This window comes from Mustela nivalis (assembly GCF_964662115.1).
Source record: "Mustela nivalis genome assembly, chromosome: 3".
Taxonomy (NCBI): Eukaryota; Metazoa; Chordata; class Mammalia; order Carnivora; family Mustelidae; genus Mustela; species Mustela nivalis.
In genome coordinates, this window is record NC_139022.1 from 117,731,925 (window position 1) to 117,793,812 (window position 61,888).

General features: G+C 46.1%; 1 protein-coding gene and 1 long non-coding RNA gene across 8 annotated transcripts; one reads left to right on the forward strand and one right to left on the reverse strand.

Moving 5' to 3' along the window:
* Positions 1 to 18,335: 18,335 nt before the first annotated feature.
* On the reverse strand, positions 18,336 to 56,014 carry SFXN1 (sideroflexin 1). Of its 6 annotated transcripts, none has more exons than XM_082723209.1 (11): positions 55,816 to 56,014; positions 43,036 to 43,210; positions 37,314 to 37,484; positions 36,533 to 36,631; positions 34,882 to 34,957; positions 34,236 to 34,321; positions 33,008 to 33,135; positions 31,055 to 31,104; positions 24,512 to 24,561; positions 24,070 to 24,117; positions 18,336 to 20,507 (listed from the first exon to the last, which is right to left on the reverse strand). In XM_082723209.1, exons 2-11 carry the CDS (start codon positions 43,197 to 43,199, stop codon positions 20,411 to 20,413), a joined length of 969 nt encoding a protein of 322 aa, XP_082579335.1. In that variant the 5' UTR covers positions 43,200 to 43,210; positions 55,816 to 56,014; the 3' UTR covers positions 18,336 to 20,410. The 6 variants fall into 6 exon arrangements, with proteins under 6 accessions (XP_082579335.1, XP_082579339.1, XP_082579337.1 ...); XM_082723213.1 differs by lacking the exon at positions 55,816 to 56,014 and adding an exon at positions 55,229 to 55,813 and having other exon boundaries at positions 43,036 to 43,231; XM_082723208.1 differs by lacking the exons at positions 18,336 to 20,507; positions 24,070 to 24,117; positions 24,512 to 24,561 and adding exons at positions 27,811 to 28,080; positions 29,153 to 29,250; positions 30,369 to 30,473 and having other exon boundaries at positions 55,816 to 55,957.
* LOC309860766 lies at positions 47,891 to 55,230 on the forward strand. 2 transcript variants are annotated; one of them, XR_014309614.1, is made up of 4 exons: positions 47,891 to 51,409; positions 52,040 to 52,185; positions 52,648 to 52,759; positions 53,279 to 55,230. It is a non-coding gene; the product is annotated as an uncharacterized lncRNA (long non-coding RNA). The 2 variants fall into 2 exon arrangements; XR_014309615.1 differs by having other exon boundaries at positions 47,892 to 51,409; positions 52,614 to 52,759.
* Positions 56,015 to 61,888: the final 5,874 nt, after the last annotated feature.

Sequence of the window (61,888 nt, forward strand, 5' to 3'; positions counted from 1 at the left end):
TTTTTCTTTATAATATCGAAGGAGTCCTTCTTTTCTCTGTGCCTTTTTTTTTTCCCCTTTCTTTCATCTCTTTTTGTCTTTTTCAACACTATTTGCTTTGTATTAAAAAGGATGAGATTCAGTCTCTCTCTCAGGCCCTTTCCAGGCACTTTCTTGAACTCCCCAGAATCTGCTTCCTCATCTGTGAAATAGAAACAATATATGCACATCAGAGATCTCGAGGAGGGTAAGCCCATGTGTTAAGTGGGTCCTTGTCGGTCCGTGCTTGTCTGTGTCTCAGACAGGACAGAACGCAGCCAAGTGTCCTGCTTGCATGTATCAAATAGTTGTACAGTTTGTTTTGTTTTTAAAAACAGATGTGTATACAGAATGTTTTAAAATTTCTCTTTGAAGAAAGATCCCCGCTGGGAAGAAAAAAAAAAAAAAAGAAAAAGAAAAAGAAGGGAACCAGGAATTCAGATCTTTTTTCTTCTGCCCTGTCAGTCAGTCTCTGCTTCCCCCTCCGCCCGCCACCCGTCAGGGCTGCTCACAGGAAGAGAAAAAGAAAAAGGCTTTCTGCCCACAATTCAAATTAACCCTTCTTCTGACCATATTTTTTTTCCTTCTGAATTGATATCTCCCCATGCCACATTTTTTTAGCCTTTTAACAAACTGCCTGAAATGATTAGAAAGGAGAACAAAAGGACTGGGGACACTGAAAGGTAAAGACTCTGCATTTGAATTCAATCACCTCTTTTATGATGCAAATACGGCCCCCTTGGATTCTGCCTTCCGTGTGGGATTCAGTGGAGACTCTCAGGATAAATGGGGCCCAGATACAGAAATGAAGGTTCCCCATTTCTCAAGTCCCCTTTCAAGAAGGAGTCTCCTCCCACAGTCCCAGCCGGGGCCCCTGTTCCCGGTGGGGACATAAATGTTGAATTATTGTTCCTGGCTCAGAGCTAACCACAAGCCCCCAACCCCCATCCTCCCGTGGCCCAGAGCTGACTCTACCATCCAGGTGCAGATCTGGGTGGTGCTTCCTGCCTGTGACAGAGGACATCAGGTTTACATTTCCACCGAGTGCTTTCTGAGCGCTAGGCACGGCGCCAAGTACTTTCTCCAACCCCTGTCTCCGTTCACGCCCCACAGCTGTGTGAGGTGGGCACATCCCCTGATGAGCTCGTGGTGTGCACACACAGACGGCCCAAGACTTACTCAGGTGGAGTCACCCTGGGATTGAAGTTCAGAGACTTGGCATCGCTGCACAACAGGCACAGGGACGGGAGCCCCAGCTTGGGATTTGGTGTCATTCTGATGAGGGAGTAGGAGGTTGGCTGAGGACAAAGCAAAAGCTGGCGCCTTGCACCCCCTCTTCACCCACTCCCCTCCGTAATATGTGTAGCATTCCTCAGACACCCCTGACTGCCATAAAATGATAAATAGTTAACTTGCAGGGATCGCAATCCTGCAGAACAGGAATCTCCCTTGCTCTACAGATGTCCTAGAGATTTAAACAGGGAGGTTACCTTATCAATAGCACAAATTTCCAGAGGCAAATAACTCTCAGTTCCTGAAGCCCTAATGTCTCCCTCCCCACCATAAACTGGAGGAGGCTGAGGTAGAAGGGAATATAAAGGATAGCAGGATCATAATACCCCACCAAGAATCTCCCAACTTGCTTGATGTTAGTGCCTGACCTAAAGACGACATTGATCAAGCCATAAGGGCAAGGCCTCCCCCACCTTCCCGGACCTTGTAGGCCCTCCTTAACATGTGAGAACTCTGTTGAAACCTCCCATACCTTCTCACCTTCTCCCAACCGCAAGGTATATAACATGCCTACCCTCACAACCCGGGGCAGCAGCTCTTCCTGCCCACGGGTCCTGTCCCCGTGCTTTAATAAACCACCATTTTGCACCAAAGATGTCTCAAGAATTCTTTCTTGGTCATCGGCTCCAGACCTCAGCCCACCGAACCTCACCTAGGTTCTAGAACTTCATCATATGGCGCCCAAGTTCTGGACCCTGAGTTGGCAGAAACAGAACCAAACAGGAGGACTGGCATCATGTAGTCAAAAGGAAGGGGAAGAACGGAGGAGTGGATGAATGAGCGCATGAATGGGAACCCATCTGAGAACCACGCAGGCGCAGGGCAGGAGAGCGGAAAGAGCAGGGGCTTTGAAGCATCACCTCTACAGGTGCCACTCCCAGCCATGCCCTAGGCTTGCACTGGGATTTTGTACAGTTATCTAGTCTCCTTGGGTCTCAATCTGCTCACCCGTCAAATGGGGCCAGAAACAGTCCTATCTTGAGGTTGTGGGGAGGATCAAATTTAAGAATCCGCAGGGAAGCGCTGTGTTACTAGTAACAGTTTGTAGAGGGAGACGTACAATTTAATATTCAAACCAGGTTTTGTGTATTGGCTGGCTGTGATTTCAGATCTACTTGTTTATGGCTTCATTGGAGCTGTTTGGTTCTGAAGGTGGGACTTGTATGTTACACTGGGGAAGCTGTGGCAGGATGACATCACCACAATCATTGTCCTACTGAGTGCTTAACCATATGAAAGTATGGGGGAACTGATGAAGTCCCAGAACCTAAGTCAGGTTCGGTGGGGTGAGGAGGTTCGGAGCCGACGACTAAAGAAAAAATTCTTAAGACGTCATTGGTGCAAAATGGTGGTTTATTAAAGCACAGGGACAGGGCCCGTGGGCAGGCAGAGATGCAGCTGCCGCCCCGGGTTGTTAGGAGTGGTTGGTTATATACACAGGAGTTGGGTAGGTGAGGACAAAGGGGTGTTCAGAAGGGCTATTGGGGCAAAGAATACTATCAGGATATTGAAGGCTTAGTTGTTATCAAGTAAAGACAATTGGAAGTCTGGTGGAATGTTACATTCCTGCTATCAAGCATTCTTGTTAATGAGATTTAGGTTTAGAAGAAATTTGACTTTATTTACTTTTCCTTCTACCTCCGCCTCCTTCGGTTTTTATGGAGGGGAGGGTGACATTAGGCTTGAGGAACTGAGTTCTGTGTCTTTGGAAATTGGGCTATTGATAAGGTAACTTCTTTGTTGTAATCTCAAGGACATTTGCAAACCAAGGGAGACTCCTGTTTTGCAGGATTGTGATCTCAGCAAGTTAACTATTTATCATTTTATGGCAGTCAGGGGTGCCTGAGCAATGCTACACATATGGAGGGGAGCGGATGAAGGGGGGGGGTGCAAGGCGCCAGCTTTTGCTTTGTCCTCAGCCAGCCTCCTGCTTCCTCATCAGAACTACTAGGACATCACCGAGAATTCATGAGGACGTGCCGAGAGTGTTCAGTCTGCTGATCTACATAGATCTCTGAAGACCTTGGGAGGTTAGATGCCGCCACAGCAAAGATACTCTCCTGGCAGTGGTGAAGACCATTCAGTGGCCCCATGAAGTAGATCATCATGCCTGCCAACACCTGAGCCTGGGTTTCAGGAAAGCACAGTGCTCTAGCCACAAGGGGCTCCCAATTCGTGTTGGTATCTGGACATCAGCTCTTGGCTGGCTAAGCCTGCTCTTCCAAGAACTACCTCTTAGAAAGCTATACCTAGCTCAACTTGGACTTTATTTCTTTCATCTCCCCTTTGCCGGGAACAATGGTGTAATGAATCTACCGTGGCGGTGTATTATTTCCCCCTGGCTTATTAAGAGATGTTTTCCCACGTGCTACTGGTTGTGAAATGTTATAATGATAAGCTATAATTCCCACAATGAATCCGTGTTAAATAAAATATTGGCAAAGACAATCTCAGTCTCTGAGCACGTTTTGAACAAAACACCTGGGATTCTGGGAACCAGAGAGGGTGTTATGAAAAATGACATCTAGTCCATATGAATCCAGAGCCATTCTCCTTCTAAATGTGCAAATTGTGACTTGGGCTTCCCTAAGAAGAGTGATGTCTCTGGAGGAGATTTGGGAAGTGTTCGGTGAAGTCATTAACTTAGCCTTCTTGGCACCTGACTTTGAGTACCTAGCTCTGTCCTAGCCACTCACCAGGCTCAGGGCCACTTCACAGAATCGTGCTGTTTCAGGTTTTTAGTTTTTTTCTTTTTTTCTTTTTTTTAAAGCGGTTTCAATTTAATTCGGCAGAAGTCTAGATGATTGACGTTAGGTCTTATTTTGTGTATCAGAGCCCCATTTATGCCTCTTACAGGCTGTATGATCTTGGATAAGTTATAAAAATCTCTCTTTGCCTCAGTTTTGTTCCCTGCAAAATGGGGACATTAATCTCCAAGCTTTTGAGTCCTTCGAGGATTGGGTGTTGAGCTCAGTCCCTAGCACACAGAAGCCCTTAATAGCTGGAGTTTCCGTTCTTCCCTTTGAGTAAATCATAGGGCCAGTTTGAGTATTGAAATTTGAGCAGCGTAGATAACAGTGAAATTAGATTGCACAGTCCTGTGAAAACACAGAACCAGAGCAGACACGAGGCATGGTGCACTCTGCAGCCCTGTGGCCCTCTAGAGTCGGCCCTTGGGCTCACCTCTTCCTCAAGCACCTGAAATACCAACTGAGTATTACTCCCACCTTAAAAGACCACCAGAGACGTGAGTCAAAGCCAAGCAGCAAGGGTCGTTTATTGCAGGTTCGAACCTGGACCTCTGCGCCGCTCGTTGCCGATAACGCCGAGAGGTCTGGAGCTGGGTTGGTGCAGGATTTTTATAGACAGATACAAACAAGTTTCGGGTAGGGCTGAGTTGATTGGTTGACAGTTTGAACAGGTATACTTGGCGTCAGTGGATTGGATCAGGGGACCCGCACGCAAAAGCAGGGGTCCACGCGAAAGCAGACAAAGGGTCTGCGCGAAAGCAGACAAAGGGTCCGCACAAAAGCAGACAAAGTAATCTTACAGAAGCAGAACTGGCCGGTTAGCCCATGCACGCGAAAAAGCAAGGGTTGGTATAGAAGCGAAACTAGCTGGCTAACAGGATAAAAATGCACTTCTAGCAAGGGGGGGTCTTTTGGTCTTTCACACCCACCTCTCTCTTCTCTGCTGAGGATTCTCTCCTCGGGCAGATGTGCTCAGATGTACAGGGTGGCTGGTCACTGCCTCCCAGGGCAACCCATAGAGGGCCAGGGAGGAGAGTCTGGATAAAGGCCCAGCCTCCCAGCCTCTGGGGGAAAGACCCTGGTGTTTCTATAGTATTTCTCAGAGGGTCTCCTGAGGGCCTCATCTCCAGGTGCTTTCTCCCTTCATTCTCCCAGTTCTCCACTGTACTTCCTAGGGTCACTTATAAATAAACCAGGAACCCAAGTCTTATTCTTTGAAGAACCAAAAGTGAGAGGGTAACTGGTGACTGTTAGTCTGGGTGTTTGTGCGCCCTCCAGATTCATATGCTGAAACCCTAACTCCCAAGGTGAAGGTGGTAGGAGGGAGACCTTTGGGATGTAGATCCTGTTGATTGGGATAATCTCCGTTATAAAGGAGACTTCTGAAAGCCCCTGTGAGGATGGCCACCAGTGCTGAAGCACGCTGTCTCCAGAAACCAAAGCTACAGGTACCTTGATCCTAGCCTCCAAAGCTATAAAAAAATCAATTTCTGTTGTTTACAAGCTGCACAGTCTATAGTATCGTTAGAGCGGCCCCAACAGACTAAGTCAGTAACTGACATGTAAGTGCTGGCTGTGTGCCTGGTGCTGTGCCGAGCACTGTACAAGCACCACTTTGTGCAAAATAAATCCTCATCAAAATGTTAGGAGATGGGTATTATTATTATGCTCCTTCTACAGATGAGAAAACCGAGGCTCAAACAGGTAAGTGATTTCCCCAGGTTCACACAGTGGCTTAGGAATTTTCCAAGACACAGTACCTGGGTCAGAAGCCAAGTCAGCACTGGTTGATTTATAGGGGTGGAAAATTTTTCCCCTCTTCCCTTCTAGGTTCTTTGGTTGATCTAATAATTAAATTGACATAGACAGATTAACAGGAGAAAAACAAATTTAATTTGTACATACAGGAGCCCGCCTCATAGAAATAGGAGACCCAAAGGCAATCAGGCAACGGAGGCTTATAGGCCACTTTTTTTGTTGTTGGTTTTTATGTTTTGTTTTGTTTTGTAACCAGGCATGACCAATTTACTCACAGCAGAGGGAGGACAAGGAGGTCGATAGAAGTGGGAATAGTGGTACCAAGGGCAGAAGAGAGGGCATTCCTGCAGCTCAGGTGTCCCTGCCCACCTCGGGGTGTTTCTGCTGTGGGTGTTTGTCCTGGGCGGGCCACGGGCAGAAGGACAAACAGCAATGGGGCCCTTAGAAGCAGGCGCTGATGGGCTCCAACCATGCAGGCAGTGGTGGGGGTGGGGCTCGCTGCTCTGGGCACAGGTGTAGGAGCAGAGCTCCGCAGGTGTAAGGCTGCTGGCCCGTCATCTGGTCGCTGGCTGCTGGTGAAATGCTTTCCACAGAACTCACAGATGCCCCCAGGCCCACGGCTCTTGCCCACGGGCTCTCGCATCTTCTTGGTGGACATCTGGCTCTTTGCAGGTTCATTTCTCTGTTGCTGGAGCCCCACACTCTCTTCAGCAGCAGCTCCAGCACCTGCCCACGGCTGCACGGGAGGGAGGCTGCTGATGGGGCAGTGGCCCGGGCAGCTGGTTCCAGAGAGTCAGAGTTGGTAGCAGGGACTTTGCTGGCTTTGGCCCTGCGGGGGCTCCAAGGGTACATCTGCTGGTGATGTACCAGCATGATGGTACCTGTGGTCCTCCTTGCTGTTCCTGGTCTAGCTATAGGGACGCTGGTCGCTGGCAGAAGGCTGCCATCCTGGAAGCCAGCCCATGTGCACTTTGAGATTACTGAAGGAGCCAAGGATTTTCTATGGACTTGGCACAGGGTGCTCTGCTTCTGACCGATGGTCACCCAGGGGCCCTTGGCCTCAGTTTCCAGCCCCACCACTGCCAACACAGCGGCAGCCACCTCTGCCAGTGGGTCCACTGGGGCCTCAGGTTCTGTCTGGGAGATGGACAGTTCACGGTTCCACTGGGCATGGCACTTGGGTTTCCAGGCCCCTGCAGACTGTCCCCCACCAGGGAGGCAGCTCAAGGCCTTGGGGTTTTTGCATTCTGCACTCAGGCAGGAGCTGGGACTTCTGAAAAGCTGGCAGTCCAACCTCTGGTGGTCCAGGAAAGCAGTGGTGGCCTCCAATGGAAAGGCCAGCAGGCAGCAGCCGTGGGTCCACAGATCTAGGTATTTGTCTGTCCAGGGTGGGCAGTCGTGAGGGTCAAGAGTCAGTGGCATCCACAGCACAGCACATGGTTCTATGGGCAGAGGGCATGGAGGGGGGCCCCAACGTGCATGGGGCAGGGAGTAGCGGGGATCTCACTCCGACCGCCCCGGTGCAGGCACTTCCTTCCGGGAGAAGGGTCCTAGCTCTGGGTGGGGCCTTAGACTCTGCGTCTTTGGCTGGGGCTTCACTTCCACAGCAAAGTCTGGCATCTCAGCTCGATATCCATGTTGGCTGTGGGTGCGGGGTCTCATGGCGGGACATAGGTCGAGGGCTGGGTGGGCTGGCAAGCGGAGGTGGCGCAGGGTGGGGACACTCAGGTGACTTAGGGGACTGGGGCTTCAGAGCAGAGAAGAGCAATTCACGGGCAGATGAGAAGAGCGGGTGTGTGAGATCAGACGTTCGCCCTCCATGCAGAGAAGTCTTTCAGCTGAATGTTCCTCTGGCACCCGCTTTCTTTCCGGCATAGGACCCCTATCTACATTCTTGTAGGCATTTAAGGGAGAAGTGAAGGTTTCTCCGAGTCTGCTGGGTCTTGATTGCCTTCAGCTCAAAAGTCATCCACATGTCCAAGTGGCACCTTGGAGGGATGGCACAGTCTGCTCCCTTTTAATCCTGTTCTGATACGTCTATTTCATTCATTTGATGTGGGAAATCTCTGGGGGATTTTGAAGACTGACTCCTTGGGGGTGGTAGTGGGTTGGCGGCTATCTAGATCAGAGAGATGGATGGGAAAGGAGTTACAGAGGAAATTAGGGTTCTGTTGCATAGAAGAGTCTAGAGGGGCCTCAGGGGGAGGGGGCCAATGTGCTGTGATGTTATTCCTGGAGACATAAAGGCTCCGGTCTCTGACAGAGCCATTCTCATGGTAACAGGGGCCCTCCCCCAGGTGAGAGGGGCAGGTCACCCCGTGTCTCTGCAGTGAGGCAGGTACGATGCGAAGGAAATGGTCATTTGTGGGTCGGGGACTCATTTCTAGGGCGAGGGGTCCCAAGCGCTCCTCTTCCTCACTGCTATAGCATCCACCAAACTCAGGTCTTTGGCCTCTGAGGACCTGCTGAGCTTGGGGGAAGCGGAGCCCTGTGCTCCCTGTGCCCGGAGTGCTTACCTTCTGATCAGACCCAAGTCTCCGCCATGGCACTTCTGAGGCAAGGGGACTGGGGAGAAGCCTTTGATTTTAGCTCTTGCTAACAAATGTGTGACTAGACTACCAGGAAACTTCATTCCAAAATTAGACAAATTCCAAGAAGAAATGTGTAGGGGTTTTTCTGTTTGTTTGTTTGTTTGTTTGTTTGTTTGTTTTTAATATGGAAGGAATGAAAGTCTGGAAAACCCTCCCGGTGAGAGGCCATAGAAGGGAGAATGAAGATTCACTGCTTCATGAACCTGCCCTCCAGAGACCCAGACCCAAAGTCCGAGTCCCAGCTGGGCTCCGCCTCTTGCTGGCGGATAGCCTCCAGGCCAGCCATAGAAGCTCCCGGCTCCTGCCTCGTGAATGGCGACACACACAGATCACTTAGCACAGTGTCTGAGGCGTGGGAAATGCTCCAATAATTGTAGCAGAGCCAAGGGCCCCTGGGGGATAGCACCCATGAAAAATGGAGATGGGGAGGAGTCAGGAAAGCCTCAGCCACTGGCACGGGCCTGACGTGTGGCCAGAGCACTGGGGAGTTGTAGAGCCGAGATCATTTTTTAGAAGATTCACGCCGGACAGGCCCGAGGGCCCTGCCATGTGCCGTTCCTGGCAGGGACTTCCCAGGAAGAGCGCGGCCTCAGATAGAGCTGGGTCCCGAGAGCTGTCGCGGCAAGCCACCAGCAGCAGGATGCCCTCCTTGTGACTGAAAGGCAAGTTTTTGGAGGGAACGCTGGGAGCACGCATGTCTGTGGCTGCCACTGGCGATCTCCTCCCAAGCACACCCGGGCCCTCACGGCGCTCTGGTCTGCAGCTTCCCGAGGGAGGTGGTTGGTCTTTCTCCTGGTCTCTCTCCAGCTTCTGGAGCAGGCACGGGTACCATCCTCATCCGCACTGTCGGACATCCTCCGTCGAGAGACAGGTGCTAAGCCTTCTCGCAGCTGATGCTGGTCTTGGCCAGGTGACTTGCTTTGGCCGGTGGAACACCAAGCAGACGACGACGTGTAAACAAAGGCTTCATGAGTGCTTGTGCCTTGGGGCTTTTCTCTCTGGGAACACCATTCGGAGGCCGTGCAAGGAAGCCAGTCTAGCCTGCTGGAAGAGGAGAGGCCATAAGGTGTCCCAGTCAATGGCCAGCATGAACTACCAGGCAGCGACAGAGGGCATCTCAGACCTTCCGGCAACCAACGCGGCTACGGGAGTGAGGCCAGATGAACCCGCAGAAAATCACCTGCCAGGCCACAGAATCAGGCAAAGTCACAAATCCTCATTGTTTAAAGACACTGCTCAGAGTGGTTTACTATGCAACAATAAAGAGTTGATACCCACGGACCCGTACAAACACCTCCCAAGGAGAAAAGCGAATTCTCTGGAACCCTAACATTCCTCCCAAGGAGGACCAGATAGGGTTGAGCTGCTGCGTAGTTTGTAAGTCTGCCCCTCACACCAGTGGTTCCACCAGGAGTTCCACCAGGAGTCCCACCAGGGACCGGAGGGGTCAGAATTTCAGCCACAGTGCAGAATGGAGTTGATGCCTCTCTTCTGTCTCTTTGCTCTCGAACTGTGCCTCCCATACTTGGGAGCGGGACACCGGCCCATTGCTGAGCCACACGTGTGACATCTGCTTTCGCTGCCAGCCGAGCCTCTGAGGAGCCCTGAAAGGATCACATGTCAGGGCTGGTGCAGGTCAGGTGCACCCCTGCTCTCTGTGGAAGGGGAGATGAGGGAGGAGTTCTGGATGCCTGAGAAGCTGACACTTTAGAAGTCAGCCAAGGTGTATGTGCCTGACTTTGTTGCTTCATTAATGCATTGAGTAACCACTTCCTGGGGTTCAACTATATGATAGCTATGCTAGAAGTTTTCTCAGAGGAAAAGGACTGACTTTGACCCAAATATAACGGGAGTCAAGGTCAAAACTCCTCTCTTTATCTCAGGGAATAATTTAGAATGAATTGGATCTGGGCCCCCAAACACTATAAAACACAGACTAAAGACATTTCAACTGTGAAATATTCAAAAATTAAAATTGTTTTTCTAATTTTGAAAGTAGTAGTTACTCATTGCAAAGCATTTAGAAAACAGAGTAAAAGAGAAAGAAATATCATTTGCCATCTCCACTGTCATTATTAACTTTTTGGTATTCTTTTTCTTGGTTTCACCTGGTTTTAAGAGGGGGCCATTTTTTACTGGGCTTTGAAGGATGAGTAGGAGTTTTCCAGACATATCAAAGATGGAAAAAACCTTCCAGAAAGAGGGAATGGCTCATACACAGGCCCAGAGATGTGGCAGTACGTGGACATGGTTTGTGAAAGCTGATGGGATAGGAACAGGAGGGACAGAGAAGGAATATCGATGTGAACAGGCTGATGAGGTCTCAACTGTCAGATTGAGGACTCAGAACTTCATCAGGGGGCTCCAGGAGAAGGTATGCCTGTTCCAATAGTGTGAAGAATGAACTGGAAGGGGGAAGCTTGGCATCAGGAGCCAGTGAAGTGGAGGACACAATGGCCTGAAACAGGGTGGTACCAGTGAAGGCGCTAGAAGCAAGCCTGGAGAAGGAGCTCTCGATCGATCGATTGTTAGTTCTTATAAAGACCATTATATCCTCTGTTGGGGAAGAGTCAAGGAAATGGGCCCCGTTGCTAAAGTGGAAACTGGCACTCCCTTTTTGGAGGACAGTCTGATTACTAGCTGTATAACTTGGGGCAAGGGAGTCCATCTCTGTGGCTTGCAAAGTCATTGCATGAAAAATGAAGATAAGATAGAATTTATCTTATAGAATTGATGAAAGTCTTAAATGAAATAGTAAAATGCATTTATAATGCCTTAAAGTCATTGTTAAATATAGTCAGCTTTCATTGTCACCATCATCACCATTGTTATCAAACTTTGAAAAGGTCACATCTGATGATCTAGCTGATCTCACTTCTAGGAACTTCTTTTATTCCCAACAGCTTTTTTTTTTTTTTTTTTTTTTGGTAATAGCAAAACCGTGGAAATAATGGAAATGTCCACTGATAGGGGAATGATGAGAATTAATGTTTTGAAATTCTGTACAGCTCTCAACAACAATGAGGAAGATCTATGGTGCCTTGAAAAATATCCACAGTAGGGGTACCTGTCTGGCTCAGTCGGGAGAGCCTGTGACTCTTGATCTCGGGGTTGTGAGTTTGAAACCCACATTGGGTGTAGAGATTACTTAAATAAATACTAACTGAAACTAAAGGGAGATAAATATCCATAGTCGATTTTTTGAGGGGAAAGAATGAGGTTACAGACAAAGCCAAGCCATATCCATTTACAGGGGAACGTGGGTGTTCGCATAAACACTTAGAAGGTCTGGATAAATGCAGACCAAATTATTCCACAGTTGTCCCCGGGACGTGCTGGTGTTGGGGCTGGGATTAGGAAACAAGAAGAAGGGAGCTATCACTTTACTGGTTTCTCTGTTCTCTTGGTTTCTTCTTCTAAGCATGTAGAATTTTTTTAGTAGAAGTAAAGAGCTTGTTAAGCCAGAGACACTGAGGCTTGAAAGAAAGCAGGGTGAGGAGGGGAGAGCAAGTTGGAGGCAGGGCAGCTGCTGGGAGGTGAATGAATAGAGAAACAGGTCCCTGCCCAGAACTGGGAGGCGCCCAACAACTGTGGAATGATTTGGTCTGCGTTTATCCAGACCTTCTAAGAGTTTATGCGAATCCCCATGTTTCCCTGTAAATGGATATGGCTTGGCTTTGTCTGTAACCTCATTCTTTCCCCTCAAAAAAATCAACCATGGATATTTATCTCCCTTTAGTTTCAGTTAAGCTTCCATTTCTGCTGGAGTCTATGCAGAGTCTTGCTCTCTAGAACCGGTAAGCTGCGGTCTTGGGGCCATCTACTGTTGGCATTCAGGTTCAGCGCTGTCGAGATTCAGCGCTGTCCCAGGTTCCTGAGCCCAGGCCGCCCGCAGGGAGTCTTGGTCGTGGTGTTGGGAGTGGGGGTGGGGGGGGGGCAGAGGCTTAAGGGAGGGTGGGCCTGGGCAGGACGTGAGGGGCAGCTGGTGTACCAGCCAGGAGGGGCTAGAGCCAGATGCAGAACTCAGTCTGCCCCTGCCTTGCATCTTGGCCGGCTGCTCCTTCGGCCGGTGCCTGAAATGTCACAGTTTTATCCGGGAAGTGGTTACTTCACCTGCTGTTGTGAGATTGAAGTGAAAGGCAAAATACCTGCTCAATAAATGGTAGCCATCTCCGAAAATGGGAGCTGGCTTGCAGTTAATTGGATTCCGATGACTGCACATGTCCATAGTGTGAGCTCAGTGCGGGGCATTCATGCCCTGTAGTGCACTGAGAACCCCACCCAGCACCCCTAGAGTCACTGAGTTATATGAAAGTACTCATCGATCTTCAGAACAGTAGTTCTCAATCCTGGCTGCACCTCGCAATGACAGAGGGAGCTTAAAATGCCAGTCCCCAGGTCACCCCAAGATACTGATGTAATTGGTTTGGATGATTCCTGAATGATAGGAATTGGGAAATGCTCCTCAGCTGATTCTGGAGTGAAACCTAGCGTGAGAAACCCAGCTCAAGTGGGATGCCCTCTTAATACCCAGTGGACTTGTAAGGATGCATTTCCGCCTAGCGACCCCTCTCTGTGCCCTGTGCCCCAAACCTTCTCTCCCTGACTCTCCACTCTCGGACTTAGAGGGGCCATCCATATTTTTCTGTCCTCTGCCTCCTCTTCTTCCCACCACTTTTTATTGTCAGGCTTTACCTAGCAGCTTGTGACACCTTTGTTTTTTTTCCTCCACTGTCCAGATTTTGCCCTGGCAAAGCTGAAAATTCCCCAGTAGGGGGGGAGTGGGACCCGGTTCCAGTTTCTCTTTCTCCTTTTCGGGCGGTCATCACTGGACTTTCCGATGGGATTCATTCTTCTGGTGAAGAGCCCTGGCTAGAAGAAGACGTGGTCCGCGGGGCTCCTGTGTTTCCTGCACCTGTCCAAGCCCGCATCTGCCCTGGAAAGTTCACCTGGCAGCCTCTAGCTCTGCAGGGAGGGGGTGGGGGTGGGCACGCCCATCCTGCCCCGGCATTTTGAACCAGCATTATTATTCAGTCTGTGCCAGGAGGTGGCGGCCTTTAGCATTTCAATAGAGTGGATGGTTTTATCTCTATTTTTAGCTTTTTATTATGTTAAAAAAAAAAAAAAAAAACCTCTTCCCTGTGTTACCCTCTTTCCTGGAGATTGCAGATGATTAAAATACATTCTCATTATAAACGGGAATAAGAGGGCAGAACGGGTTCTTGATTGCAATCACACATGATGAAATGATTTCCTGCCCCTGGAAGCTAGCAGGGATGACTCCTCCGGACTACTAATGTTTGCAAAGCTGACACCGTGAGCAATCTAGAAATGGTCTGCTTGTCTGGCTTTTCCACTTGGACGCTACTGCAGAAATAGCAGTCAAATAAAAAGACAATGGAAGTAAAGTCGTGACTTAGGCTTCTCCGCTTACCCCTTTTAAGCTTCACAAGACCCCAAAGTGAGCATTACTGTCTCCATTTTACAGAGGAGAAAACTGAGGCTCAGAGAGGGGAAGTGGCTTTTCCCAGATCCTGAAAATAAGTGGCAGAGCTAGGGTTTGACTGCCCTTCCTCCTTGCACAAAACTCTTGCTTCTTCTCTGAGCACTGAAAGGCTCTCGCTACCTGCACCCCCCACCCCCTCTGGGCGCTGGCGACATCTTCCTGAAAGCTCCTTCCCTCGCACACTCAATACTTAGCCACACTTTCTCTGGTTTCCAGATCTTCCCATGGGCTGCTTTTCTAACCAGAAGCCCTGGCGATCTTCGGGCCCCCTCTCTGCTCCCTTTCAGTCATTCCTTCTCATCTTGCTGATATGCCACTCCCAAAGCCCTCCCTGATTCCCAGATCCCCTCTTCGAGCCGGGTTCGGGGTTCATCTCCCTGGTGTCACTGTCCTGGATCACAGCACTCAGGAGCCTGAGGATGCGGACTGCTTCGGCCTCCCCTTGTTCCGTGTCCCGCTCCACCCCCGCCCGCCCGGATCAGGGGGTTCCCTGCTAAATCCATTACTGCCTGTCGCATGCCAAACTCGGCCATCGCTTCGTCTTTCCCTAGCTTCCTCTACCCTCTACCTGAGGGTGGCCTCGGAAATTCAGAGATTCACTCCAGTTGTGGTCGGTTGCCTCGGGACCACCTGTGGTCAGCTGCCCCGGGGTGGGGTGTGTGTGCACACGGGGCTCAGCCGCACTACCTTGCGGGCAATGTTGCACCCTAGCGGCGTCTCTCTAGAGCTGCAGCTCCCTTCCCAATGCGAGCTGGGAAACCAGGGAGCACCTGCTTAGAGCTGGAGAGGATCCCAGGAGGCGTCAAGCCATGGCATTACTCTTCAGCCTGAACTTGACGTTTATCTGATGATAAAATGAATACAGATGTATTCCAGAAAATCTAAAGCACAAGAACCCGTAAAGAAAATACAGATTACCTGTAAACCCAGAGACAACGGTTAACCATTTTGGTCTATACCCTTCTTTTATACATATCCGTGCATTTATTAGACAATTGGGATTGTCATACACAGAAGCTTTAAAAATACTTTCATTATGTCCTGAGTTCTGAAGCAGAAGAAAGTCTGAAAAATCAGTAAAACCTAAAAGAATTAAAAAATCACTTATAATGCCACCACCCAGAAAATAGTAAGATAGTCTTTCTTCTCAACTTAGTTTGTTTCTCTTTGTGACAATCAGCTCTTACTAATCCATTTATCTATCCATCTTGGAAGAATCCAAATCAGAAACATTTTTAAAAGTTCCCAAGGGAAAATGTGTTCTTGTATTTTAGATTATCCCACAGTTGAGCATCCTTTTTTTTTTTTTTTTTTCTGCCTAGCAATTTCTCTGGAAACACCCTCCAACCTCCCCCTTCCTCCAACTTCTGCCTGACACATTGCATCCATATGGCTCCCATGCGAGTAGCCAGGCCTTCCATGAACCCGACTGTGTTTATCTGTGGGATTAATTCTTAGCAGTGGAATTGCTTAAAAGAGGGCATGTGCTTTTGTAAGTTTTGATAGATACTGCCAAACTGTCTTGCAGAGAAATCCTAGCAACTCACACACCCACCCCACAGCCATGAGTGCCTGTTTCCCAGCAAGATCACCCCCAGAGTGTTGCCAAACTTTCAGCCCCAGGGATCACACATTTGAATTTTAGTTACAATGTGCTGGGCGAGTGTGCACTGTGCCAGGCACCAGCCTGGCTGCTGCCTATTTATTAATACTCCCCGAATCCTCGCAAGTACCCAGTGAGGGAAGGAGGGTTATTTCCATTGTGCAGATGGGGAAGTTGAGATTGCTACCTCCCTGAGTGGAGCTGAGTGAAATTCAGCTGCAGCGAGCATCCAAGCATCCGCCTAGCGGCCTAACCTTGGATGGATCAGAATCACTCAGAGAGGGCTTGCTAAATGTTGGCCTGTCCCCTTCCCCCACCAACAACTTCAGAGCTTCGGATTCAGTACTTATGGGAAGGGCCTGAGAATATGCATTTCTAGTTTTCAATCTGCTGCTGGTCCAGGGACCATGTTTTGAGAACCACGGCTCCCCACTCTTACTTTAATTCGGGGCTCCACCCGGAAATGATCTTGCTGACCTATAGGTTCCACACACCTTGTGTATGAGTGGGTGTGAATGTGGGAATGTGAGTCGTCTCCCGTAGTCCTTTTGAATGAACCAAGTTAGGTTTGTGGCAAGTGATTCCACTTCTTCGAGTCTGTTTCCTGACTTTTGAATGGAGAGAAAACCCTTGGGGGAATTATAAGGAGTGACCTATGGAAGAAGAAGAAGGAGGAAGAAGGAGGAGGAAGGAAGGAGGAAGGAGAAGATAGGCCACTTTGGATCCATGAAACGCAGTGGGAAATAGTTTGAGTCTGATAGGCCAGGACTGAGATGGTGGTTGGGCTGCTGTGCAGCACGAGACAAGTTAGTGCACTTCCCTGAGCCTCAAATTCCTTCTCTCTTCAGAGATGGGGATACAACAGGTTTCTTGAGGATTAAACGTGTATCATCCCAAGTGCCCTGTCTGCTCCAGAGGCTTTAGGGGCAGGGGGGCCCCCAGGGATGGAGGGGCGCCCCCCGTAACGATGGTTGCAGCTTGCTTGCTGCCATTTCCCTGCTCACTTTCCAGGGACAGTGTTTGTTTCAGCCTCTGTTCCCAGAAAAGCTCACCTTCCCTGTTCTTTCCACATCCTGGTGATGACCTCCTCTTCGTGACACAAAATGGATTCTTTTCTGCAAGGAAACGAGAGGACGCTTTTTGAGACTCCTGGAAAGGGTCCAGTGTGAACCCCGTAACACGTGGACCCATGGCTGGCATCAACTGCTCTAGGTGCTGGAGATAGTTCAGTGGACAAAACAGACGTCCCTGCCCTAGTAAGCTTATTGATACTGTGTCCCTAAGTGTGTCAACATTGAGCCTTGATACTTCCTTAGAATCCTGTGAGGGGAAAAATATGCAAATTCCTAGAAAATTGTAAGTGGATCTTGAGATGAGCCCAATGACGCTCAGATCTCTGGGCACACCCGAGATGTGGCTACAGCCAGAACTTCTCACACTGTGACGGCAACAGGGCTCCTGGGGCTCCTGCGGGTTCTGGTTCAGTAGAGGTCTGGGAGTGAGGCCCCAGAACTTGCATTCTAACAGACTTGGCTGTTCCGGTCTATGGACCACACTTGGAGTATCTATGTTTGAAGGGATACCATATAGTTATCACTACCAAACATAAGCTTATTCTTCAGCTTTCCGTGAAATTCTGCATACATGAAGGAAAAATTAATTTTATTTGAGTATTCCAGTCACTTACATTTTTGGAGAGGGCCGAAGGTCTGGGGGTCAGATGTTGGCTCACACTGTAGTTTTCAAGCGGCCAGAAGTGGTCTTGAGCTTGCACTTCACCACTGGAAGCCCCGGTTTGCTCATCTGCGAGCAGAAACTTTCCCTACCTTTGTTGCATCTGGGCAAAACCTTAGTTGTTGGACCTTTTAACGGGATGGATTCAAGTGTCTCCATTTCACCATTTTAAACTGGTATATTTCTAGCGAAGTTCTGGGTTAACTCTGGGGAAGTTGCTGGGGTTCTGAAACCTTACTAAGAACACCAATAAGCTGGTATGCTGAATGGACAAGCAGTGTCTCTAGAACAAATAAATTCACGCCGGGCAAGCATTCGTTGAGTTCACCATGTGCCAGGCAACATGCTAACTGCCGCTGTACAGGGGCGCTCTTGTCCATTCACAACGACTCTCTCAGGTACATTCAGTGATTTTCTCCAAAACCAGAGCACACGAACAAAACTGAAGGTCACGGAGAATGTCAGTCGCCCAAACACATGTATTTTAAGAGTGGGTACAACCAAGATTACATCAGCTCTGACCTCCAGACCCAAGCTCTTGTCTATACTTAACTCACTGAAGCAATGAACAGTTACAATAGCAAAACAAATGCAGAGACTGGAACAAGGTTAAAACACTCAATCCTTTATTAGTCTGGTCATAAAGCACGCATTCCCCAGTTGAACTCATTTAGATTTTTCTTTGTGAACTATGTCCTAGGCTACTTCCACCTTAGAATCTGACAAACAACCCGAGAGCAAATTTACCTCCCCACTGGGTGCAGTGGTGTTTGTTATCTGGACCTACAGCAGAATCACACGTTCCCCCCCCCCCCCCCCCGTGCTCATAATAACAAATATTCCTGTAATTACACTGTTGGGGGCTGGGAGGGGGCGTGTGTTTGGCGCATACGGGATTCTGGAGTTCCTGAAGGTGGAAGGCTGGGAGCCAAAGACAGGAAAATATTTCCTGCTGAACACATAATACAAAATCTCATTCGTCGGGAGTTACTGTCGGTACCTAGATGTTAAGTCTGAACGAAAGGGACCATCAGCTGCACCATAAAACTGTATTACCCTTTACATACAAATAAAAGAGAGAATTTATTTTCATTCTGAGTTTATTTAACATTTCATCCAGTTGAACTGAAATAATACATTGATTCCAACACAGGCGAGACGCTGTGCTAATACTGAAATAAAAACTAGCGGTCAGTAAATATGCACGATTGTAATTCCTCAGGACGCTGATAGAAATACGGGTTTCCATTTACCTTTATAAGCTCATTGCACTTCATGTAGGATTTTTCTCCAGAAAAGGTATGTCTAAGAGATCAGCAAAATTGCCAATCTTGGTTCATTTGTTCCTTTTTATAAACCACGATTAAACAATACAGTTCATATTTCTATATAAAAGCATTAAGAGTTGGAAGCTTCGGTTAATAATGTTTAAAAAGACACGTCTCCGTGTTCATGATCCCTTCCTGGTGTGTATACAGTTTCAGTCAGTTCATCAACCTTCGAGCCAGCTGTTGATGAATTTCTCAGGGAAGGTTAAGATACTGAGATGGAGCCAACAGTTAAGGGGGTTGGGAAATAAGAATTCTGAGATTAACCAGGGCAGGTTGTTTGGGGGGGGGGCTTCGGGTTCTCCTTAAAAAGCACCCTTTCAGCACCTCATGGAGATCTGCCTTGAATTTCAGGCTCTTCCTCTTTTTTAAAGAGAAGCATCTACAGCAGCAAAACACATCCAAGGCCAGCATGGCATGGGGAAGCTAGTTTGCCTCAAATGGTTTCAGACAGAAAAACTAAATGAGAAAATTCTGGTGGCACAAAGGAAGGTTCAGAGTGGCCCCAAGCTTCAGATCCTTTAATCCTTTCAGAGAAAAGAGAAACACAGACACAAGGCACACCATTTTTTCTTTATGAGGAAATTCAGTCTGGTCACATTGTCTGGAAAAATCTGTCAAAACTAGTTTCTACATTTCCCCCACCCCACTTACAAGACTCTGAATTACAATCGAACTGAGTGGCCTCACTCCACACAGCCACCACCCAGCACAGGCCTTGAACATCTTCAGACTTGAAACATAATGTTACATTAAACATCTTCAGACTTGAAACATAATGTTGCATTAAACATATGTGAAGCTACTACAGATGATGTAAACAGTGGTCCATGGACTCCTTGCTGTCAAACAGGGTGGAATGTAACACACAATATCCAAGTACAATTCATTCATCACTGATTCACACACACATTATTTCCATATCTTTCTGAGAGCCAAAGGGGTCTATGAGAAGAAAAGATATGTAGCTAGCTGGACCTGTGCTCTCACTGCTAAAAAGATCAAATAAAGCAGATCCAACCCAGTCATACAGTATTGAACATACTTCCAAAATTAGACATTGGTACATTTCAGTTATTTGATTTGACGTAAATAATTGAATATAAAGTCAACAAGTGCAAAGTAAGATGAACTTCACAGGAATGTAAAACAGAATAAATTTCAGAGTCAACCGAAGAAATCTACCAGCGATAGGAACGCATGTAGCTGCTGACAGCTGGGATGGCTCATCACATTTGTCTGTTACTGTGACTTTTGGGAAGTAGATGGAAGAGCTTTTACCCTATAAATCCAAAAGGCTCCACATCTACTTTGGGTTATGCACTGCCCAAAGTGGAAGCAAACGTTCTTAATATTTACGAGTCACTTTTTGTAGCTTAGGCTCAGAGCTTTGTGTTTTCTACAATCACTGTGGAGTGATTTGAAACAAAAATGGGGTAAAAAAACTCACTATTTCAAACAGATTTCCTTTCCACTCACTGACAGTCAATACATATTTATTGAGCGTATGCTAAACATCTACTCTATGCCTAGCAGTGCTTTTTAAAACTCGGGGTGAGGGCTGGTATATCATCTTTGGAAAACAATTACTATAAAAGCTAGAGGAAGGGTATTTCTGTAAATTACATCGTGATTCAAATGTAAGGGAGCCAACAGGTTGTTGGGCGCCTGGCCCGTACCAGGTGCTGTGCTGAAAGTAGCAGCTTGACTCTAAAAGGCTAATGTGGGTCTTTAAAAGGTTTCTGTAACTGGGAGAACCCAGGTTGAACAGGCTTTTCCTCACCAGGTTTGCAGTGGGCGGTATAAGCTGTAGAGTTTCTTCCACTACTTTACAACCCCTTATTAAAGTATACACGTCGTAATTCAGGATAGGTCTCTTGGATCTTGGCTTGCAAATCAGGCTCCAAGCTTGTCACAGACATGGAACTGGGTAAGGGAGAAATGACAGGATTATTACAGGGGCAGAGCAGGGAATGAGTCTCTCGACACGGTGGAGAAGGGACCCCCCCCCATGCCGCTCCCCGAATCACGACTGGCATTGTAAGACAGTCCTGTTTTAAAAATGCTTCCTGTGCCTTAAACATGAATGCCCGGTTCCTTCTGGAAAATTAATTGTTGCTAATAATCAAAGAAATGCAGCTTAAGAGCCCAGCAATTATTAAAAGCTTAAAAACTGTTCATGGTTAGGAGGAAGGCAAGCACGGAAGGACACTCTCAGCCCCCGCTGGCACTGGGAAGCCATGTGTGGTGATGCTGCTTCTCCAAGGAAACAGAATAATGTTCACCATTAGTAGAAAAGTCAAAAGTACTTAGTGGAATTTTTAACACTAAAAATTCACTTGCACGAATATTCTTTTCTTCATTGTATAATAATACATGCTTATTGCAAACCTTTTAGAAAATACTAAGCTGTAAGAAAAAAACATCACTCATTGTCACACACCACTGAGCGATGACCTCTCTCAGTCTTTGCTTTACGCATTTAAAAGTACTGAATGCATTATATGTGTATATGTCTTAAAGCTTTTTTGGGGGTTATAAATGCATACTTATTATATAAAAGAATGAAGAAAAATTGTCCAGAGTGCTTATTACCAGAAAACCTGGTAATATTTTGGGGCGCCTGGGTGCCTCAGTGGGTTAAGCCGCTGCCTTCGGCTCGGGTCATGATCTCAGGGTCCTGGGATCGAGTCCCGCATCGGGCTCTCTGCTCAGCAGGGAACCTGCTTCCCTCTCTCTCTCTCTGCCTGCCTCTCCATCTACTTGTGATTTCTCTCTGTCAAATAAATAAATAAAATCTTAAAAAAAAAACCCTGGTAATATTTTGATAAATAATTAATCTTTTTTTGATACATAATTTGTCTTTTAAAAAGATTTGGTCTATAATATAGTTGAGATGTGGAAAAATATGAAGTTAAAAAAAGACAGAATATAGATATATAAACAAATGTAAAAAAATAAGAGAAATACTGTGAACATTGGAGGTAAAAGTACCATTATTGTTATGTTCTACACAGCGGACATGGGATAGTCTTACAATGACGCTGTTGATGATCTATTTGTTGGACCAGATATTATGCATTTTAATTCTTATAAAAACCCTGAAAGTCTGATATTATCCTAGTTTTACAGATAAGGAAACTGGAGTGACACCTGAGATTAAAAGTCAGGCCTTTCTTGAACCCAAAGCCGTGCTCCCAACCAGCACGCTATACGGCCTCTTGGTTCTGTTTTTCCATCGATCTAGAAGTACTCGTAATTACTATTACTATATTATAAAGGCAAACCCTGATTTTGGAATTAAAGTCATTCAAACCCTCCTGGGTGGTGGGGAGACCCCTGCTTTAATATCTGAGGTTTTCTTCATTCGTATCATCTGTTCCTTTTGTCATGATTGACATCACAAGATGATTTTACTACTATTTGTTACCATTTTATTACTATTTTCAGAAAACCAACTTTGGACGTCCTGGATCCTCCTATTTCTTATTTCCTTCCTTTTTCTTTTCCCGTGGTATATTCTTTCTGTTCCTTTTCGACCTTAAGTTGGACATTTAGTGCTGGATTTTCAGCCATTCTTCCTTTCTAATAAATACATTTGAAACTATGATTTCCTCTCAAAGCAACACTTTCTTGCTGCTTCCCACAAATGCTGGTAAGGATTATTTCTCACGTGTGCAGGAGAATGGAGGACTGCAGCATATTTAAAGATTTTATTTATTTATTTGACAGACAGAGATCACAAGTAGGCAGAGAGGCAGGCAGAGAGAGAGGGGGAAGCAGGCTCCTGGCTGAGCAGAGAGCCCGATGTGGGGCTTGATCCCAGGACCCTGAGATCATGACCCGAGCAGAAGGCAGAGGCTTTAATTCACTAAGCCACCCAGGTGCCCCTGTAGCATATTTATACAATTGACTATTTCACTGCTGTAAACCGTGAATGAACTTCGCTACATGCAGGAATGTGGATGGGAGGGAGGAGTATGGGCTGGAAAGAACCTACAAAAACACATAACTTCTTGGTCATATTTGTATTCACGAGTGGGCAGAGGGCTCATGGATATTCATGATATCATCAAACAAAATAGGGTCATGTTTGGACCAAGGAGGATAGTGCTAACAAACCAAGGAATATGAGTAATCCTGTGCTACCAACTGGGACGTAAGAAACAAAAAGAAAAAGAAACAAATGTATAAGCAAAAACCAGGAATAAACTTCATTTAAACCAAGGCCTATGTAGGAAACTCCTTAATGGCAGGCGAGAATTCTACCACTGAACCACCCATGCGCCGATTAGGAAACTCCTTAATGGATTTTCAAATCCTTCAATCTCTAAACTGTAACAGCTTTATATATTAAGGGCTGACCTTGTGTTGGGTGTTCTCAGCATTTCATATATACTATCTCTACATCACTGAGTACAAAGCCAACTGTCCAACGCTGGTATATATTAGAGACATAAACTTTTCTTATGTTAAGTCCTGAGCTTTTGGGGTTTGGAAAGTAAATAGGTGTTATTACCCCTCTTTGGATGTGAAGAAATGCATCTGTAATGGGCTCAGAGGATAAATTCTGAAGGTGTGGCCGCCTCCCACGGGGTATGGCTCTAGGCATCAAGGTGATTTCGAGGCTCCCTCTCCTTGACATTTAATGCCCTATTTAAGACCAGTAGGAGTTGAAGACAGAAGTGAGAGCAGATAAAAGGTGGAGTTCTTTATCAGGTGGAGCGGACCTGAGAAAGTTAGTTCCAGCACACCTTGTCGGCCTTGGAAAGCCTCGGGCATGAAAGGCTATACCAGGTCTGGGGCCCCGCTGGGGGTATTACCAAGGCAGGAGCCTGGTAACCCTCATACAAAAGCAAAACAACAAACTGCTGCTCTCTGTGCCTTCACGTCAGATCGGCAAGAGGCAGAAGACCTCGATGTATCCCATGCTGATTTAATGCCCATCCACCCAGTTCTCCCATCAAAAGCGGGATTTAAGGGTAGCTTGTGATCAAAGTACACAGTAAGGATTTTAAGGCAAGAAACTAAGCAGGAAGAAGGGCAGCAAATAAACCAACCACAGAGGCTACGTGCATATAACCGCTGTCCCTGGGGCGGTCTTTAAGTTTGAACACGCCTGTGTTGCGGCTGCCCTGGCCAATGGACTGGCTGACGAGAAGCCCTATTTAAAATTTTTTATAAACGCCAATTTGTACCAGAGTTCACCTGACTCTTATGAAAGAATAAAGCATTCCCAGATGTAATGGTGGAGCTGGATAAAGAGAGTTTGGAGATTCAACAGGTGTGTCTTGCACTTCTGCCTCTATCTCTTCCTCTTAGAGACCCGGCTTCATTCATCTTTTTGACTCTCAACTTCCCTTCAAGTGGAATAGGGTAACAGCACCCGCGTCTTCAACTGGTTTCCAGGATTAAAACTCATGATGGTTCCGAGGAATAGCAAACACATGCCTTTCCTTTTTTTTTTTTTTTTTTTTTTTTTACATACCTTTTCTGAGGAAACAGAGCACAGCACAGAGGTGTAGCAAATACCAAACTTAAAAAAGAAACAAGAAAAAGACAAATGAAAGCATTTTCAAGTGGATGACTTCCAGATTCTTCCTCTCTTTTACTTTTATAACAATCCCCTTTCTTCTGAGCACCATATTTCCTTACAAAAAATACGTCTTGTTTGTCTAATTTTATTACAAGGACTATCAAGATAATTTTAAAAAACATCAAGAGACCTAGCAGAAGTTTAAAAGAGAATCATGCAAATAGTCCCAAACATTGTAGGTTTCTCTCTACTTCCGTCTAATTTTTGGGACCGTAAGTTCCAGATGTTCTGGGATGGCCTCACTTTCAAAACTTTTATCCCACGTTATGAACCTGTTCCTTCACCTTTCACATGCTGTGCATCTACCTTTAAGAAAGAAATTAATTCCACTCACCAAAAGCCAACTAATCCAACTTGAATAGGTGCGCTCATCCACGGGAACCTCTGTATTGAGAGAGAAATTACTTTGGAGACTTTTCAGACAGAGACAATTTCTTCTGCTGATTAATAGGGAGGAAATGCTCCACGTTCCAAGGCCTGGGTTAGTGGAATCTGGGGGTGACACTGCAACAAGCATGTTAGTCCTGACTTCCTGCAGCCTCCTTGATCGACATGCGAAGATCAAGTGGCCTCTCAGTTTTTTCTCTTGCACGTGTCATCTGCGAGATGCTCGGCTCTGAACAGGTAGAGGAATCGTCACCTCCTACCGGAGAGGCGGTGCAGCCCGGTGTCCAGGCTGACAGACAGACAGACCTATATGCAACCGTCTGCCCTGCTGCCTGGTTCCCGACTGTGGGGACAGGGCAGCCAGAGCCTGCCCTCTCTAAGCTTTGGTTTCCTTATCGGCAGAATGAGAATGGCAACAGTTGCTTCCAAGTGCGTGGGAGCTGCGCCAGGTTGACATTTGACAAGTACCCAGGACAGAGCCTGGAGCATAGCAGGAATGCAGCAGACACTTTCCTCCTCCCCCACAGCTTCCCTGTCTTGCTTTTAGTTGCTGTCAATATGGTTAAAACTACTGCTGCCACAGAAAATTTTTGCCTGTAGCTTTTTTTTTTTTTTTAATGGAAATGAACGAATCGGTTGGTCTTTTGAAGAATAGGCACTGTTAGACTTTTAGTTTTCAAAAAAGGAGTGGTACCAAAACATGCAAGATAGAGAACAGTGGGATAGATGTTTCTAGAAACAAGGCCCCTGAAACAGCGGCAGCCGAGTCGTGCACTGGTTGTTATGAAATCAGCCAACTTAGCGCAGAGTCAACACAACTTGTTAAAAGATCATGATTCCCAAGAGGCTTGCATGAGAGGCATACCCTGGTCCCCGAGAAGACTCCTCTGGCACAAAAGTATGTCACGCAGGTTAACGTGAGGGGAGAGAGGCATGTACTAGAGAGGAAGGGAGAGACGTCATCAAGAGGGGACAGACCCACCCCACAAAGGACAGGAAGAAAAGGACATATTGTATCTTGGGTAACTAGCTCTGTGTGACAATGACGGATCTTCATAAGGAGACGTATGTCCTCGCCCAGGCACTTGCCAGACGTGACGTCCGTGCTGGGTGAGAGAAGGCAGACTAAGTGCTGAAGGAGATTGTGTGGAGGATGAACTTGAACCTGAGAATGGCCTTCCGATTTAAAGTGGGCTCCAGTCTGAAGCCAACGGGGCTAATGTGTTATCCCAGGGGCCAGCTGTAAGCAGTCTCAAAGAAGGTGTATATGAGCGGAAGGTGGACTGTGGCTTGTGCTGAAGGTTTCGATGGAAAGGCTCTGAGCAATGACAACAGTCCTGGACAATTCTGACTTAACCCAACCTGGATGTCATCCCTGAGTCTCCCAACTCCTCTCTAGCACCCTAACCATTTGACTCACCCCTACCTCTTAAACAGCACTTAGCCTGAGATTCCGTGAGTGAGCTGTGGAGGTCTGGTTTTCCCCTACATACTCACACACTTAGAATCATGCAAACAGAGGATACTGTAATTAAAGAGTAATCATAAATGTAAAAGACATAGATTCAATGAGGAAAAAGTTCAAAAAGTTAGTATGGCTCTAACAAAAAGTTACTACTAACTAACTACTAGATACTACTAACTAACTAAAAAGTTACTACTAACAAAAAGTTAGTATGCCTCTCTGCCAGCGTCTTTTTTCTCATAGCTTTGCTGACATACAGTAAACCACATGTATTTGCCGTGTACAACCCAAGTTTTTATACATGTACTCGAGTAGCTGTGAAGCCACCGCCATGATCAAGGTCGTGAATGTATCCGTCACCCCTAATGCTTTCCCTGTTTCTTGTGCCCTTGGCAGTTCCTTTCTCTTTCCTGAACCCTGCACCCCATTCCCTGGCAACCTCTGATCTCCTTTTTGCCACTACATATGTTTATATTCTCTAGCATTTTAAGTATATCTATTCTTTTAGGAAATCATTTTGGGATTCATTCGGGTGGCTGCACGGATCACTAGTTCATCACCCTTCCTTGCTGAGTGAGGAGTTCCATTATATGGAAAAGGCACAATCTGATCATCTATTCTCCTGCTGACGAACATCTGGGTTGTTGCTGGTTTGGGGGCTATTGCAAATAAAGCTGTTGTGTAGCATTCATCTTTTATGGACACAGGCTTTCATTTCTCCTAGGAAAACAGCTAGGGGTGAAATGGCTGAAGCATCTATTTTGCTTTTTAAGAAACTACCAAACTATTGTCCAAAGTGGCTGTATCATTCTTCATTCTCACCAGCAGGATATGGGAGTTCTAGTTCCTCCACATCCTCACCAACACATGCTGTGGTTGGTCCTTCTGATTTTAGCCATTCCTGTAGGTGTTTGGTCACAGCTCATGTAGTTCGAATGTAGATTTCCCCAGTAAATAAAGATACTGAGTGTCTTTCATGTGCTTATTTGATATAGTATATGTATTTGGTGAAACACCCATTCAAACCTGCTGCCCATTTTTAAAACTGGATTGTTTTCTTAAACGAGTACTGAGTGACTTATATCTTCTGGATAGAAATCCTTGACCAGATACAATCTTTGTATAGATTTTCTCCCAGTCTATTTCTCGTTTCATCTCTTACAGTTTTCAAACACCAGAATGTTACCCTTCTGATGAAGCCCAATTTATCACTTTTTCTCTTACGAACTGCCTTTGCTGTTTTGTCTAAGAAAACTTGGCCAAACTCTCGATCTCAAAGGTAGTCTATTATATTTTTTGCTAGGAGTTTTACAGTTGTTGATTTTTATGTTTGAAGTATATGAACCACGGGGAATTAATTTTTATATATTATTACTTTTTATATATGGTCCGGTCAACCCCCTATATAGGGCCCCAATGCCAGGCACCCCGGCATCCACAAGTCTCCCAAGAAGCCATGCTGTGTCCTCTTTGTGAGCTGCTGCAAAGCATGGAGCCTTGAGCCATCCTCTTCTAGTCTTTGCCACCACCTGTCATTGAGGGTGTCAACTCCTCTATTCCCTGTGCTGTAACCAGCAAGGATCAGAACCCCTGCCATGCATCTCTTTCTGTCCCTGAGCTGTACGGTCCCCACGAGCAAGACTCTAGCTCTGTTTCTATGACTCAGCTCCTCGCATGTTGTGTGGCATGTAACGGGCACTCAGCAAAGCGTAGCCGAGTAAATAAATGAGTGAGTAGGTAAATAAATGCTACATCCGCATTTAACTAACAGAAAGTCCTGATAATCTCCAGAGTAGACAGAGCAGCCACCTTTTATTAAAGAACATATGGAAGGAGTAGAACTTAAGGAATGAGGAACCACAATCTGACCCAAACCACGTAAACTGGACTTACTCCCAGTTAAAGTGCCTCAAGGTAAAGGGACCACAGGAGTTATTCTTCGAGAATGCGGTTCTTCGAAGGGCCGGGGTGTTGGCAGTGAGCTTTCTGGTTTATCACAAAGATGTCTGTGAGTCTCCTGTCCACTGCGGATGCTTTTTTCCAGCGTTCCACTGGGGAAAAGGTACAGTGCAGGGGGAGGGATGAGTCACACTGACTGCTCCCCAAGCTCACTGCTAAAAAACGCCAAGAATGTGCCATTTGTTTCAAGTTTGCAGGTAGGTTTGGCCACGGCTGAAGTAGAAGCCCAGTTAACCACCTCCCTGCAGAGGGGCACACGCAGCCACCGGGGCTCTGGGAACAGTCAGGGCACAAAGGGAGGCAGACACTACCCACGTGGACATAATAAGCCGTGGGACAAGTGGACTCTGCACCCTCTGTAGAAGGGGCACGGTGAAGCCGGCCCCTCCCGAGGCACGGGCAAGTGCTCTGGAGGTGGAAGAGTAGGGACAGTAAGACAAGCCACTCTGGCCTATGTTTTAGCAGGAGCTAGACTCTCAATTAAGTCCTCTGGGACTCTCTACGTGGGCAAAATGCAGTATTTCAAGCTACACTTGGGGAGTGGTATGTGTGGTATGTTCAACAACATTCCGCCATTCCCTTCCCAAAGCAACGTCCTCCTCAGAGGGCTGGGGCAGGACAGCCACAACCAGACACCCTGTAGCCAGTGGGATGCTGGGACTGAGTGTCGGCTACTCTGACCACCGCTCCAGACCTTGCCACAGTGGTTCTGAGGCTGGTGGCCTCTCTCAGCTCCCGGTGGGGTCCTTCAGCGCTGGAGAGTGGGACAGACAGAGGGCTGCTTTGTGAAGGATGGGCGAGGTGGCACATCTCCAAGTTATTACGGGTGAATACAGTATCAAGTAAAGCTAAAAGGTGCATACTGAGGAGAGGGAGGAAAACAAAGTATATACTCATTTATTAATGTGAGAAAGCCCATAGCACAGTGGCAATGGGGAGCTAACTTCTTGTGCATTTGCTGGCTCCTTCACACAGAAAATGCCATTAGGCCGTATCTGTAGCAATTTCCATCCATCAGAGCAAGATAATGATGTGAGATACCCAACTGGGTCTCTGTCCAGTGTTTGTCACTCAGAGATCAGAGACACTCTGGCAACTTTTCCAACAATGCTGAGACCCCAGGAGCACCAAAGCACACCTGCACTTGGAGAAGAATGTACCAACCTCGTTTCCTGTTTTCCCCAGTGCCTTCTCAGCATTGCTGGAGCTTCAGATGCAGACTTTATCCCAGCATTTCTGGAATCCCCAGCCACGATCCGGCGCTAACAACAACGTAAGTCTGAAAGGTTGCCTGGTTCGACACATGCCCTGGCTGAACCACTATAATCCTAATCCTAAGGCCTTCCCGGATCAAGAGCCAGGAGAGAAGAATGCAGGGCATCAAGTCGATGTCTGCAAAATTATGGGTGTCCTGGAGGGGCCACTCACTGCCAGTGTCCCCGAGGGATGCTGCAAACTCCACTTCAGTTAACTTGATAAGTTTCTTCTTTCAAAGCCCAGATCACTTCCCATAAGTAAAGCAGGGATGGATAGAGAAAGGAGCACTAATTTTTTTCAGATTATTTGAAAATCACAGAGATGTCAAAGCTGATGAATTCCAAATGTGCATGTAATTTGGTAATTTCAGGATATAGTTGCTGCTCTAGTACATAAACTAATCCATTAGCAGCTTTTAAGGGTTCATCCTTTTCTGGGCTTTGCACCAGAAAGAGATTTGGGCAAAACTTCATCATTAATTCTCAGAAGAAGAGCTCAGTGGCTACATCGGGTAGGTAAAATGCCAGATGAATCCACAAAGACATTTTGGTCCGTACCAACAGCTTTCTTGCTTCCATGTATGTAACTGTTTTGTTTTTTGGGACAGTCCCGTTGCTACAGAGCCACAACAACACACTGCACAATTCATACCGACGTGTAACATTGCTAGAGGAAGATACTCATGGAACAGAAACTTCTTCCATGTGCCCAAAGCACACAAACAAGAATAGGAGAAAAGGTGCCGGAGAGAGGGTCCCCTTTCCCTAACGTGGGGCTGGGGTACTGACAGGTGACAACCTGGCTACATAAGTCAAAGGAGGCACTCAACATTACTGTTTCCTCACAGCAGACTTTCTGGCTTACTTCTCTAAGAACACCCCTATACTAAAAGTGTTTATGAAATGCTCACTTAGTGTTGAACGTAGCTTTCCTTTTGGGGCGCATGGGAGGTATAAGGGTCAGTGAACATACTCCTAATCAATGACGTCATTCAGGAAGTCTTTAGCTTGTGAACTATGTCCTCGTTTAAAGCTTTATATATCATCCCCCCGATGTTACGGTTCTGTTTCCCAGAGCCAAAGCAATTCACCCCAGGAGAGCTGTGGTCTTTCCCACAACACACCTGCTCCTCCAGCGAGAAACCGGGCTCCTTTTTCTTGGCAGATCTACCAGGGCCACTTTCCAAACCGCATGAGCCAAGTGAGTCACCCTGTTCTACCGTATCCCGCTTGTGAAAGAAAGGGAAAATGAGGGTGAAGCACGAACACTACTGCTTTAAACCGGGAAGCTAGTAAAAGCAGCGGGGAACCATCGAGAGTCCTTGCTCACAGTATCATCTGTAATATTTTCAGACCCTGAAGGGAGGTGGCTGACAGATTAATGAATTGCTTACTAGATATGATCACCAAAGGAAAATACACTGGGCACTATATTCAGGGTCCTCTAAAACTACTACTCCAAACTCTTTTTTCATGTCTGGTAGTATGTGTAGTGACTTACACACACGTCATCCCAAATTCACAGTGTCTCTTCATGATCACCTGGCTGGCATCCGAGGGATGACCAAGATAAGCCGTAATTGAGTACAGCCTCTCAGGAGGAATGGGTAGCCACCTTCCGTTATGAAAGTTTTTTCAAAGATCTGAGATCAGAAGAGAAATGTTCCTGGAAACATCTTTTTATTTGCACAAGTGCCCAAGTGCCAGTGGCCTTCAAATTCTTTACGCACTGGGTAGGAAATATTCTGTATTGTTTGAAGTCTGGAAAGGAATTGAGAGGAATGAGACAGAGACTAGAACTGGGGCTTACCTTTAGGAAGGCTTTCTTCTCCAAAGTGTTCATGATAAATGGAGGGATGGCTGCAAGGAAAAGACAGATCCATTTCAATCTTTCTTTAATATTTATTTTCAGTTCACACTTTTTCAACTATTTCACAGAAGTGAAATATTCCACAAAAAAGGTGTATGGCACTGTTAGGCTATTTTCACACTGGCAGAGTGAAATTATTTGCAGTAATTCTTTAGAATGCTTTAGCATTTAAAAAAATTTAAAACAGTGTAATAATGCTCTTTACCAGCCAGAAAATTTTATAATCTTGAAGAGAACTTTACATTTACCTTGAAACAGTACAAACCTCAGGAATTTTCCCCTTCTGTGCTAATTAAACAAATGCAGCCTCCCCTAGGCATCCCTCCCACGTGGAATCCAGTAAAAAGATTCTGCCTTAAGAAAAAAATTCCTGCCTTGAGGAAGAAAAGTCACCTAACTTCTCTGGGCCTCAGTGTTCTGTTTTCCTCATCAATAACATGGAGAGAATTCTGTCGAACTGGCTGTGATCGTTAGAGACAATAATGCATGTAACACCTTGGGTAGTGGTAGTACATTATTACTTATTATTGACATTTATTATTATAAATTATAGTACAATTTCTACCAGACCGAACTGTCACATCAACCACTTCCACATGGCAATTACCTCTATAGCTTCCACTGGGACAGAAAGGTTGTGTTTCTTCTCTGGGGACTCATTAATGTTTAAAATAACCAAGCCACTAGAAATAGATCTGTTGGGCTGGCTGAGCTCCAAAGGGTTACCTCGTTTTTCAAAATGAGCAAGAACAAAACGCAACCCGACAGCAAATGCAGGACAGAGAGGTTGGAGTTGCAAGCCTGATGGCGGCAGACGTGGAAATCCGGATACTGCTGGCGTGCTGGAACAGGCGCCGCAGCCCCTCGCGGGTTGGTGACCGTGTGCTGGTCCCAGACTCTGGGGACCCTGGTCTGTTTCACGACTGTGGTTCCCACAGCACACCCACCCCCGCAGCAAGCACCACTGTCTCCTGAGGACGCCAAGGGATTCCTTCATTCAATCATTTAACAGTGGCTACATCGGATAACCTGAATGATCTGGGATTATAACTGAGGCCACTATAATGTTCTGCAAAATTTTCCTTCAGGTCCTTTTCTTCAACTTTGGTTACCTACTCCTACTCGTGGGCTGATGAGACTCACGATGACAAAAGGCACTTAAAGACAACAAAAGATACTAGCAGGACAAGGTGACAACAACTGATTAAGTGTGCTTCTTTTGACAGCTTGGTTAATAGCCAAGTGCTTTCTGCATTCAGCTGAGATGATGAAATTAATCCCACTAATTTCTTTCTTTCTTTCTTTTTTTTTTTTGTAAAGAGCACTAGACTTCCCAGGCCCTCTGTTTCCTGAGTGAGTCTGAGAATCTTCTTTCGGCCTTGGTCTCAGAGTGGCTCCAGGAAGTCCTAGGAGTGGGTGAAAGGGTCTCAGAGGAGCCATAAACGATGCAGATTTTGGCTGTGGGTCATGTCAACTCACAGCCCTATGGACAAAACTGGGCAGAAACTTGGCACACATCTTCATAGCTGCTCTAACTGACCCGACTTGGTTTGTATTCCAAGGGTTTCTCATCAATACAAGTAAATCTTTAGTAGAAATTATTCTGATTCAAGAACTTTTAGAAGTTTCAAGGTATACGAAAACCAAAATTTTTGCCTTCAAGTTATCATCACCCGTACTGTCCCCACCCGGGTCCAAACCAGCCCCATCACTGGCCTGCTGTAGCGGGCCAGCCTCCTCGCCAGGCTCTGGACCATTGCTGTTGGCCCTCTTCATGCTGCACACAGCGTGGATGTCACACCCCTAAAGCCTCAGGATCACACCACTCCCGTGCCCACACTGCTTCCCACCCCGCAGGCTACAGCCAGGGCCCGTGGACAAAGAGCTACTAACCCATGCCCGGGGCTGCCATTAGAATCCTGGAGATGACGACTTGCGTGATGGCTTGTTTTGCAGCGTTGGCTGACTCACCCAAGCGGTTCCCATTCTCATCTGTGACGGGAATGCCAACTTTGAGCTCCCTGCCGAGCAAAACGCAGGCAAAGAAGTTCACAGAGGCCCTTGTGAGATGGCTGGAAATGGCACTGTGCTCTGGAACGTCAAGTCCATACTGAACCCAAATGCCCACTCGAGTGTCATTTTTGGCACTAACAGGTCTATTTATTTTTTAAAGATTTTATTTCTTTGAGAGAAAGAGAGAATGAGCAGCGGGGAGGGGCAGAGGGAGCGAGAGAAGCAGACTCCCTGCTGAGCAGGGGGCTGAACACGGGACTGGAGCCCAGGACCCTCTCTCTCTGCCCCTCCCCCTGATCACTGTCATACTCTCTTTCTCAAATAAATAAATTAGCAAATAAAATCTTAAAAAAAGAAAAGTTAAAATAACACTAGTAAACTCCTTGGGGAAAAAGTGTTGTATTTTTAATAACAATGTAATTCAAAGGGTGAACATGTTAACTTAAAGGTAAGGCTAATTTCTATGCTCACATGCAAATCTCAGCAGCTTTAATTATAGAACACGGCATTAGTGAGTAAACTCACCACACTGACACGGGAATCACTAGTCTGTGGCACTGCTGGATAGTTAACTCTGGCCACTAGCACTAAAATTATAGCTCCTGTTTTACACTGTTCTTCATTATCCATTCCAAAATGCTTTTTCATGTTCTTTCTTCCCTTTTCATTTCTGCCAGTTCTATAAAATACTTCCAAAAATATAGATTAATATTATTTTAAACCCATTAAAACATTTCTGGGGTAGGGGGGCAGCCTATTTTAGAGAACAGACTTTCTGTGCATGGGCCTTCTTTGCCTAGCTCTAAACAACCAAATGTTAATTGGAAATAGGTGTTTTAAACTTTTTATTACACAGAAGTAGAGAGAGTATTCTAACTCCCCACATACTCATTAGCCTACTTCAATAATTAGCAACTCATGGCTAAGCTTGTTTCATGAACGGAGCTATCCTTGTGCCCACAACAGATTACTTGGAAACAAACCTGAGGTCCCATGTAATTCCATCCATAAATATTAAAATGAATTATTAAAAGTTTCAACAAAATGAATTACTACCAGACTGAACTGTCAAGCACCCGTCCTTTCTAAGACTGCATATGAAACTTACCTTTGTCTCATTAATGGGATATTAATGCAATTAGCAGCAGCCACGGCAGCAAAGGGAACAAAACGTCCTATGAGTGGTGAGACATGCTGCGGGAAGAAAAATCCCAAACGCATTATCTTAGTTTGCCCGTGTGACTGAATGCAAATACTTCTCCTTGAAAGCTTGCTAAAAACATAGTCTTATTGGTGTGGCAACTCAGGCCAGGGGTACTTTCAAAACTTGTTTCCTGGGGATGTTTGTGGATTTCCAGCACAGGTGCACTGGGACAAGGTGGGCTTCCAAGACATTGACCAGATTGGCCTGGCTGATGGACCGGGGTGGGCTTTGGTGTCACGGGGTCTTGAGTTCAGGAGCTGGCGTCTCCACCTTTCCAGAGGTGTGGGTGCGGGCACACTCCTCGGCACACAGCCTCTAGTGGGCAGTTAGGGTTGGGGAGCACTGGCCACGTAAGACGCGGTGCCAGGGACGGACTAGGGGCTTGGCAGGGTTGGCTGGTGACAGCACTTCTGAGACCCCACTGAGACAGGCAGGCAAAGATAATGATGGTAACAAGAAAGTCCTAGGAACTATTTTGAACTATTTTGAGAAATAATGGAGAGACCTGGGGGCAGTGGGGTAATAAAAATCCGCGTAAAAATCCGAGTACCTTGGTTAAGGCGTTAAGTCCTAGAGCTGTTGCCACGGCACCAGTTGTCGCGGAAACGTAAGCGGCTCCCAACTCACTGCAAAGAAAGGATAGAGCGTGAAAAACAAGTGCACATCAGGAAACTCGGGTCCGACACTTTCTGAGAAAATGAGGGGACACTGTGAAAGGGCGTGATTAAGAAGGAAGAGCCCACAAAACCAGCCTCATTATCACTCTACAAACGGGCCAACGCAGACTGGAAGCAAGCAGCCCCCGGAAGAGTGGCCTTTCGTGCGGACAAGCCGACCAGCACCTTCAGCAGCGGCCGTAGGGAGTAGGTCCTGGGGGGGGGGGGGCATGGAGGCGCTGCGAGTGTGTAGGGAACGGCATCTTGGCGGAAGTGCGGCAGCATATCTGCCTAAATTAAAAGTACTTCTCGGGACGCCTGGGTGGCTCAGTTGGTTAAGCAGCTGCCTTCGGCTCAGGTCATGATCCCAGGGTCCTGGGATCGAGTCCCACATCGGGCTCCTTGCTCGGCGGGGAGCCTGCTTCTCCCTCTGCCTCTGCCTGCCTCTTTGTCTGCCTGTGCTCGCTTGCTCTCTCTCCCTCTGTCTCTTACAAATAAATAAATAAAATCTTTAAAAAAAAAAAAAAAAAAAAAAAAAAAAAAAAGTACTTCTCAAAATATAAATACACATACTAGGATAAAACGTTCATGCTGCCGGTTCTTAAAACTAACTCGCTGTATCAAAATCCTGAAAGTCCCATCTGCAACAGGCAGTTAAGCACAGCTGTTTTCTCTTATTTTAAATACGATTTTAAGGGCGCCTGGGTGGCTCAGTCAGTTAAGCATCTGGCTCTGGGTTTCGTCTCAGGTCATGATCTCAGGGTGGTGAGATCGAGGCCCACATTGGGTTCTGTGCTGGGCATGGAGTCTGCTTAAGGTTCTGTATCCCTCTCCCTCTCTCCCCCGCCCCCACCCCCGGTGTGCTCTCTCTCAAAAGATAAATAAATAAAATAAGTGTTAATTCAAAGGGCTGGAAGAAATGAAGGTGTGCTAAACACTGTTGGTAACAGATTTCCACAGCCTTTGTTCCATATGGTGACAAGAGAAGGCTACGGACTGTCAGAAGCCATCTAAAGTGACAAAAAAGAAAACACTCTGAAGCGTTCTCCAAGTTGAGCTAAAAGTTTTGGTTCGCTAATCTCTTAAGCCTGCTTGAACGCTTTTTTTTTTTTTTTTTACAGGAGGCAATATTTTAAAACCTATTACCTTCTGTTTGGCTCTATAGATGGCTTATTTAAAGACAAATCCTAAGTAAAAGTCCCCTTGGTTTCTGCAGAGATTACACTCTGGACGCCGCTAATTTTGATGGGTTAACTGGCCATAGGCTCGGGGTAGACGGGGGCACAGCCTGTCATCTGCCACAGGCTGGCCCTCGACTGTCTGCCCTGTGTCCTGCCTGAGGGTGTGCCCACCAGCATCCCTAACAGCACGAATGACGTCTGAGAAGGCAGGCTGGACAAGACGGTCATCTTGATGGGAAGGCAGGAGGAGAAAGGCTACTGGAAAATATGCTCCATGATATTCTGAACAACACCAACAGTCTACACACCACTGACCCCAACGCACACTGGCAGTACGGAGAACGATTAAGTCTCAGGGTCTTACTTTACAGTGAGGGGAGCGTCTCCGCTTCTGTTGGTGTAATTGACCACGGCGTTGAAGGACTGGTTGATCCACTGCCAGAACAGCACCGCCGGTGTGGTCCTAAAACAGAGCATCCATCACACACCGGCCATCGCCTATGATCTAGCCTCTGGGCGGAACAGAAAACGTGAACACCAGTAACCACAGAGGAGATGGACTGCGGAAGGAGAACGCTAGGTCAGAGACCGTGCGTCCTGCATCGAAGGCTTGGGACCTGAGTGGTGGGACAGAAGGGCGCCCTCGGATTCTCAGCCTCCTTCTTTGGTTCTGGGTAACCCCAAGATCAAAGGGCTACAGTAAGGATCAAGTCATCCTCCTTAAACCTGATCTTAAATCTGCAGACAGCCTGGCACACAGCAGACACTCAATGCCCCTTCTCTTGGGGAGAAAAGCCAGCTGTTTGTAGGTGAAGGAGCCCTGCTCCCTCCTCACAGCACGTGAGAGCCTGAACCTCTGCGTCTAGTCTACGGCTGCATCTACGGCTGCGGCTATGGCTACGGCTATCCATTTCATTTTCTTTCGGGTGTTAAGAGGGAAAAATTCAGTCTCCTTTTGAATGATGGAGAGAATACTATTTATTTAGCACCAGGAAAAGTTAAGGCCACCCCCTCAAGCTATGACATTTACACAAAATGGAACTCAGCGTGGAATGACATTTATTTCAATAAAACTATTTACATACAAAAAGGTACTTTAAGCATCTGAGTATAAAGTGAAGAGTTGTTACATTTCCAGAACTTACCTATAAAATGTCATCATACAACCTGTGATGGTCATGTTCATTGGAACCTGAGCTGACATTCTTCCTATCAAAATCATCTTTTCACCCGTGTCAGGATGAAAAGCTGAATCATAGATGTACTTTGCTCTCCATAATTCATTTTCGGTAAGACCTGGAGGAATAATTCCTTGCCTAGGGAAACAAGTAACAAGGACAGAAAATAATAAGAAAAATTAAAAAACCTGTTCATTTCCAATAGCTCACCAGTGCTCTACAGACGTGTCGCTAGAAAGTTTTAAAGTTTACCCTTACCTAAAACAACTGTGCCTGTGGTAAAATTTTAGTAACCCAAAAGAAAGTAAACGCAATGAGCATTTCAAACCCATGTATCTCAAACCGTCTGAAATTTTGAAAAACAAAAACTTATTTTGTATCTTAAAGTATTCAACTCTGAAATACCCTTGTTTTAAATGACATATTTAAAAATGTATTTTGAACTTTGCAAATTCTATAATATATTCAACCAATTAGACAAAAGCTGTGGCAATCAAGAACATCAATTAATTTTTATATCTACAGTCTGAAACCCTAGATTAGAAGGACTCATTGTTTTATCCTGTTATCAAAGAAACACATGTTCACTGCTAAAAACTTAGAAAATACATTCATTAGTGCAATTAAACACTGAAGCCCTTGATTACTCCTGTCCACTGAGACTGTTTTGTGAAGACACAGCCACGGTCTTGCAGATCTGTCTATGCCCCCTCAGGATCTCTATGAACACCATACCTGTTGCTTTAGGACGACCTTTTAAAAATGAATATTATTTTGTAAATGCTTTTCTGTATCTTTAGAGCTTCTTCTCTATCACCTGTACTGGGTTGAATAGCATCCCCCCAAATTCATATCCACCCAGAACCTCAGAATGTGACCTTATTTGGAACCAGGGTCTTGGGGCGCCTGAGTGGCTCAGTGGGTTAAAGCCTCTGCCTTCGGCTCTGGTCATGATCCCAGGGTCTTGGGATCGAGCCCCAAGTCGGGCTCTCTGCTCCACAGGGAGCCTGCTTCCTCCCCTCTCTCTCTCTGCCTGCCTCTCTGCCTACTTGTGATTTCTCTCTCTCTGTCAAATAAATAAAATCTTTAAAAAAAAAAATGGAACCAGGGTCTTTGTGGATGTAATAGTTAAAATGAGGTCATGCTGATAAGGGAGGGCCGTAAATCCAATGACCAGTGACCTTGAATGCCAGCCATGTGCAGACAAAGAAGGTCCTGTGATTTCCGAGGCAGAGACTGGAATAATGTGGCTCCAAATCAAGGAACATCAAGGCACCCCTTGGGCCACCGGAAGCTGGAAGAGGAGAGGAAAGATTCTCCTGCAGAGCCTTCAGAGGGCAGTGACTCTCCCGACACCGTGGTTTCCGACTTTAGCTTCCAGAACTGCAACAGAACAAATTTCCGCTGTCTGAAGCCACTCCGTAGGTGGTAATTGGTTACAGCCGCCTTAGGAAACTAACACATCATCCTTTTAAATGCTTCAGTCTTCCACCTCAGGATTCTAATAGTGGATTATCCCAATCCCTACTGCGGGGCACTTTAATTACTTCTAATCTTTTCCATTTGTAAAGGATGAGGAAGTCAATCTCCTTAATAAATCTCTCTCCTGCATCTAAGATTAATCAGAAACAAATGCTGAGCCCAAAGTTATGTAAAATTTTGAGGTGGTGAATATGTTTTTTGTCATTCTTCTCTACTTGAGTATGTCTGTGGATCCTGGGGGCGGGGCAGCACCCTCACTGCCAAGCGGCTCTCGTGTAAACTTGACCCAACTTGACCTGCTGTAGGCCAATCTTGTTAGCTGTGTTATCTGCTCCCCTGAACATTTTTATCTTGATGTAGTCAGTTAGGAATAAACGCAGTCTTTGCCTAGAAAGGGCTGACTTGCTTCAGGGTTATACAGATATTCACCTCTACATCTTGCACTTTCGTAACAGGGTTATTTTTCGGTTTTTTGTTTGTTTGTTTGTTTTTAATTGTCACGGAGGTTTTTAATTTATTTGGAATTTATCTTAAGATAGGAAAATGTTGAACTTGCTTAACTTGACTTGACCATTGGCTGCTCTGCCACCCTAACACCCAGATTGAAATGTTAGAGTCATCATCAGTTGAGATCCTGTGAATGCTGGGTTTGGTTGGTGCTGGGGCTTTCTATAACGTTCCCACTACCTCTACCCTGTGGGGCCCAGGCCCACCCTCCCACTGACAATCTATTCTATGCCTGGTAGAACAGCAGTCTCTCCTCTTTCAAAAGTGCCTGAGTTATGTTCATTCTTGGGGCATGCGGGTGGCTCATTTGGTTAAGCAACTGCCTTTGGTGTCAGGTCCTGGGAAGGAGCCCTTGTCAGGCTCCTTACTCAGCAGGGAGCCTGCTTCTCCCTCTCCCTCTGCCTGCTAGTGCTTGGTCTCTCTCTGTCATAAAACAAAAACAAAAACAAAAACTAACCTAAGTTATGCTCATTCTTTTTTTTGGACAATGCTTAGAATTATTCTGTCAGTTTTATAGGTGAGCACAATTGTATTTGGACTGAAACTGTACTGATTTGGAGAGAATTGACACCTGTACTGTATTAAGACTTTTCATCCAGACTTACTGCATGTTTCTCCGGTTATCAAAAGCTTCTTTTAATGACCACCCCCAAGTGGGCCTGGAACTGCTTCACACTTCTGGGCAAATGTAATCCCAAATATTTTATATATAGCTATATGTATATTTTTGGCCTTATGGATGCTATTAAAATAATATTGTCTAATAAATTATTGCTGATGTATAAGAAACTGTTGACTTTTTGTGTAGCCTACTTGTTGTATTCTCTTATTTGTTCCATTGGGATTTTTTAGTTGATTGGTGAGAAAATCATCATTTGCAAAAAAAAAAAGACAAAAGAAATTATCTCATGTTTTTATGATTTGTACATCTTTCATCTGTCTTCGTTTTTAAAAAATTTATTTATTTAAGCAATGTCTACACTCAACATGCAGCTCAAATTCAGGATCCCATGGACCACTGATAAATCAGTCAGGCACCCCTTTTACTTCTTTTTTAGGTCTTTCGAATTGGTTAGAGCTCCAGAACAATGTTATACAAATAGTGAAGATAAAGGTATCCCTGACTTGCTCCTGACTTTAAAGAGAACGCCTCGTAGAGCAAGACTTTTAGGGGAGTGTTATAAGGTGTTACGGGAAAGAAAAAAGGCCCATGTTCAAGTTTGGGAAAACAGACTAATGGCTTTATTTATTCTAATATTTCTTGGAATTTTTTGCAGTCATTGGGGTGTGACATCCTTGAGAATGGGGTATAGGAGTGCCTGGCTGGTTCAGTCAGTGAGGCAAGCAACTCTTGATCTGTGTTTTAAGTTCAAGCCCCATGTTGGCTATGGAGATTACGTAAAAATAAAATCTTAAGAAAAAAAAAGAAAACGGGCTGTAAACTTTTCCAAATTTGACTACGGAAGCCACTTTCTCTCCTTTCTTCCCCCACCTCCTTCCTTTCTTCTTTCTCTGTCTTTCTTTCTCTCTCTCCCTCTCTGGTATTGGGGTGAAATATTCCACAGGATTGCTTTTCTGCTGAACTGTCTGGGACGTTCAGCTCTACTCTTTCATTATTTGGTGTGATGCTAGCTGCTAATGTGGGTGTGTATTCTTTACCATATTAAAGAAATACAGTATATTATTCCTAGCTGATCAATTATTTTCTGGGAAACACATGGATAATTTAACCTTCTTTCAGGCATCTATCAAGATGTGACTTTCTTGCTTCAATGTGAGAAATAACACTGATAGATGTCCTAAAATTAAACAACTTTTTATTCCTGGAATAAATCCTACTTGTTCACACTTTCATGAAAGGCTGGATTTGATATGCTTGTATTTTATTCTGGATTTTTACATTATTAATTTGCAAGATGGGCCACTGTACTCTTTCAGTGAACTTCTGTCATTTACAGTATCAGTGCGGCAAATTAATTGGGAAGCATCTCCTTTTTCAAAAAATTAAATCGGCTTTACCAAGGTATAATTTAATTGCAGTAAAAGTCACCCATTTTAAGTGGATGACTTGGTGAGTTCTGGAAAAGGTAGAGTGGTGCAGCCACCTCCAGAGTCATGGTATGGAATATTTTCATCTTCCCCAAAACAGGCTCCTCTGGAGGCTTTCCCCCCTTTCTTGGAAACCCCTAATCTGCTTCCACCTTCCCATCTGTTATCGGGAACTGACAAACTATATAGCCCATGGACTGTTTCTGAATGACTTGTGTGCTAAAAATGGTTTTTACAATTTTAGGGGGTTGTAAAAACAGCAAAAACAAGGATATGCACGAGAGAATGTACGGCCTGCAAAGCTGAGAACAGCGCCCCCTGGCCCTCTGCGGGGAAAGCATGCCAACCTCTGCTCTCCCCCGCTGGAGGAGTGTCTGGGGTTTACTCTCCACGTCTTTGTTGCTCCTTTTTCACCAAGCCAGCGCTGTAATTCATGCCTCCCACTGCCCCTGTTTTGCTCTCACAGTGTTAGCTCCTTTGCAATGCTTTTACGTCTTCTTTTCAACTCCTCTGTCTTTTCTTCTGCACCTCTCTGCTTTATGGCTTTTGTTCCAGATTCACAGAACACCTCCCTTCCCGAATTCCTGACGTGTGCTTCTGCTCTTCCTCTGTCTGTTCTTTGGTACTTTGGCATAAGGTTCCAAGATGTTCTGCTGCTCGGCTCTTTTCTCTTGATGCGCTGGTACGGGCTAAGATCTGGCCAGCCTTAGTGTCTGATAACGAAATCTGTAGACTGCCCTGCTTCCTTCCCTGACCACCCACGTGACCATCAAACACCTGCCTGTGGGTGCCGCTCATGGCATGTTTGGGTGGCGTAGCGCCCACTGCTCCAGATCTCAGCTTCTGGCTGACTCCCCCTAGAGCAGGAGTCTGTAAATTACTGTCTGTGGCCTGTCTGCCTCACCTGCTAAGAGTGGCTTTTAATTTTTTAAAAGATTGTATTTTTAAAAATATAAAATTAAAAAAAACACCCAAAACAAAAATAAAAAGCTGAGAAAACTATGCGGCAGAAACCCTCTGTGGCTCACAAAGCCTAACATATTTCTCATGTGGTCTTTTATGGAGACAGTTGTGACCACTGCCGGATTAGAGCACCGCTCTTCTCTGATGTCACAACTGGCTCTTTGAATCCATGAACCGCAGCCCAAACCTACAAACCTGCTACAGCATCTTTCCGTCCAAGTCCCTCCCGGCAAGGTTCGTTCACTGAGGCTTAATTTCAGAAGCAACCAACGTACTCTAATTCTAACCACCTGCTTTTTGCATGGTGCTCTCTCCATCTGGGGACAGAAAGATGCATGCAGAGGGGGTGGGCTATGAATACAGGGATGAACTAGAGAGTAGGAGGCAGAGTGCTGGGAAAGGGGACCTTATGGATTGGTACCTAGGAGCTGGAGGGATGGCTGTCTTATTTTCAGGTCACTGTGAACACTGGATATCTGCACTAAGGCTCAGCCTCTGGGGATTAAAACATGCCTTCCTATTTCCTCTTTTTTTGGAGGGGGGCGGGTAAAGACGATTCCATTGCAAAAAAAAAAAAAAAAAAAAAAAAGAAAAGTTGTAAAATCACTAAGTGAAGGTTTAAAAGAAAACAGGCTAACATGATGACCTATTACCGTATTAATCAAAAAAGCATAATCATGAAGGTTACCTGTAATCATGCACTATTTTTCTTGCATTCTCTAGTTGTTCGTTGGTTAACAGGATATTCCTGGGATCTGTCACAGTGAAAAAATGATTGGCTCGTCCAACAAAGGTGCTTTGATCCCATCGAGGTTCCTTGATGTTAATGTTCGGTGGAAGTTCTCCAGACATAGTCCTGGACTCTAGAGGGTCAAAAGACAAGTCTACTGAAGACTTAACAGTGTTGCTTCACATTTTAGAAACTCTATAGTCACATTTATTTCCAGATAAAGACTTATGTACATTCCTCTTTATAAAAATAACTTTGCTATAAGTGGCAGAAAGACCATCTAAATCCTAAACTTCCTTTGTCCATATATCCCAATGGATCGTAACCAAATTTCAATAATTTCTCATATACTTCTCCTGATAGATACATAGTATTTAATCATTCTTTAACTTTTGGGAGCCTAGAAATACTCCAGAAAAAGTAGAAATAGAAAAAGTTAAAAATAACATCAGTAGTAATAGGGTTTAAAGTTTGAAATCCCTTTTCTGGGCCTAACAACCAATGCCAAGCTACTACTACATTCTGGTCTACTAAATTTGTTACTTCTACTGATAGAAGTGACTAATTATGCAAAAAAGGGTTACATGCTAAAAATACTACAATTAGAAAAAGACTCAGATTCAGTCAGCCTGTTCAGTATATAAACCACCAATCAAAAACGCAAAAAGTTATGTCCCTCAATCTAACAGGGACAAGGTGGGAAAAACACACTCTGACAAGCCCATGAATACGAGTAACACTGTAGCCTAAAATCTCCCTCATATAATACCTATTTTACAGCTAAGAACCATCACTCTTTTCCTAAAAGTAACTAATTTATTTCTCTGAGTGATACACTTATTTTTAGAACTGCACTGTATTATTGTAATGCATGCTTATGGTAATGCTCTGAATAATATAAGTTTATTGTAGAAAATATAGAATAAAGAAACAGAATCTTTGATAAGTTAGCCACACTGAGATAACTGTCCTTTATGTTTTGGTGATTCCTTGCAGACATTTTCTATACATAGCATCTAAATAAAAAAATAAAGTTGATATCATACTTTGTATTTTAATTTCCTGATTTTTCTTTTTTTTTTTCCTTTGGCGCCTACTTCATGTTCTTTCCCATGGCACTAAATACTCATTTTAGGTATATAACAACACCTTTAATGTCTAAATTATTTTCAGTTTTTCACCATGATAAATAATGTATCCTTGTCTATGATCTTCTCCCTCAAAGCCGGTGATCTCCTTAGACCAGATCTCTCGGTGTGACATTAAGGAGACTGAAGGACCGAGTCCCTATGAAGGCTTCAAACCACTGCTTTTCTTTTGTTATTCCTGCTTCCCTTCCCTACGTTTCTAATATCAGTTCAAATAGCAGCTTTCTTTTCCAGGTCATTTTCCACTAAGTTATTTTTTAGTGCTTCTCAAGTTCTTAGGTACCTTACGATGCCAAGTGCAGATGCTAAGCACTTTGGTCATTTATACTTCATCAAAGTCTCAAACTAATATGTATCCTAGCCCACTGGGTCAAAATCGAGCATGTGAGGACAACGGGTGGGAGGAATCCAGTGCCCGTGAGACACCTGGTTAGTGAGATGGAGAAAGTAAAAATCGGCCCCGCTACTTGCAAAGCCAGCTGGAAAAATAAGCACAAAGTCAGGTGCAAGGTTAACAGGAAGCCGTACTTCTCCCAAGGTCACAGCGATGAAGTGTCCTAACACTGCCCTTCTTTGAATGACTAAGGCTTTCTGATCTCACTGAGACATTGTTTCTTCTATAATCCCACACTGTTAGGAACTTTGCTACTTGAAATGGAAACAGAAAGAATGAAACATCTCACTCTGGACAATGAAAAGGAGTCTGGATTTCCTGCGTAGGTATGGAGTCTCAGATGAGGGAGTTTCTGGACGCGGCATTCCACGTTTCTCTTAACTTTGTACTTTCCAAGGAAATGGGGAGGTGGGGCCACGTCAGTCTAGACCTTAACACCCAGCCCTGGTCGGAGCCAATCAGAATAGGACTTCACTAAGCTTCGCTGATCGTCCACCGCTCCCCAAGATGCTCCAAAAGCTCTAGCCCCTCCCTTGTTGGTGAGGCACACTCTGTTCCTCTGATATGTGGTCTCTCTCGAAGTAGGAAGCCAGTGAGCGTGACTCTGTCGGCCTACAGGTTTGTCCCCGCTGGGCTCTGGCTGACTGAGCTGTGGTGACAGAAACATCTAAATCTCAAATTAGGACACATCCCCATCATGGGCAGGAAGCCCAAGGTTGCAAGAAATATAATGGACCTCAGAGAGCTGTGCCATCGTATAAGAAATGTCTAAACTTTGTATTAGACTATATCACATGTGTTACTTATAAAACATGCAATAAAGCAAAAACAAAAACTCCAATTCACATCCAGGAGAGCAGCAGAAGTTTGTAGAGGTGTCAGCAGAGACCCAGCACCTTGCTGAGATGCCTCAGTGCCCCCCAGGCATGGAGGGGATTCAGCGGATGGGGTTACAGCAAAGGAGGCTGACGACGAGTGACCAGTGGGAGAAAAAGCAAGGAGAGCACGGTGTCCTGCAAGACACCAACTGGCCCAAAGGAAGAACACCTTGGTAGGTGGCGACACCCCCTGGTGGAATGGTGAGGAGAGGAGCATACAACCCTGAGGGGCCAGTCTACGGGAGGGGGACAAAGACGGTCGTCTTTGCAAGTTCTAAGAATTCTGAGCCATGAGTGCAGCAAGCAGGGAGAGACTGCACACACACATCAAACGTCCTCCCTGGGGAACTGTTCATCCCTGCAAAGACAATTACTATCTCCTGCCTTGAGATGCAGATTCCGCAGGCCCAGCATGACGCCGGCCGGCCGTGGGACAGTGCCGGCGCTCTGGTCCGGCCCTCCAGCAGTCTGGGCACCAGGCTGTGGCCACACATGCAGCTGGGGCGGCTTCCTTCCCGGTGTTTCTCTGTGCTGCCTATGCCGTCCCTCAGGCCCGAACCGCCGCTACGTTCCCTGGTAGATATCTGATACAGACGGCTCTCATAAAAGCGAGGGCTCAGTACTCTTTCTCTCCTGCAAGTACAACCCTCCGCATCACTATTTGTCCTTTATGCCTAACATACATCATCTAACAAACCATAACAGACCATCTCCAATTTCTGAAATAGAAAGCAACATTTAGGTCACATTGCCACAAACATGACCTGACGGAACTGGTTACTTTATAAAATCAAAACATCCTAATTGCACAAGAGCTGGATAGGATCTTTTAAAAAGACCCACGGCTTTTAATTGTACCATACAGAAGAGAAAACAGAGGCCCGGGAGGAGGGGTGCAGGGAGAGGGAGATAACCTGTCCAGGTTGCGCGAGTGGTGCCAGTGCCATTAGAAGAGCTGCAGGTCCAGAGTGGGGCTGCACTCCTGGGCACGGGTGTGCCAGCTCCCTCCTTCTCCTCTACCACTCTCTGTGAGCTATGTTCCCCTCCAAGTGTACCAATCAATACCTGAACAGAACTGGTCTCTTTGAGGCCCTCCTCATTCCTCTAAAGGCAAACGTTCCTACTGATGCTGTGCTGACGCTGTGAAGTTCTGCACGACTGGGAGCTTGGGGCGACTCGGGAGCACGTGAGCAAGAGGGCTGTGAAGGCCTCATGAAGTCTTTAACAGGCAAAGGAAAAAGGGAGAGGTGGGGAATGCTTGGAGTTTGTGTTACAGGCGAGGAACTGGGATAGATGCTTGTCTGAGAGTGCAAGCCTTTACTATGTGCCTGTGGCAGAACATTCCATCCCAGCTCTCAACAACAGTGGGCCCTCTGAACACTATCCACATTTCATGGCAGAGGTAGGTCAGAATCCGAGATTTTGCTCCCAAGGAACCCTTACCTACCCAGCAAGAAAGGAAGGAGGCTGAACTTTGGACTCCAGGCCACGCCCACCAAATCCCAACACTGAAAGCTTATGGCGATGGGCCTTGTATGCCCCTTCCCCAAGATGTGCGCATCCTAGCCCCACACACTGTGAATATGTTATCTTCTGTGGTAAAGGGACTTTGCTGGTGTGATTAAGTTACAGATCTTGAGACTGGGAAACTAGCCTGGCTTATTCAGGTGGGCCTGATGTGATCGCAAGAGCCCCTGCGATCGCAAGAGGAGGGCAGGAGAGGCAGAGTCGGAGGAACAGCAGTGAGATAAGCAGAGATTGGGGTGATATGGGGTGGTAAGGCAAGGAATGTGAGCAGACTCTCGAAGCTGGAAAAGGCAAAGAGCCTCCAGAAGGCACACAGGCTCATTTTCGACTTCCAGTCTCCAGAACTGTAAGATGATGTGTTATTTTACAACCACTAACTTTGTGGTTATTTGTTACAGCAGCAATAGGAAACTAATACCGCACTATTTTCCCTACTTAGAAAGGATTTCAAATAGCACTATATATTGGCATAAGAAGACTAGCTAGCCTTGATAACCTGTCTCTGCCCCTACATATTGCAAAAAAAAAATAAAAAAGCCTAATCAGGGGATTCCATATTAACATTCTTACAAGGACAGCTGATCTCAATCCAGGTAAAATTTTAATTATTAACTGCAACTCCCATGTTTCAGTTAGACAAACCTTTTCATGCATGAACCTTCAAGCACAATTCACTTTCTCAACTCTAAATAAATCAACCAGTTTCTATAATCAAGAGGCCTACTTTCATTTTTTTTTCGTTTTAAAAATCTATGTTCTATTCCACATTAAACTGTGGGGCCAGGAGTGGTCCCCCCATGGCCCTGCAGCAGTCATCTACCCCCTGGCCCCCCCCGCCCCAGGTTTGGGTGCTCTGAGGGCTAAGCAATAGCTCTTGGTGCATTGAGTCAGGGTGCTGGGGGAGGGGGCACTGAGGTGCTGCTGGGGACCCCTCTCATTAGCACCGCAGAAGTGCTGTATTTTGTACCTGGGCCTCTGATGCCGCAACCACCTCCAGGGGGAATGTGTCTGCATTGGGACTTTGCCACCACGTGGCAGGGGGTCCCGTGGACATGCCCCCTTTCCATCCGCTGGCTGGGCCAAGGGCGTCACTGCTTGGTCAAACCACCGTGTCCTGGGCACCCACTGGCTGGTGGGCAGCACTGGTCCCTGCATACTGGGAGCAGCTGTTTGAGTCAGAGGGTTGGGGATGCTAAAGCCACCTTGGGCACCTCTGTGGGGAGGAACCCAAGTCCCCAGGGGTGGGATAGAAAGGAACCAGTTTGGTTTCCTTGCAGTCTGGTTCAACCGGGCACCGCCCTCTGGAGGTTCATGGTTCCTGGGCTTTGTTCCTTCACCTTCCCCACCCAGGGTGGACCTGGTCAAAGATCAGATACCTTCCTGGGGAGTTGTTCTCAAACACAGCTGAGCACATGGTTCTGGCAGCTTTATAACAGGTACTCAGCAACTAGGAATTTCTGCAGAGAACACTGGATGAAGTCATTATGTTGTACAACTTTATGATGATATTGGGGACAGCAGGAATGAACAAGAACTAGTATGGCTCAAAAGAAGGTTTCAGAGAGGGGTGCCTGGGTGGCTCAGTCGGTTAATTTTGGCTTATGTCATGATCTCAGGGTGGTGAGATGAGCCCGTGTTGGGCTCCATGCTGGGTGTGGAGTCTGCTTAAGATTCTCTCTCTCCCACTCCCTCTGCCCCTCTTGTCGCTCATGGTCTCTTCCCCCCACCACCCCAAACAAACAAACAAAAAGTCTCAGAGAAGAACATATATCCCTTTGGATTGTAGCAGTAGCATGGGAAAGGGAAAATGCCATACCTCAAAGGGACAGACTGCACAGGACACCAAGGAATGTGCTCAAGAATGTGTGAGTTGAGTGGTTTTATCACACCAGAAGCAAGTGAAAGATGCCACATCGAGAATCAGAAGACACCAGTGGGGAGGCTTCTCCCTTTGTGTGTCTACCTGAGGCTTCGACGGTTGTGCGCAACTGCAGAATTCGGAGAGGCCACGAAGAGAGAGACAGGAGGGGCAGAACGTCACAGCCACGGTGGGGGGGGGGGCACTCAGTGAAGAACTTGCCCAGCAGGAACTTACGAGCCAGTTACCAGCGGGTTTGATAACTGCAGATGGTCAACAGCCAAATGTGATGGTTTACACCACATCATCTTGGCACATGTCTGACGTTCAACAGATTGAGCTTTCAAGACCTGAACAGGTGGAATAGGGGAGCTGAGGGAGACAGAGGCTGTTAAGAGTCCAGAACAGAGACCTGACAGGGAGATGGCTGCTGAAGAGGACCTCCTTGTATACTTACATAGCTGTAAGAAGTCTCCTGAAGTTTCACCAGTTGAGCTGTTAATCCAGACTTAAGAATCTTTTCCATGAGTAATTTTAAAGAAAAAATTGTATTTTAAAGGTATTAAAATATTCTTTGTAGGAGAAAAAAAAAACAGTGAGCTTTTAAAAAGTTTTCTGTGGTTGGCTGACATCACTTCGCTATCAGAAGGTAGTCAAGGCTTTATCACTTAAAGACAAAATCACTTACAATGAACTCAGGACGTGGTTATCTGGGACCATTAACCATTAGAGGATTAGACTGCATTTAAATGAGTCACTTCTAAAGAGATTATTTTATATATTATATATGTTGATTCACTAATTGACCCCAGAAAGGGGACAGAAATAATCTCTTCGGAGGAAAATAGCTTCAAATTCAATATCCTGGCTAAGGTTTTAAGAAATATAGTCTCAGAGAGCCTCATCAAAATAAATTTCTCCAGGTCTTTATGTTCATTCATTCATTCACAAAGTTATTTTATGCATTCAGTATTCACTGAGGGCCTCTCTTGCACCCAGCACTAACTTGATCCTGGGTTTGGAAAGACCCCACATACAGTAAACCGTAAATTGAAAAAAAAAAAAAAAAACCAAAACATTTTAATGAATGCAACCTAAATTTCCCCAGAAAAACTTGTAGACATGCTTCACACATAGAGCTTACTGGGTATGGCCATCACTTAGCTCTGCTGATAAAGGCTTCAACTGAGTTACCAGATCACTGATCTTGTTGAATGACTCCTGTATCCAAATCTATACACTTTTCTTTTTTTTTTAAAGATTTTATTTGTTTATTTGACAGAGAGAGACAGAGAAGTCACAAGTAGGCAGAGAGGCAGGCAGAGAGAGAGGGAGAAGCAGGCTCCCCGCCAAGGAGAGAGCCCAATGTGGGGCTCGATCCCAGGACCCTGGGATCATGACCTGGGCTGAAGGCAGAGGCTTAACCCACTGAGCCACCCAGGCGCCCCTAAATCTATACACTTTTCAAAATAACCATTATTTCAATGGAGTAAGCCTGCTCTGAAATCTGTTAATAGCCAAGTTGCGGAGTTTATAAGCTTTTTTTTTTTTTTTTTTTTTAAGGTTTTATTTTTAGGGGCACTTGGATGGCTCAGTTGGTTGAGCAACTGCTCTCCACTCTGGTCATGATCCTGAGGTCCTGGGATTGAGCCCCGTGTCAGGCTCCCTGCTGAGCAGACTCTCCCTTTCCCGCTGCTGCCCCCTGCGTGTTTGCTCGCTCTCTCTTTCAGATAAATAAATAAAATCTTTTTTAAAAAAAGATTTATTTTTAGAGAGAGAGACATAGCAGGCAACGGAGAGACATAGCAGGCAATGGGGCAAAGGGAGAGATACTCCCAAGCAAGTCCACGCTGAGTGCAGAGCTGAACTTGGGGCTCAGTCTCATGAGCCAGAGATCATGACCTGAGTTGAAACCACAGTTGGCCTCTCAACCAACTGCACCACCATGTACTCCAAGTTTAAAAACTTTTTTTTTTAAAGGAAAAATCCTTTATTTATTTGACAGACAGATCACAAGCAGTCAGAGAGGCAGGCAGAGAGAGAGGAGGAAGCAGGCTCCCCACTGAGCAGAGAGCCTGATGCGGGGCTCAATCCCAGGACCCTGAGACCGTAATCTGAGCTGAAGGCAGAGGCTTAACCCACTGAGCCACCCAGGTGCCCCAAGTTAATAAACTTTTTTTTTTTTCTGTTCCAAGTTAATAAACTTTTAAAGCCCAAATGAGTGCCATGACAAATACCTTCCACTTATGAGGCATGACCTATTACAGGCCGGCTGGCAATGTTAATGAACTCCATCTTTCCCCAGGGCATTATTTAAACTACATCACCATCTTCTTGAACATCTCTGGGAGGGCATTTCTGCCTCCCTGGTCGGTTAGACGTCACACCGTCAGCACACAGCACACAGCTCTGCAAGGGTGAGGAACACCCGCTCACTCCCAGGCCCAGGCCCCCCTCCACCGCACATAAGCCTCATGACTGGTGAAGTCTGCACCAGCAAGGCAATGGTGATCAGTTTCATTTCCAGGTAAGTTCACTGAACAAGCTTGTGAGCTGAGCTTGCGTTCCTGAATCCAAGCTGGACTGTAACTGGGGATCCCTGGGCAGAGAGAAGGCGGGAAGCGGTGTGTACTGGTCAGGTGACTGTGTCTGTGGAGACAGCAGGCCTGAGCTCACATCCCAGCTCCAGCGATGATGCCGTGGTCTCGCACACCTGAGCCCAGGGCTCCAAGTTCCTGGATCTTTACCAATAAAATCAGGATACTGCTTCATAATAACCACTAATTTAATAACAATACGAGAGCTTTCCTTGTATTATCATCTCATCCAACCCTTACAACAGTTCAGTTTCCAGGGGTGGGTAGCGAACTTGCTCGAGTGAGGAAGGGTGCCACTGTGTGAAGGGAAGTATTTCCCTGGAGAGTCTGATTCAGCAGAGCTGTGGTGAGGCTTAGGAGTTAGATTTTTAAGAAGTACACCGGCGGTATCCTCTGATTAGGTAAATTTGGGAAAATTATGCTGGAAAGAACATAAAAATAATACACAAAAGATGACCCAATGCCTGACCGGTTGAGGGAAGACTCTGAGCCTCTTGCAGGACTAGCGAGGACATTTAAATGACTTCTGGGCTGGTGGCTTGGCCTGTTCTTTCTGGCAGGTTCCTGCTGAAGCTAGCTCCCTGCCCTGTGGCCTGGCCCTCTGAGCACCTTACCCGGACAACCTTTGGAATCAGAACTGGACTGGACCAAGCGCAGTGTGGACTGGAGTCCTGATCTGTCACTTCCTTTCGAGCCATGTCACCGAGTGAGTCACTTCCCATCTCTGAGCCTCAGTATTTTTATCTACAAGCTGGAGGAAAGAGTCGGCTCACAGAGTTGGTAGGATTAGTAAGCTGAGGTGTACCAGATGGCTTTTAAACCTTTATTAACTGTCAAATGCTAAACAAAGGCAGGGCACACGTCTAATAAGCCAGTCTCCCAAGAATGGGAGCTCTGTCCTCACTGGCTGAAGTCCTGCCCATAAATGCAGTTGCTGCTGGTGTGTGTGTGGGGGGGGTGGGGGGTGATGGGGTTGTGGGAGCAAAGGACTGGAGCTTGGGTGCCTGAAGAAGATGATCAGAAATGTCCAACAAAAATCAGTTTTCTCCAAGATAAACTTTGTTTTCCAACCTTCAGCTACATGCCAAGAAAATACTTAAATTGGCAAAAAAATTTTCTTTCAAAATTCTGCAGGTAACAAGTTAACAGAGAATGTGTTTTTCATCAGGGACTTACTAACAAAGACCTTTAAACCTGGCTAAAAATTAACAATGGAAATTACATTATTAAACTGGAAACTTGCTGGTGACTAACACAACTCTAAAAGAGGCTTGAACGAGGTAAGAAAGCCGGGTGGTCCTGGTCTGCTTACTTGGGGCTGGGCAGGTGCAAAACAGCCTGCCAAAGTCACTATCTGGGGGACAGGACTGAGCACCCATTATGTGCCAGACACTAGGCTTTTAAGGCATTATGAGATGCGAAATCCTTATTTCAGTCCTCCAAGAAAATGCCGCTTATTTGTAGAGCTGCTCAGAAAAATCAAGCATCACCCCCAAGATAGCAGAGCCCAGAAGTGCTGCTTGTCTGTCTTTCTGTCACGCTTCTGACCCGTGGGAGCCCAGGGGTGATGCGGCTGCCAAGGGTAATCACCCTAACCAGAGGAGCCTAAAAAGCCCATTTACTAATTTGTTTGGCTTTGGGCTGGTTGTCCACACACCCCATTCCTTTCTCATGGGTGTGGCCACACAGGAGATCAAATTATAGACCAGAAGGCTGAATCCTGGGTAAAGAACAAGACTACTTCAAAATGAATTTCCACTCATCAGTGGCTTTCTGTTGCACACTCTCCTCTATTCCAGGGGGCTTTTCTAGAATCAAGAAAGCATGGAGAATTACTGCCTTCTACCTGTCTCCCTGCCAGCTTCCTCCTCACCCTGTCTCCCACCCCACAATGCAGATCCACTCTTGGATTAACTTGAGAACATCCCAGGGACAGTGCAATCATCAGCCATACTCCGGGCCTTAAATCAACTTTGGGTGTGGGTTTCTTAATCACTTACTTAGAATGGGTAAAGTTCTCAACCATTTAAAAAAAAATTCTATTGGTTTTTTACTTGAGATGGTGGCATCAGCCTCTAAAAATGTTAAAATACTACCAAACTGTAATATTTTGGATGCATTCAGTTGAGTATTTATTTTACTACCCACTTGAAAGAGTCAAATCAGGTTACATATAATGTCTCTGAAAACATGGGACAAAGTAATAGCTAACTAAAACTTGGTAACTTTGAACTTTGTATATTTATGCATAGGTCTGATACTTATTCTAACTTAACAACTTTTCACATGGTAGCTAAGTCAGCCTTTTTATGACTTATTGATACTGATTTCTTACCTTTAACCTCATATAAAAGGTGGGTTCCACCCATGACTATACTTCAATTAAATACATCTGACCATTGTTTGCACAGTAGGACGGGTATAGATGCCATATTTTATTCTAAGGTACTGGACAGCAAAAAGTTTGGATGATGGACAGGCTCTTAGGGTCACTGCTGCTCTGGATAGCCTCTAAGCTTTCTCCCCAGGAAGTAAAGAAGGGGGGGGGGGATGGATGCTTCCTCCTAGGTGGCACTGCTCTCGACCCATCCACATGAGATTTCATAAAACTTCTACAGAGTATTAAAAGCATTCTACATCTGACTGACCCTGAAGTTCAACCAGCCTTTGCTATACGGGTTCCTCTCTGACAACTACAACCACAGATATTCTTGTCCTGAAGGCCCATGGGCTTAAAACACCTTGAACGCATACCTGGAGCGATGATACATAGGCCTAGGCTAGAGAGGAACAGATAGATCTTTCCTTCCAAATTGTTGTTTTGCAAGCTAGATACCTGCAATCCTAAAGGGAGAAAGGACCTACTTAGGTCCCAGAACTTCTTGGTCGAGCCTCCACTCATCCTCCCCTGCTCTTCTTACACATCTTGTATGTCAAGTCTGGGTCCAGCACCATAAGAGCCACAAAGCCTCCTTATTTACTTACATACCCGGTTCCCACCTATTACAACGCCTGGAAACTGGGGATAGGCAATGGAAGAGAACATCAAGAGGCGCCCAAGTCAAACTCTAGAAGGCAAGGCAGAAGAAGGGATTATGAGTTTGAGAAAAGTACGAACAGAATGCAGTGGGTGTTCAGAAGGCAGTTGTCCATGAAGTGGTTAAGCGCCTGAGCTCTGAAGTCACTCAGAAGTAGGCATTTTCATTCAGATACTCAACAAATATTCATTGAGGGTCTACCAGGTACAAGCAATTGCTGGATGCAGGGAGGGATAGGTGAGCAAGACAAAAATAGGCCCTGGTCAGGAGATGAGAAAAAAAAAACCAGCAAGGAAACATAGTTAATTTCAACTGATGACAGATGCTATTTAAGAAAAGAACACAGGGGTAGCCTAACAAAAAACGCCTGCCTGAGGTCTCAGTTTTAGACAACACAGTCAAGGAAAAGCATCTTTGAGCAAGTAACATTTAAGCTGAGACTTGGCCTTGCCTTACAGGCAGCCGACTGTGTGACCTTGTGCAAGTTACTCAACCTCTCTGAGTACCACCAGCTTTTGTATTGAGATCATAAAAGCAAAATCCACAATCTCACAGGATTGGAAGAATGTAAAAGTCAATGGACCTAAGTCACCTACATACACTTAGTGGATGCCATGGTTGTCATTCTGGGAAGGTTAGAGATCTGTGACACGTGGGAAAGATCAAGAGAGCATGGAGAGATGCAAGGCGGGTCCAGGACCACTCTCTCACCTCTTTCCTGAAAGATTGAGGGTTCCAGGGCAGAGGCCAGGTGGTCTCCTCTCCGACCCCGGAGCCCAGCTGTGCACCAGGAGAAGCCAAGGGCTAGGGATGTGGGGACACGGGGGTCGGTAACACCCGGTCACCAGGCAACCCCTCGAGCCCGTAGCGCTGTGGCCTGTCCCCGCGGCAGCCATTTTGGGTGGCCTCACCGCGGGGAGTTTCGTCACGCGGCAGTCGGGCACAGAGTGGCAGGGCGCGTGCCGGCGTGGATGGGTAGAGCCCCTTCCCGTCCGGGGCGAGACGCACTCCATCACGTCGCTCAGGGGGACCTCAGGGGTAGGTCAGGCTGCTGCAGGCGGGGAAGGTACCAGGCAGCGGGAGGGCAGGGGTCCCTAAGGTGCAGGGACCACCCCCAGCCCCTCGGCCCCGGAATCGCCGGCACAGCCAGGGGCTCCCGACCTCCCGCCCGGGGAAGTACGGGGGCTCTCCGCGCTGCAGGCCAGCGATCGCGCGCCCCCTCCCCGGCCCACGCCCCTCCGCGGGGCTCCCTGCGCACTCGCCACCCAGCCCTGCCCGAGCCGCCGCCAGCCACTCACCGCTCCCCGCCGCGCGCGCTGCTTGTAGCACCCGAAAAGCGCCGCCTGCCCCGGCACCGGAAGCGCTTCTCCAGCCAGAGCGGCCCTGCGCGCCGCCGCCGCCTGGTGCGCGCCCTCGGAGCGCGTCCCCGTGCACAGGGAGCGCGGCCGCGTGGAGCCCCGCGCTCTCCCCCGTGCCCGCGCTTTCGCTGCTGGCTCCTCCCCGCTCTCGGTCTCCGGGGTCAGCTCCCAACTTCATCCTCGCTGCCTTGTGAGGCCCTCTCTGCTCAGGCCAGCGCCATTGTTTTCCGTTTGGGTTTCCCCGAGGGCACTGCGCCCTACTCGATCATTTCTTTATTACCAGGATCTTGCAGAAAGTCCGCAGCCACCCATTCACTCACTCATTTGCCGTGTTTCCCAAATTGTGGAGTGTGGCACCACTGGTGCCACAAGGAAATTTTAGGCGCTAAAGGGCCACTAACTGACTTAGGTCTTTGAAAGAATGGCTCTAGGCGTCTCCTTCAGCTCTGGTCCTGATCGCGGGATTCTGGCTCTGGGATCAAGCCCCGCATTGGGCTCCCTGTTTAGTGGGAACTCCCCCTGCTTGTGTTCCTTCTCTCACTGTCTCTCTCTCTGTCAAATAAATAAAATCACAAAATAAATAAGAAAGGAAGAAAGAGAGGAAGGGAGAAAGAAAGAAAGAAAAAAGGAAAGGAAAGGAAAGAATGGCTCTGGGTACAGTATGGAAAGGTCATGAGACAGAAAGAGGCCAGGAGGGAGGCTACCCGGTTGGCTTGGACCCGGCTGATACAGCTGAGTTGGTGAGAATTATTGGGTTCTTGGGTATATCTTGGGGGCAGATGAAATCTAATATATGGTGAATCACATCATGTTCATGGAGAAGATTCTATTTTTAAAGTCATAAATTCTTCCTCAAATAACCTAGAAATACAATGCAATTCCAAACAAAATTCTGACAAATCCAGTGTGTAAGAGTGTGTCCCTACAACTTGATAACTATAAAGCATATATGGAAAAATAGTGAGAAATAACCAAAACAATTCTGAAGAAAAAGTAAGGTGGAGGGGTGCCTGGGTGGCTCAGTGAATTAAGCCTTCTGCCCAGGTCATGGTCTCAGGGTCCTGGAATGGAGCCCTGCCTTGGGCTCTCTGCTCAGCAGGGAGCCTGCTCCCCTCCCACACCCCTGCCTGCCTCTCTGCCTACCTGTGATCTCTCTCTCACTCTCTGTCAAATAAATAAATAAAAATCTTAAAAAAAAAAAAAAAAAGGTAAGGTAGAGTGACTCATCCTAAAAATACGGGGAGGTAGTGTGTTTGTGAGGGATCAACAAATAGCTTGGGACAGCCAGAGAGAGGTACCTGACACAGACCCTGCTCGTGCAGAAATGTGCTCTGAGCTGGCATCCCAAGTGAGGGGGCAAGGATAAATACTCAATGATACTGGGGCAATTGAATCTCTACCTTATACCATACATGAAACTCAGCTCCAGATGCATTAAAGACTAGAGTATGAGAAACAAAACTCCCAAGTTTTTAGCAGACAATATAGGATGGTATGTTTATGACCCTGGGATAAGGAGACATTCTTTTTTTTTTTTTTTAAGACTTTATTTATTTGACAGACAAGATCACAAGTAGGCAGAGAGTCAGGCAGAGAGAGAGAGAGAGGGAAGCAGACTCTCTGCTGAGCAGAGAGCCTGATGCTGGGCTCAATCCCAGAACACTGGGATCATGACCTGAGCCGAAGGCAGAGGCTTTAACCCACTGAGCCACCGAGGTGCCCCAAGGAGACATTCTTAAATAAGCACAAAAAGCACAAAATATAAAGGAAGGTTTGAAAAGTTAAACCTCAGGAAATCTCAGAAAATAGCTCACCAATGAAAGCACAAGAGAAGTGAAAAGTTCATGGACCAGGAGGAAATATTTTTAATGTGCGGATATGGTAAAGAATACCTACCCAGAACATATTACCAAAAATCGTTTGCAAACTAGCAAGAAGAAATAACCCAATGGAAAGACAAAATCATGAATTTACAGTTTACAGAGAAGGAAAAACAAATGGCCCCCACACATAAGTAAAGATACTCCAGCAGGCTAGTGATCTGGGCACTTAGCAGAGGTTTCACAAATAGTTTTTTGGTGGCATTCCTTATCCTCAGAATTCCTATGAATGTTGAACCAGTTTCTGTTCTTTACCATAACGTGTGCCAAATGTTTGGTTCAAAAAGATTAAAAAAAAAAAAAAAGTCCTTCCTTCACAGAGTTTGTTGGCAAAGAGATAGACGCGGAAACAAATAATTACAAGAGATGATTATAATTCAGGATAAAAAATTGCAACAGTATAATGTGGGCTGTTTGACTAAGGGCTGTGAGGGCTGGGAAGGGGGACTGCCTAACCCGCCTGCAAAATGCTGTGCCAGAGACAGAGAACAGAGACAGTGTATCAGTTATCTGTTGCTACAGTAATGTTATAGCAGAACCACAAAACCACAGGAGTATACACAACAAGGAACATTTATTTTTGTTTCTGGGGCTATGTTGACTGGCAGTTGTATTGATGGGAGCTGGGCTCAGCAAGGCTTACTCATGTGTCTGGTCAGCTGTGGACTGTCGGTGGCTTTGTGGGTCTTAGCAGGGCTCTCTCGTATCTGGACCCTCAGCTGGGACAAGTGGACCGACAACAACAGTACAGAGGAGGGGGAGAGGGAGGGAGAGAGAGATAGAGGAAGGAAACTCAAGCCTTTTTAGGGCCAAGCCTTGGGACTGAAACACCTTCACTTTCACTTCATCCCACACTGGTCAAACCAAATTACAAGCCCAGCCCAGATTCAGGGGAAAATAGGTTTTGGTCTCTGGATTGGAGGAGCTGTAAAGTGACATCACAAATATGTGTAGATATACAGGCAGGGGGAGAATTGGGGATATCCTGTAATGCAAATTCTGTCATCATGTACGTTTCTTTGCCTTCCCAGTACCCCCACTTATTTTGGTGGAGCTCCCTCATCTCACTTCATTTGATCCTGGTCAGATTGTCAATCATTTATCTTCTCATGCCCACCATGGTCCTGGGTACAAGACCCAAGCTGGACTAAACAGAACGCTGTCCTGAATTTATAGGTGGTCTCGTGCCCCTCCCCTGCCCCTATGGGGGTTACTGAGCTGGGAGAATGTAGATCAAGGCCTGTCTGCTGGGGCAGAACTTCTGCTACTCTGCAGAAGAGAAACTAAGTTGAAAGACGAAAGAGGCAAAGTTCAGATGACATCATTTCAGGCCCTGGCTCAGCCAACCTGGGCTCCTGGGCCTCCAGTTATGGGAGCCAACAAAGCCACCCACGTACACTTTTTTTTTTTTTTTAAATCACAAAGCTCTTTCCAGTTAGATTTCTATTCCTGATTGACTTGGGGTGGGGTTCATAGAATGGGTGACATCTGAGCCGTGTGCCACTAAATTTGAAAAAGTTGGAAAAGGAGACAGAGGGAAGAAGTGGAAAAGAACTGAGGATGTGAGAATGAAAAGTAAGTGTCCACATGTGTTCCTACCATTGTTTCAAATAACAGCCTTTTGGAAACTCAGATAGTATGGAAGCTAAGATGGTGTCCAGCTTTGTTGATGAGGGGACAGAGTGCTGGGGAATTCATGCTAGGCTTGCAACTGGCAAAGGTTGCAAAACGCTTGTGTTTTAATATGGACTTTGAACCGTTTGGGGCATGGTGAAAAGAAAACAGTGCTTAAGTCAGCAAAGAAGGGGATGCATTTCTGAGCATACTAAAAGTTCAGTGAGCTGAAGAAAGATCTTGCTGAGTATATCACCAGATGAATTTTTCCTCACAATAGAACGGGGAACTTAGCGAGATCATTTTTTTTTTTTTAAATATTAGGCTTCTAGTGAAAACTTTTAAGTTCCAGATTATGTTAGGCATTTATGATGATAGCATAAATACACAGTCACATGAATTTTAAAAGGTTGGAAAAGTTCATACACACTCCATGCTCTATTTTTAAGCTAAGTTTTCTTCTAGCATTTTCTTTTCTTTTCTGACCCATCAAACTTCTGTTCATTCTGTGCTTGAGTTCCCACTTCCCATCCATATGATGGAAGCACGTGGCCCAGGGCTAAGAACACAGGATCTGGAAGCAGACCAGCTTGGCTTCGGAGTCCATCTCTGCCCTGATTGACTTTGAGACCCTAAACTGATGAGCTCCTTAACACCTCTGTGCCTTAGCTTCTCTGTCTCTGAAGTTTCTATGGTGCTGTTGTGAAGATTACCAGAGAAGACATATATGCAGACCTTATCAGGGTGCCTGGCCACAGAAGCTCAATGTTAGAGGCTCAATGTTTGAGAACTGTTGTCGCCAGAGTCCCAGCTTCATGGCCCCATGAGCACTTCATAAATTTTGTGTGGGCACTTACCTCACACTCTTCCACTATGGTGTTAGAGACCTGTCTTCTCTCTAGACCAAAAACCCCTTTAAAATTTAAACAAAACAAAAAACAGCAACAACCCATGATCTCACTCAAGTTCCATCTGTGTTTAGCACAGTCCAGGGCACGTGGTGGATTTAGTACGTGTTGGTTGAACATGTGGTTAGATCGTGATGTGCTTATTTTATGATCTACGGTCTTCATTTAAAATCAGAGTTCAGGGCAATCCAGTCCTCCCCCACTTTGGGAGCTTTGTACCATTGGCTCCATAAACTTTGCTTTACTATCATTCAATAAAAAATAAAATAAAATAAAGTTAGATTTCATAAATATTTTTCTCAGATTGCATTATAATCTTTGTTGTTCGTTCATTCCTGCTTTTATTCAATCGATGCTTATTGAACACCAATTATTTATTAGTAATTGTTCCAAGGGCTCAGGAGTCTACATTGAAAAGAATAAATTTAACCCCCTGCCCTCAGGCCATTGGCATTCTAGAAGGAGGAGACAGACAATAAACACAGTGAATGGGTACCAGAATAGAGTGGTAGAATGTGCTAAGGCTACATTTAGCAGGGAGAGGTGGCCGGGAGTGTCCTCAAGACAGACCTCTGAGGAAAGGGTCCTTAGTTGTTGGAATGACCGTGGAACAGAGTAGATGTGTATCATCATCCACTCTAGCCAGTGAGGGGTCTCTCTTATACACTATCCACTCAGGTGCATTTGCTTTATGTGGGGTTTTGGCAGTAACAGCATTTGTGTGCCCACTTTGAGTGGAGTGCAGGGAAGTCCTTTTCACAATCCTCTTCTCTGGTCGGCACCGGAACCCTGAGGGGTGAACTGCCTGTATCAATCAGTTCCTGAGAGAATTAGAACCAATAGGGTATATCTCTAGTTCTTTGTATCCATTTATGGAGGATTTTTTTTTTTTTTTTAAGATTTTATTTATTTGACAGAGGTACAGCGAGAGAGGGAACACCAGCAGGGGCAGAGGGAGAGGGAGAAGCAGGCTCGCCGCTGAGCAGGGAGCCCGATGCAGGGCTCGATCCCAGAACCCTGGGATCATGACCTGAGCCAAAGGCAAACACTTAACAACTGAGCCACCCGGGCCCTATATGGAAAAATTTCTGATAAGAAATTAGCTTACGTGATGTGCGTGTGGTGGGGCTGGCAAGTGTGACATTTGTGGGACAGGACAGCAGGCTAGAAGCCCAGACAGGAATTGATGCTGCGGTCTTGAGAGGTTAAATGTCTCTGGGAAAATGCGGTTTTGCTCGCAAGCCCTTCCAGTTGACTGGACACGGCAGACCCTCACTTAGGAAGGCTAGTGTTCTCTCTGTAAAGTCAGCGGATCGTAGGCGTGAGCCACATCTGCAAAGTATCCTCGCCGCGGTACCCAGGCTGGTGTTTCATGGAGCAGCTGGGTCTGCAGCCTAGCCTGGCTGACCCAGGAAACTAAATATCACGCTCCTCTGCGCCCCATTTTCCATCTCCACTTCCACTCTTGCCTCTAAAAATCCATTGCCTGATGGTTTGAAAAGGTGAATCAGATCATGTTGTCTCTTATTTTTAAATCCCCACTATCTCCCGATTTTGCTGACAAGAAAATCCGTTTTGTGTGTTTTACTGACAATAAAACTTGTCACCATG

Bases quoted from the DNA above. Each gene is read 5' to 3' on its own strand.
- SFXN1 (XM_082723208.1), bottom strand. From the start codon at position 43,199: ATGTCTGGAGAACTTCCACCGAACATTAACATCAAGGAACCTCGATGG. The intron at 36,632-37,313 runs GTAAGTTCTGGA...GCTCTGTTTTAG, and splicing joins TGTATGATGACATTTTATAG to GACCACACCGGCGGTGCTGT. The intron at 30,474-31,054 runs GTAAGCCCCAGT...TTCTTTCACAAG, and splicing joins AGAAGAAAGCCTTCCTAAAG to CGGGATACGGTAGAACAGGG.